General features: G+C 46.4%; 3 protein-coding genes across 3 annotated transcripts in view; 1 reads left to right on the forward strand and 2 right to left on the reverse strand.

Annotated features, from left to right (window-relative positions):
• Positions 1-8470: 8470 nt before the first annotated feature.
• LOC144507642 (zona pellucida sperm-binding protein 3-like) lies at positions 8471-15094 on the reverse strand. Its single transcript, XM_078234799.1, has 10 exons — positions 14693-15094; positions 13597-13712; positions 13406-13509; positions 13137-13314; positions 12923-13049; positions 12754-12842; positions 12544-12665; positions 12141-12258; positions 11786-11914; positions 8471-8522 (listed from the first exon to the last, which is right to left on the reverse strand). Exons 1-10 carry the CDS (start codon positions 15092-15094, stop codon positions 8471-8473), a joined length of 1437 nt encoding a protein of 478 aa, XP_078090925.1.
• Positions 15095-19321: 4227 nt separating this feature from the next.
• On the forward strand, positions 19322-53829 carry LOC144507643 (zona pellucida sperm-binding protein 3-like). The gene is made up of 9 exons (XM_078234801.1): positions 19322-19723; positions 20707-20822; positions 20910-21013; positions 21105-21282; positions 21370-21496; positions 21577-21665; positions 21752-21873; positions 46869-47044; positions 53644-53829. Exons 1-9 carry the CDS (start codon positions 19322-19324, stop codon positions 53827-53829), a joined length of 1500 nt encoding a protein of 499 aa, XP_078090927.1.
• A 14471-nt stretch (positions 53830-68300) lies between these two features.
• LOC144507646 (zona pellucida sperm-binding protein 3-like) overlaps positions 68301-71431 on the reverse strand; it is a 3469-nt gene continuing 338 nt past the window's right edge. Inside the window, exons 2-9 of the mRNA XM_078234802.1 lie at positions 70896-71092; positions 69778-69893; positions 69587-69690; positions 69318-69495; positions 69104-69230; positions 68935-69023; positions 68723-68844; positions 68301-68437 (exon numbers count right to left, since the gene is read on the reverse strand). Coding sequence (XP_078090928.1) covers positions 68301-68437; positions 68723-68844; positions 68935-69023; positions 69104-69230; positions 69318-69495; positions 69587-69690; positions 69778-69893; positions 70896-71092 — 1070 coding nt within the window. The remainder of the gene's footprint in view (positions 68438-68722; positions 68845-68934; positions 69024-69103; positions 69231-69317; positions 69496-69586; positions 69691-69777; positions 69894-70895; positions 71093-71431) is intronic.

The following is a 71431-nucleotide window of genomic DNA, read 5'->3' on the forward strand; positions in this document are numbered from 1 at the left end:
TCCCTCTGCTTTACCTCCCTGTGTGTAATATCCATGCTGTCCTGCTGTATGCAGCCACAGACTGTTCTGTCTGGTTCACTGTCATGTTCACCTTTGATCGGTTCGTGGCCATTTGTTGCCAGAAGGTGAAAAATAGCTACTGCACAGAGAAAACGGCAGCTGTGGTTCTTGGAACTGTGTCTGTGCTGAGCGCTTTGAAAAACATCCTCTGGTATTTTATGTTTACAGGTCAATACTATATGGATAATACCCCTTGGTTTTGTGACACAGCACACGGTGCTCTGTTTTCAATTGTATGGTCAGCAATTGAACTTGTTCATTATGTTATAACCCCTGGGATCCCCTTTTTACTGATTCTCCTGCTCAATGTTTTAACTGTCAGATATATTGTATTGGCTAGCAAAGCCCGCAAGAGAATACGCTGTCAAAACAGTGGAAAGGGTCAAGAGATGGACCAAGAGATGGAAAGCCGAAGGAAATCCATCATTTTACTGTTTGTTATCTCGGGAAATTTCATGCTGTTATGGTCCATGTTTACGCTGTATTTTATATGGAATAGAGTACAATTTTTGGGAGACCAGGCTGTATGGGTGCATCGTTTTGTGCAAGAAATAGGATTCATGCTGCAGCTCCTGAGTTGCTGCACAAACACTTGCATTTATGCCGTGACCCAAACCAAATTCAGAGGGCAGTTGAAGAATAGTTTTAAATATCCCTATGCTGCAATTATAAATTTGATTAAATGCTGAGAAGAACCAAACATTTCCTGCATCATAGGTCACCTCATTATCCTGTGGGCATGCTCCCCTGTATTTGACCACTTTCTCCCCTGCTTGCCCTTTATCACCTCACTTTCAATCTCTCTCTCTTTCCCATCACTCATTCACTCTCTCTCCTAGCTTGCTTCACCTCTCTTTCATTCATTCTCTATTCTTTTCCATCGCTCGCATATTTCAACCAGAATTTTACTGTCCCCCCCACCAAGAGAATCGAAGTGGGAGAGGGGCAGACCATGGAAAGGTCCCTTGACCTTGAGTGGGATTTTACGGTATCGGGATGAGCAAAGCCGTAAATTCCCACCCATAGTCACTCCCACTTAGGATCATAGAATCATAGAATCCCTGCAGTGTAGAAAGAGGCCATTTGCCCCATCAAGTTGATACTGACTCTTCAAACATCACCTGACCCAGGCCCTATCCCTAAGTATTTTGCCTGCAATCCCCCTAGCCTACACATCTTGAGACACTAAGGGACAATTTAGCATGGCTAATCGACCTCATCTACACATCTTTAGAATGTGTGAGGAAACCCACACAGATAAAGGGAGAACATATAAACTGTACACAGACAGTCACCCAATGCCTTAATCAAACCCGGGTCCCTGGCGCTGTGAGGCAGCAGTGCTAATCGCTTGTACGCATTATTTTTCTTGCTAATTAATGCTTATTAAAGAGAGAGCCTATAATGTGGCAAAGAGTAGTGGGAAGTCAGAAGATTGGGAAGGCTATAAAAACAAACAGAGGATAACAAAGAGAGAAATAAGGAAGGAGAGGATCAAATATGAAGGTAGGCTAGCTAGTAACATTAGGAATGATAGTAAAAGTTTCTTTAAATACATTAAAAACAAACGGGAGGCAAAAGTAGACATTGGGCCGCTCCAAAATGACGCTGGTAATCTAGCGATGGGAGACAAGGAAATAGCTGAGGAACTTAATAAGTACTTTGCGTCAGTCTTCACAGTAGAAGACATGAGTAATATCCCAACAATTCAGGAAAGTCAGGGGGCAGAGTTGAATATGGTTGCCATCACAAAGGAGAAAGTGCTAGAGAAACTAAAAGGTCTGAAAATTGATAAATCTCCGGGCCCAGATGGGCTACATCCTAGAGTTCTAAAGGAGATAGCTGAAGAAATAGTGGAGGCGTTAGTTATGATCTTTCAAAAGTCACTGGAGTCAGGGAAAGTCCCAGAGGATTGGAAAATCGCTGTTGTAACCCCACTGTTCAAGAAGGGAACAAGAAAAAAGATGGAAAATTATAGGCCAATTAGCCTAACCTCAGTTGTTGGCAAAATTCTAGAATCCATCGTTAAGGATGAGATTTCGAAATTCTTGGAAGTGCAGGGTCGGATTAGGACAAGTCAGCATGGATTTAGTGAGGGGAGGTCGTGCCTGACAAACCTGTTAGAGTTCTTTGAAGAGATAACAAATAGGTTAGACCAAGGAGAGCCAATGGATGTTATCTATCTTGACTTCCAAAAGGCCTTTGACAAGGTGCCTCACGGGAGACTGCTGAGTAAAATAAGGGCCCATGGTATTCGAGGCAAGGTACTAACATGGATTGACGATTGGCTGTCAGACAGAAGGCAGAGAGTTGGGATAAAAGGTTCTTTCTCAGAATGGCAACCGGTGACAAGTGGTGTCCCGCAGGGTTCAGTGTTGGGGCCACAGCTGTTCTCTTTATATATTAACGATCTAGAGGACGGGACTGGGGGCATTCTGGCCAAGTTTGCCGATGATACAAAGATAGGTGGAGGGGCAGGTAGTATTGAGGAGGTGGGGAGGCTGCAGAAAGATTTAGACAGTTTAGGAGAGTGGTCCAAGAAGTGGCTGATGAAATTCAACGTGGGCAAGTGCGAGGTCTTGCACTTTGGAAAAAAGAATAGAGGCATGGACTATTTTCTAAACGGTGACAAAATTCATAATGCTAAAGTGCAAAGGGACTTGGGAGTCCTAGTCCAGGATTCTCTAAAGGTAAACTTGCAGGTTGAGTCCGTAATTAAGAAAGCAAATGTAATGTTGTCATTTATCTCAAGAGGCTTGGAATACAAAAGCAGGGATGTACTTCTGAGGCTTTATAAAGCACTGGTTAGGCCCCATTTGGAGTACTGTGAGCAATTTTGGGCCCCACACCTCAGGAAGGACATACTGGCACTGGAGCGGGTCCAGCAGAGATTCACACGGATGATCCCAGGAATGGTAGGCCTGACATACGATGAACGTCTGAGGATCGTGGGATTATATTCATTGGAGTTTAGGAGGTTGAGGGGAGATCTAATAGAAACTTACAAGATAATGAACGGCTTAGATAGGATGGACGTAGGGAAGTTGTTTCCATTAGCAGGGGAGACTAGGACGCGGGGGCACAGCCTTAGAATAAAAGGGAGTCACTTTAGAACAGAGATGAGGAGAAATTTCTTCAGCCAGAGAGTGGTGGGTCTGTGGAATTCATTACCACAGAGGGCTGTGGAGGCCGAGACGTTGAGCGTCTTCAAGACAGAAATTGATAAATTCTTGATTTCGAGGAATTAAGGGCTATGGGGAGAGAGCGGGTAAATGGAGTTGAAATCAACCATGATTGAATGGTGGAGTGGACTCGATGGGCCAAATGGCCTTACTTCCGCTCCTATGTCTTATGGTCTTATTTTACACCCTTGGCCACGGGACTGGCTGGTGAGTCACAGTTGATTGGACATTAATGTACCATATCTGAACAGTTCAATGTCAGCAGAAATCTAGCAGCTTGTGTATGAAGGCTGTATGCTGCATCAGAATGAAAAGACAAACATGGAAACAGAATCTCGGAGACCCAAGAATCGGCAAATCCAAAGCCACACAACTGACCCATAATTAAAAGAGAAGATGCAGGAAATACCAGCACGCCTGGCAGCATCTGTGAGAGAGAAACAGAATTAAAGCTTCAAGTCCAATCGGACTCTATTGTTCTTCTAGCATTTTCTTTTATTTCAGATTTCCAGCATCTGCAGAATTTTGCTTTTGGAATTACGGCCACCGTGTTATTTTGTTTGAGCCAGCCACAGTTTTTCCAATGTAATCCTGCTAATCAGGGCCCGATGGTACAATGAAACACAGACAATTCCATTCATCCTGAGACACTGACCTGGTTTGAATGGGGAAATGGATCAAGGAGATTTATTGCAGGGCGGTAATTATTGGCTTCCATCAGTGTCCCTTTTCTGTGTAAATAAAGCACAAGAGGAAATTCCTCCAGCGTGGAAATTGTCGGGATATTAGCAACATGTGAACTGATATGATGGCTCCTGGGGCGTGAGCGAGGAGTACTTATATGGAGAATGGGAACACATGGAGAATGGGAACGCTGCTCTGCTTTATATCTCACTGACATTCATAAAGTCTTACTGATACTGAATAAAATATACACACTTTCACCAAAAGAATCATCACCATTGTGAATCTTTTCAGAACTCGATGGTGTGGGGTTTAAGGAGTTAATTGACCCCAAATCGCCAAAATGTCAACAAGTGGCGAGTCAGAAAGGAGTGGTAAATCAGTCAGATTTGAAGTTAATATTCTCTTCAGTGTAAATGAGATCCCAGAGTGCGAGGCCTTTTAGCAAGTGTCTGAGGGGAAATTGATCAACGCCCTAGGGGTTACCATTGACCAGAAACCAAAATGGACTCGTCAGATTAATACTGGGGTTGGAAGAACAGGTCAGAGGCTAGGAATCCTGCGGCGAGGAACTCACCTCCTGACTCCCCAAAGCCAGTCCATCATCGACAAGGCACAAGTCAGGAGTGTGATGGAACACTCTCCACTTGCCTGGATGGGTGCAGCTCCAACAACACTCAAGAACAGGACAAAGCAGCCCACTGGATTGCACCCCCCAACCTCCCTGCCCATCCACAAGCATTTACTCCCTCCACCACCGACACAGTGGCAGCCGTGACTGTCACCATCTAGAAGTCTCACAACACCAGGTTAAAGTCAAACAGGTTTATTTGGTATCACGAGCTTTCAGAGCACTGCTCTTTCCTCAGGTGAGTGGGGCCACTCACTGTGCCTTCACTGTCGCTGGGTTAAAATCCTGGAACATCCCTAACAGCACGGCAGGTGTATCTACACCACAGGGACTGCAATGGTTCAGGAAGGCAGGTCACCACCACCTTCTGGAGGGCAAATAGGGATGGGGAATAAGTTCCGGCCTTGGGTCACTGTCTGTTTGGAGTTTCCACATTCTCTCCGTGTCTCCGAGGGTTTCCTCCCACAGTCCAAGGATGTGCAGGTTAGGTGGATTGGCCATGCTAAATTGTCCCTTACTGTCAGGGGGATTAGCAGGGTAAATAGGTGGGGCTATGGGGATAGGGCCTGGCTGGGATTGTTGTTGGTGCATGCTCAATGGGGTGAATGGCCTCCTTCACTGTAGGGTTTCTATGTTTCTAAATGCTGGCCTAGCCAGCAAGACCCATATCCTAAAAATGATTTTTTTTAAATCTAGGGACATTTTATAGACCAGTAGTGCAACAGTCAGAACCCGGGTTCAAATCCCGCCACGGCAGATGATGGAATTTGAATTCAATAAATATCTGGAATTAAGAATCTACTGTTGACCATGAAACCATTGTCGATTGTTAGAAAAACCCATGTGGTTCACCAATGTCCTTCAGGGAAGGAAATCTGCTGTCCGTACCATGTCTGGCCTACATGTGACCCCAGAGCCACAGCAATGTGGTTGACCCTCAACTGCCCTCGGGCAACTAGGGATGGCAAATGCTGGCCCAGCCAGCGATGCCCACATCCCAGGAATGAATAATAAAATTTATATTTGGGAAATGGAGGTGTCCAATGAGGTACTGGACCAAGGTGTGCACACAGTATGGAGTCTTGCTGTGCAGTGAGAACAATCTCCATGATGAGAAGGAGAGGCTGAATATATACTTTGTGAATTCTGAGAGTTAGGAAACGTTAACTCAGCTGTGACAAATCGACATTATGGGCGGAATTGTCCCAGAAATGGGCAAAGGCCGATGTGGAGCAGGAGGAACGGTGCTGAAGCCATGGACAGAATGGTGGCTTTTTCTGCCGTGTACTCTCACACTAAAGACGGGATTTTCCAGCCCCAGTCATGGTGGAAGAGACAACCCACTGCCAGTGACAGGGCACTGCTGGTCCCACTGCTGTCATTGTTCACACCCTCTGTGGGTCACTGCCCTCCAGTCCCATCACATAACGCTGGCCGGGCAGCATCTGATTCGCCAGTCCCCCAAAGATTGGGATGTCATTTATAAAGTCGATCCCAGTGTGGATGCCTCAGAACTGCCTGGGTGCTGCTCCAGTGTAACCCTCTCCCACCTCGGCACTGTGCTCACTGGAATCCCTCTGGGAGTTCTGCTCTGCGGGTGCTCACCTTGGGAGATCAGTCGTGATTCACTCTGTTCTGCTCTCACTGACGTGAATGCGGTGATGATTCAGCCGTAGCGATCTGATCCACTCAAATGATACTTCTGACATTGTGTGTCTGGAAACACACCCCAGCACTGACGGGGGAGGGAGCAACCGCAACTCCTGTTTACATCAGTGGGATTTGGGAATTCTCCTGAGGTTTTTCGCTCATATCACTGAAACCACCCGGAAAAAACGGGAATGGAGAATCGCAGCCTGTGATTTTGAGCAGAGAGGTCATGTTGGGGTCGGAGAGAACAAGACACAGCAACAGCAGTTCATTAATTACACCGTTTCCTCAGTCTGAGCAACAACTTACATTCACAGCCGGGGGTCCCCGGAGAGGGAGGATTATTTCATGTTTATTCATTCACGAGTCACAAGTAAGGCTTACATTAACACTGCAATGAAGTTATTGTGAAATTCCCCTACACACACTGGCACCTATTTGGGTCAATGCACCCTAACCAGCACGTCTTTCAGAATGTGGGAGGAAACCCACAGACAGTGACCCAAGCCGGGAATCGAACCCGGGTCCCTGGCGTTGTGAAGCAGCAGTGCTAACCACTGTGCCATCGTGCTCCCATTCTATTGGATGGGAAATCACATGGTCTGAGATTTGCCTAACCTCAGCTGAGAAAGTCACATGATCACCAGGGTTCACTGCAGCATTGGTGTCAAACTGGTTGGTATGGAGGGGATGGTTTACACTTGACCCAGATGTTAGGGCCACTGTTATTCCTGCCAGGCTCATGATGGACATTTGATTTATTAGAATACACTGAAAAGTATTGCTTTTTGCACTCTATAGAAAGCATACTGTAGATAGAGAAGGAAAGGAGAGAGTGCAGAATGTGTTACAGTCATAGCTAGGGTGTAGAGAAAGATCATGCAAGGTAGGTCCATTCAAAAGTCTGACAGCAGCAGGGAAGAAGCTGTTCTTGAGTCATTTGGTATGTGACCTCAGACTGAGCTTGGAGCGAGAATGCTACTCACTTGAGGAAAAGGAATAATACTCACTTGGGCAGCATGGTGGCAGTGGTTAGCACTGCAGCCTCACAGCACCAGGGTCCCAGGTTTGATTCCTGGCTTGGGTCACTGTCTGTGCACAGTCTGCATGGGTGTTCTGGGTGCTCCAATTTCCTCCCAGTCTGAAAGACATGCTGGTTAGATGCATTGACCGGAACAGGTGCCAGAATGTAGCGACTGGGGAAATTTCACTAACTTCATTGCAGTGTTAATGTAAGCCTTGCTTGTGACTTCAAAGTGAGGAAGCATCAACTCATCTTAGTCAAAGACCTAGATTTGTTTAAATATATTAAGCACTGCTGAGGTTTGATGGGAAGGATGTAGGAGCCTTTTTCATTTCATTTGAGAAAATAGATAAACAATTAAAATGGCCACAGACCACGTGGGTATTGTTGGTTTAAAGAAAGTTGATAGGTGGAGCTAGTGAGGTGTTGCATCACTATCAGAGGAGGTATCTGAGGATTATGATGTGAGAGAGAGGCCATCTTAAGTGCTTATCAACTAGTGCCAGAAGCCTACAGACAGAAGTTTAGGAATCTAAGGAAGGAAGGAAGTCAGATGTTGGTAGAATTTGAGAGAATCAAAGTAATTTGGACAGGTGGATAAGAGCATTGAAAAATCAACCTGATACACGATGTTTTCAGGGAGATGATTGTTTTGGAGGGATTTTAAAATTCCCTCCCTCTGCCATTTCTATGCCCCAGTCTCCAATCTATTGATATTCTGTTCTATCTCTGACAATCCCAGTACTATCAGCAACTGCACCAATCTTCAGGTCATCCGCAAACATATTAATCAGACAACCCGCATTTTCCACCAGATCATTTATATATCCTACAAACAGCAGTTCCAGCACTGATCCCTGCAGAACACAACTAGCTACAGATCTCCATTCTGAAAAACACTCTTCCACCACTACCGTCTTCTATAACCAAGCCAGTTCTGTATCCATCTAGCCAGCCCACTCTGAATCCCACGTGGATTTGAGTTTTTGTATCAGTCTGCCACGTGGGACCTTGTCAAACAACTTACTAAAGTCCAGATAAACTACATGCACAGCCCTTCCCTCAACTTTCTTTGTCACCTCTTCAAAAATCTCAATCAAGTCTAAGGGTGGAAGAGAGGTAAGAAGCATTAAATGTTTTCATTTTAATAAAGTTGGACACCAAGTCACAGTGTTGGTGGCTTAAGAAAAGTACTGGGAAGATGGACGTAGTAAAACAGGGCAAGACAGTGGAGTTTGTTTAATTGGCAAAGGAAAGCCCAGTTGAAGCTGAAGAGATGCCAATGTACAACCTGTTCAGAGGATGAAAAGAATGTCCATCACGTAAACAAGCCTCCCATCCATTGACTCAGTCTACAATTACCGCTGCCTCGGCAAAGCAGCCAGCATAATTAAGGACCCCACACACCCCGGACATTCTCTCTTCCACCTTTATCCGTCGGGGAAAAAAAGAAATAAAATCTGAGGTCACGTACCGACCGACTCAAGAGCAGCTTCTTCCCTGCTGCCATCAGACTTTATGGACCTACCTCGCATTAAGTTGATCTTTCGACACACTAGCTATGACTGTAACACGACATTCTGCATACTCTCCTTTCCTTCTCTATGAACGGTCTGCTTTGTCTGTATAGCACACAAGAAACAATAATTTTCACTGTCTACTAATACATGCGACAATAATCAAATCAAAGCCTGTTCAGAGAATGAAAAGAGTGTACAACCTGTTCAGAGGGTGATTGATAAGCAGGTGTCAGATTTTTAAAAAGATTTTATTTGCATGGGTAAGTTTTACTTTGTGTACAAGGAGTCGTCGGTAAAGAGGTTAAGGTCTTAAAGCATACAGGGACAAGTCAATCTTGAGTGATGGAGATATGTAGTTTGGAAGGACCATTGCCAGGAATGGTGGCAATATGTAGAATTAGTGGTGAAGGGAGTAGCCTTTTGTTATGCAAGGTACCTCTTTCTGGGACACATTATATCCTGGGTAGCGCTACAGATGGGAGCTATGGAAAAATGGGGAGTTCCCAATACCATCAATGAAAACTGCTGAGGTTCCTGGGTATGAGTGGTTGCTACAGGAAACTTGTGCCAAACTTTAAACTGAGGTTTCTTGACTGACTGAAGTGCTGAAAAAGCACAGGAAATTTCAGTGGATGCCAGAAAGCTGTTAACCACTGCAGATTTTAATGCTGAATTATGCAAAGCAATTCAAGGTGGCCATTGATGTGGGACTGTTACAGAGAAGAGAGAGTAGAAAGATCTATTGGCTATTTTTCCAGAAAATTAAATATTCAAAAGAAATATTCAACCATCCAGAATGAGAAATTGTATTATTTTAACATTTATGTTCCCAACAATTCAGAGAATTATTTACACTGACCATAATCTAGAGGTTTCTGGAGAAGATAAAAATGTGTTTAGATAGAGCTTATTGTTACAGCCATTTAATCTGATTGTACACGTGGCAGGAGAACAGGATTGGAGATGCATTCTCATGACTTTGATACGCAAAAGGATCAAGTGCTCAACATTGTAGTTCTGTCTCTTTTCCACTGTTAAAGTTGCATTGCTTACATACAAGATAAATATCTCAAAACTAGAGGCTTTAGAAAAATGAAGCCATCTTTATTTTTGGTAAATTTTCTTTTAAAAAGGGGAGGTATGATGACAGATGCTGTTTTTATGTTTAAAAACATCAGCTTCATGCTACAGGCAGTGTGGCTGGAAGGAATGCAACTTAGATGAAGACAGCAAGATTCTGCAGGCTTTTGGAACTTCCAGAAAGTATATTTATCGTTGGGAATTGTATTTAAACTAACTACTCAGTTGGATTGTCCCTTAAAGTATCCTCTTCTCACATTTATGCCAATACAAGAAGTTCTCAGGGTCCAGTCTTGCAGCCTAACCCGACTTGGATTTTTGATCTGGAACCCTAACAGTTAGATTAATTAATCCTGTCTTGTTACATATTCCAGCTTCCACCCCCCCAGATATGTTCTGCAAACTTTCCTCAAGCTTCCTTTGCCAATGTGATTGTATGAATATTAAAATTAATCATGATTACTGAAGCACCTTTCTGCCAGGCTCAGTTTGACAGACTCTAATGCAACTTGTTTAGGGTCAAACTCCCATCACCAAGTTCTTTCTGTTGTCATTCTGAGCTGCAGATCGATTCACCATCTTGACTTCCAAGCCAGTACAAATGGAATTGGATTCAATTATCTGACTTGAAATTGATGCATGGCATTAGGTTACAGGGTGTTACTTGTTATGAAGTATTTTCCCCAAAACTGCTGTTCCAGTTAACCAGCTTCTTCCAGAAACTTGAGTGGGCGATAGATTTGGATTCTTCTTCAAGCATGAAGTTAACACAATTGAGGAATAGATTGAACTAGAATGGGGTCACTGATAAAAAGGCAGCAGTGATACTTGCTAGTTTCACTGCCTGGCTAATGCAGGCTGCTCACGCCCCGGGAAAGACTGGAGGGAACTTGTCCAATCGGTGCTTAAAACAGATTAGTTTTCTATTCTGCACCTGTAATGAGGAGCAGAGTTACTCAACATCTTTCCCAATGATAGGGGAGTCTCAATCGAGGGCATAGGTTAGGCAGGGGGTGAGATATAAAAGAGTGCAGAGGGGCATTTCCACAGGGCATTGAATGTAGATAGAATCCCTACAGTGTAGAAGGCAGCCATTTGGACCATCAAGCCTGCAGCAACCACAATCCCACCCAGGCCCTGTCCCCATTACCCGAGCTGGGTCCCCATCACACCAAGGGGCAATTTAGCATGACCAATCCACTGAACCAGGACATCTTTGGTTTGGGATGAAACCCACAGACATGGGGATAGTGAACTCCAGAGACCCAACCTGTGAATTGAACCTGGGTCCCTGGTGCTGTGAGGCAGCAGTGCTAACCACTTGTCAGGAATAAGTTGTAATTTTGTCTCTTGCATTTAGACAGTGATATTAGGGGAGAGGGAAATGGGCCAAGTGCAAGCAATTGGGACTAGCTTAATGGTAAAAATTGGATGCCATGGACAAGTTGGGTCAAAGGGCCTGTTTAAATGCTGTCCCCCTCTGACTCCATCCTGGGGTATTTATGAATACAGTAGAATATCTAAGTGCAGTACTTGTACCTCCATCTTGAATCTCCAATTCCAAATTGGACACTTTTCCAGCAGAAACACAAATCTCAGTCTAGATAGCACTGAGCAAGCAGTCAGTAAAATGCATTTACAACAGCGCACACACAATGGTGACGTGAGTTGGAGCACTACCTGGCTGAAAGATCCTGAGTAATCCCAGTACAACACCAACAAGACAAAGGAGAATCAAGTGACCTGGGGCACATGTTGGGTTGGGCCCTGGCAGAAGTTAAAGTGTGAAGGCTCATGGTATAAAGGTCTTCAGGTGACTAGCTTAGATCATGGAAAAGTCACGTGGGCTCAGATCAGTAAATGAGCTGGTCACCAAGTTCTCAGGTGCTAAACAAAAACACATTCACTTCAAATTAACACTTGGCCTAGTGGGTGACAACCACTAGTCACAAACCTTCCAATAGACTGGGCCCACTCCAGTGGGGTGAGCATCACCATTGGAGAGGAGGCAGTCCCAGCAGCCAGGCTCAGCTCCACAATGACATCCCCAGACCTGATCACACCCCCTCCCCCACACTGGGCTCTGAAACAGACAGAAAACCAGCAGCGGCCCCATCAAATCCAGAGAGTTAGTGCTTCTCAAAAATCAGTAAAGCAATCATTCAGGAGGCCCAGTTCTGTGCCGGGATTGGCTCACCCCAGCCATCAGTCCCATGGAGCCATTGAACTAACATGTGGAGGATGCATTGACCAATCAGCACTCAGACACTAGAAACAAGGAGTCAGTGCTTTATTGATCATTTGCTGACTGGTTGAACAGAGTTTGTTTGCGTTTCCTGTACAGGAACAAGGTGATCAATGAAGCAGAGATCAGAGAGACAGCTGTCACAGTCAGGGTCACAATCAGAACCACCTCAGACTCCACACCTACAAAGCAATGAGAAACCAATGGTTAGTGAAGCTAACACTGAGGGGGAAATGGAAACCAGCAGCCAGCCAACTCACCCCCTGGAGACCTCTCCTGTATCCTTCCCTCAGCCTCATTCAGGGAGGCTGTTGCCAGGTTGGTCACATCAGGATCCAGAATGAGCAGGGGTCCAAGTGAGGCCTCAGCCTCCCACTTCAATCCAGCTTCACTCTCTGCAATATCAACCATTCCAGTTAGAGAGGGGAAAGGGGGAAACTCCCACATCTAGAGGATCAATGTCCTACCAGCTTCAGCTACAAGATCTCTCCTTCCTCTGGATCCAAATCCCAAATCCCTTGTGGCCCCACAGTTCCCCATATGGCAACAGGCACAAATGTCAAAGCTCGATTCCTCCAATGGGCTCCAGCTAAACAAGAGAATTCAGTCAGTCAATCCACCAGGTTGTGCATCACTTCTCCACACAAACACATCCCTGAGAGAGAGAGGGAACTTACACATTCTGCATCTTCTGCCAAGTACAAGCTTTGTTCCTGGAATCTCTCCGATCCACTGGAGCAACTTTCAGGTGACAGGTGATGAAAATCTGAGGGACACATTCAACACAAGTGGTTATTTAGTGACTCCCTCCCAACATGGAGACCCCAATTATCAGCTTCCTCTTACCAAGGAACGCTCATCTCCAAAGAAACGGAAGGCATCCAGGTCAAAGCGGAGCTTGTCCGGCTCCCGCTCCTCTCCTGGCAACACAAAGGTTGAAAAGGAGTCCTCAGCTTTGCTGTCCAGGAGGCAACTGAAGAAAGATGGAAAAAGGGACAAGAAGTGAATCCGGAGAAGCCATTGAGATGGGAGCAGCTGGAGAAAGCAGAGAGGTCCTTACCCATTGTAGTCAATGATGCTGTATCTCGGGGTGGAGTCCTGGCCTGGCCTCAATGTAGCTACACAGCGGTCAATGTAGAGCTTCAGGGCCATGTGGTTGCTCATTGAAACAGAGGCCTCAATGTGAATGAGCTCACCCAGGGAGTAGACAGTCGAAGTACGCTCTGTAAGCCAGTCACCTGAAGGACAAGAGGACAAGGGTTGGAGACAGTGGGTGTAACTCCCAGTGAGTGAGGACAGGAAATCGCTCACCATCCACCCATCACATACCATTCATTAGGCGCAGTGAGAACGACAGATGCCCTTCTCCAGACCTGGTGGAGCTGAATGGGATCCAGGTGGGCTTGATGGGGTTACTGCTCACATTGCCCTTCCTGGAGAAACAATGGAGCCATTTTAGGACAAGGTCAGAGGTCACTAGCAGCTGGAGATCTTATTGACAATCAATTAAAGATTCTCACCTAAAATAACGACACTCAATGGGAACAACAGCTCCATTGGTTCTCACAATAACAGATTCATGATACTCTGGCCTGTGGGTCAGGTGGGTGCTGTAGATCAGGAAATCTCCAGTCATCTGAAAGAAAGCAGTTTAAGGAATAAGGAACTTATCTGACGTGAGAATGTTCTACATTGGGGTTAACAAGGAACTCATCCCATTAAAACAATTCTTCAGGGGGATTGACAGGGTCAGTGTGAAGAGGCTACTTCCCCCAAGCTGGAGAGACTATTAGAGGAGAGTCATCTCAGGACAGGGGTCAGTCATTTAGGATTAATGTGATGAGGAATTTCTTCATTCAGCAGCTGATGAATCTTTGGAATTCTCTCCAGCCCCACAGAGCTGGGAATGGTCACTCAGGATATTCAGGAGGGATTTATTTCCAGCCATCGAGGGAATCATGTTGTGGACAGGAACATGGAGGCTGTGGGAAGCTCAGTCCTGATTGTCATGACTGGGGAACAGGCTGCAGGGGCTGAATGGCCTCATCTGGTTAGCTGTGTTGCTATGCAACCTCAACCCTTACGACGAGAGATTAGCACAAGACCAGAATCAACTAAACAGGGAAGTGATGCAATAAAAGCTTCAGTTAACAGGAAGGAGCCACAAGTTGTCAGTAATTTGGAGCATGGGAATAGAACAGTTTGGAATCAGGGCCCTGTTTATTCCACTGACTGGGAAAGAGAAGTGTGGAGTTCCTCTTTCGTCCCATCCATCTCAATTCCCATTTCATTCAGACTCAATCCAATTGGGTTAAACTGGACTGAAACTCAACCCTCAGTTGAGTGGATTTGAATGAGGCAAAATCAAACTGAAAATCCTCAAAACACGAGGGAAAGCTTGGAGGAAGCAAAGAGAAGCTTCCAGAACAATGGGGTTAAAGAGACACAGACCAGTGAAAGCAAAGTACAATCCAGAATAGAAAGCTAGTTTGGGGTTTATAAAGCAGGAGACAGCTATCTCCTCAATATCAATGACATCTCACCCAGTGTTGGAGTGAAGGGTGGGGAACAACCTACAGCCCAAGCTCAGAGGCAGAGTTTGAGGATTCACATTACCTGCAATCTGCTGCCACACTCATGGAGCCCATAGTCAAAGAGGACGGTGTGGTTCTGAGAGTAGATCCTGGTTGGCCGACAACCTGCTGTCCCCAGAGTCAGATCAGCAGCTTTAACCAGGTGCCTAGTTCCAAATAAATCCAGCTGGACCCCGACCAGCAGCTTGTCCTCTCCACACTGCACCCTCACACTCTGCACTGGAGACACACGGAAATGGGAATCAAAGGGAGAGCCAGGAGGAGGGACTGTCTGAGGCCTAGGGGTGGCTTTGACTATCCATGGAAACCTCTGGCCTCGAGACTGTTGCCAAATATCAGAACAACAAACAGCTCCAACTAACACCAGCGCTGGGAAGAAAACTCTCACTCCAAAATCCCCCATCATCCCAAACAACTGAACCATCCCTTCAGGCACCAAGTAACACCTTTTATACACACAGCCCACACTCAGCTGACAGCAATCATTCCAGAAACAAGAACAACAATTGAGCCAATTAACCAGCCCCAATCTCCACAATTCGCACCAATCACACAGCATGTGGATTTATTACTGTTTTGTTTGGACCAATAGGAGTGGCTCCAATGGGGAGAGTTGTGGAAGAACAGAAGGGAAGCTGTGTGATTGGGTGGAGGGCGGAGAGATGAAATGATGAAAGGTTTTACGGGACAAAAGATAAAGACAGTGGGAATGGGGAAAGTGAAGAAACGGAATGGGTGTGATTTTCCCGGCCCGCTGCGCTGCTCGGGTAGCTCAGTGAGCTGGGGAATGTCAGCGGGAGGGAAACAAACGGGATTGGTGACCAGCGTGGGGTCAGTGGCGATCTTCCCGGTCCATTTGAAGCAGCCTGGCTCCGGGGACCAGCGTGAGGCTGATTACAATATGCAGAAGCTGCTCTGTATCTATTTAGCGAGCCCAGGACCCAATCGTCCGGGCTTGCAAAGGTTTCCCACCCTGCCAGTGCGGGTCCACACCAGTGGGGATCACGTCTGCTCTCCTATCAATGGGGACCAGGCGCGATGGTCTCGCTGGTGGGACTAGAGGCCATTGAGACCCCCTGGGGGGTTCGGGGGCAGGGGGTGTCCCAGGGAGATCAGTGCACACACAGTGGGACCCTCAGCACGCTGCTCCCCGCCTCTCGAGTGGGATTAGCCCCCCCACACCTACCGGCGTAAATCCCCTGACGGCCTCTGTGCCGTACAGAGTGCCGGAAATTCATTAAACTAAACTCGCCCACAACACAGTGCCAAAAACTGCCTTATTCCTGCACATTGGGCACTGGCACGCTGGTTAGCACTGCTGCCTCACAGCACCAGGGACCCGGGTTCCATTCACAGCCGAGGTCACTGTCTGCGCAGAGTCTGCACGTTCTCCTCGTGTCTGCGTGGGTTTCCTCCGGGTGCTCCGGTTTCCTCCCACATTCTGAAAGACGGGCTGGTTAGGGTGCATTGATCCGAACAGATGCCGGAGTGTGGCGACTTGCGGAATTTCACAGTAACTTCATTGCAGTGTGGATGTAAGCCTTACTTGTGACTAATAAATAAACTTTATACTTTAATTGGTTAGCACAAAACTGATATGTTCACATTGATGCTAGGTTTTTAACATTTTAACACATCTGGACAGAGATCCATACAGACACCTGTCTCATATAACCACCTCCAGAGAGCGATCCCCAAACAACAGAATCTCAGAGTAAGAGATTTAGTTCCTGGCGGAATACATTCTCCAACTCCAGAATGGGAAAGAGAGACAGAGAGAGTGACCTCTCGCTAAAGATTCCAAAGAGCAAACTGCTCTTCACTTCTCTGTGTAAGCCTAGCTCCACCCAGACACCCAGTCAATCAACCCAATCAAAACCTATTCTGCTAAATCCCTGGGGAAAATATTAGAAAATATTAGAACCCTGCATTATTGCAGATTAAAATAAACATTGTCGCAATACTGAGCAATTATGCTGCTGTCAAATACAGACAGACTCAGTAGTTCAGAGTGTATAGAACTGCGAAAACAGACATGGATTGGAATGTTCCAACAATGGACAGGTGTTTTACTGAGGAATTAACCATCTTGTTTGGGAGACTGAGTGGATGACATAAACACAGAGAATTTATGGACAATTTAAGTGTGAGGTGATGCACTTTGGAAGAAGAAACAAGATGAGGGAATATTTAATGAATGACAGGACACTGGGAAGCTCACAGGAACAAATGGATCTTGGGGTATTTAATCATACATCATTGAAGTCAGCAGAGCAGAGACATCGGATAGTTAAGAAGGCAGGTGGGACACTTGCTTTTATCAGTCATGGCATGGAGTATAAGAGCAAGGAGGTAATGTTGGAGCCGTACAGAATGTTGGCTCGACCACAGCTGGAGTACTGTGTGCAGTTCTGATCACCTCACTACAGGAAGGATGTGATGGCTCTAGGGGGGGTACAGAGGAGGTTCTCCAGGATGTTGCTGGGATGGAGCACTTGAGCTATAAGGAGAGACTGGATAGGCTTGGATTGTTTTCTCTAGAGCAGAGAAGGCTGAGGGGGGACATGATTGAGGTGAATAAGATTATGAGAGGTATGGACAGCGTGAGTAGGGAGCAGCTGTTCCCCTTGGTTGAGGGGCCAATCACAAGGGGGTATAGTTTTAGCGTGAGGGTCAGGAGATTCAGAGGGGATTTGGGAAAACAAAACTCACCCAGAGGATGGTGGGAATCTGGAATGCGCTGCCTGGGAAGATAATGGAGGCCGGAAAGACAGTGACCCAAGCCAGGAATCGAACCAGGGTCCTTGGCGCTGTGGGGCAGCAGTGCTAACCATTGTGCCATTGCGGAAGTGTCCAATGAGCATGAATACAGTAGTTGTTGGCACCCATGTTGTGGGCGAGTTTAGTTTAATGAATTTCCGGCACTCTGTACGGCACAGAGGCCGTCAGGGGACTTATGGCGGTGTGGGGGGGCTAATCCCACTCGAGAGACGGGCAGCAGCGTGCTGAGGGTCCCACTGTGTGTGCACTGATCTCCCTGGGACACCCCCTGCCCCCGAACCCCCCGGGGGGCCTCAATGGCCTCTAGTCCCACCAGCGAGACCATCGTGCCTGGTCCCCATTGATGGGAGAGCAGACGTGATCCCCACTGGTGTGGACCCGCACTGGCAGGGTGGGAAACCTTTGCAAGTCCGGGCGATTGGGTCCTGGGCTCGCTAAATAGATACAGAGCAGCTTCTACTTCAGGTGGCTGGCGGAGAGGAGGGCCGTGGACGCCGGGGTGACCAGGATCGGGGACGTGCTGGATGGCGGAGGAGCGGGCTGGATGAGCCCCGACGTGCTGGCTGAGCGCGCGGGGGTGACCGTCCGGCGCGCGGCCAAAGCCATCCAAGACCTTAGGACGGTCGTGCTCGGCCCCGAGTGCGCACGCGGTCTAGAGGCGGCGCAGGCGTGCGGTGGGATCCCGCCCGAGCGTTCCCCTGCTCGGACGGAATTTCACATTGGCCCGAAGCCTAGACCTCCCCCCCCGGGTCAGGTGCCCCACTGCGTGTGCCGCCTCGCGGAAATGCCCTCCGTGCCCTTTTCCACCGCGCGGAGGCGTTTCCTGTACGGGCTGCTGCTGCACACCTTTCACTACCGCGTCCTCGCCCGTCGCCCGGATACACCTTGGCGGGCCTTGTTGCCGCCGGGCGGCGGAGGTCCCCAGTGGAGGTCCCTCTACGGAGGGATCTCCCCCAATTATCTCGGGGACCTGGGGTGGAGGGTGCTGCACGCAGCAGTGCCGTACAACCGTAGGTTTTTCCGGTACACGGGCTCCCGAGACTGCCCTTTCTGTGGCCTCGTGGAGTCCGTGGACCATGTCTACGTTCTGTGTTTTAGGCTGCACACCCTTTTTGGTTTCCTCAAACACCTTTTACTGATGTTTTGTTTGCACTTCAGTCCCACGCTCCTGATCTACGGGCACCTGGTGCGGAGAGGGGCGGGTCGGGATGCCGACCTCCTCGTGAACCTGCTCCTGGGCCTGGCGAGACGCGCCATCAATAGGTCCAGGCAGCGGGCGATCGACGGGGCCGTCCATCCCGACTGTCTGCCCCTCTACCGCGGCTACATTCGCGGCCAGGTGTCTCTGGAGAGGGAGCATGCGGTGTCCACGGGCGCGGTTGACGCCTTCCGCGACCGCTGGGCGCCGCAGGGGCTGGGGTGTATTATCGACCCCGATAATCACCTTTTGGTTTGACGTTTTAAGTTTCCTTTCGACTTTGATTTTGGTTCGGGCTGTTCCCCCCTTCCTTTTGGGGAGCCGCCCCTTTTACTTTGTCCCTAAGTTAATTTGAGTTCGTTTACTTGATTGGTGCCGAAAAAGCTACTTGATTGGTGCCGAAAAAGCTCCCGGAAAACCTTTCATCATTTTATCTCTCCGCCCTCCACCCAATCACACAGCTTCCCTTCTGTTCTTCCACAACTCTCCCCATTGGAGCCACTCCTATTGGTCCAAACAAAACAGGAATAAATCCACATGTTGTGTGATTGGTGCGAATTGTGGAGATTGGGGCTGGTTAATTGGCTCAATTGTTGTTCTTGTTTCTGGAATGATTGCTGTCAGCTGAGTGTGGGCTGTGTGTATAAAAGGTGTTACTTGGTGCCTGAAGGGATGGTTCAGTTGTTTGGGATGATGGGAGATTTTGGAGTGAGGGTTTTCTTCCTAGTGCTGGTGTTAGTTGGAGCTGTTTGTTGCTCTGATCCTTGGCAACAGTCTCGAGGCCAGAGGTTTCCATGGATAGTCAAAGCCACCCCTAGGCCTCAGACAGTCCCTCCTCCTGGCCCTCCCTTTGATTCCCATTTCCGTGTGTCTCCAGTGCAGAGTGTGAGGGTGCAGTGTGGAGAGGACAAGCTGCTGGTCAGGGTCCAGCTGGATTTATTTGGAACCAGGCACCCGGTTAAAGCTGCTGATCTGACCCTGGGGACAGCAGGTTGTCGGCCAACCAGGATCTACTCTCAGAACCACACTGTCCTCTTTGACTATGGGCTCCATGAGTGTGGCAGCAGATTGCAGGTAATGTGAATCCTCAAACTCTGCCTCTGAGCTTGGGCTGTAGGTTGTTCCCCACTCTTCACTCCAACACTGGGTGAGATGTCATTGATATTGAGGAGATAGCTGTCTCCTGCTTTTAAACCCCAAACTAGCTTTCTATTCTGGATTGTACTTTGCTTTCACTGGTCTGTGTCTCTTTAACCCCATTGTTCTGGAAGCTTCTCTTTGCTTCCTCCAAGCTTTCCCTCGTGTTTTGAGGATTTTCAGTTTGATTTTGCCTCATTCAAATCCACTCAACTGAGGGTTGAGTTTCAGTCCGGTTTAACCCAATTGGATTGAGTCTGAATGAAATGGGAATTGAGATGGATGGGACGAAAGAGGAACTCCACACTTCCCACTTTCCCAGTCATTGGAATAAACAGGGCCCTGATTCCAAACTGTTCTATTCCCATGCTCCAAATTACTGACAACTTGTGGCTCCTTCCTGTTAACTGAAGCTTTTATTGCATCACTTCCCTGTTTAGTTGATTCTGGTCTTGTGCTAATCTCTCGTCGTAAGGGCTGAGGTTGCATAGCAACACTGCTAACCAGATGAGGCCATTCAGCCCCTGCAGCCTGTTCCCCAGTCATGACAATCAGGACTGAGCTTCCCACAGCCTCCATGTTCCTGTCCTCACAACATGATTCCCTCGATGGCTGGAAATAAATCCCTCCTGAATATCCTGAGTGACCATTCCCAGCTCTGTGGGGCTGGAGAGAATTCCAAAGATTCATCAGCTGCTGAATGAAGAAATTCCTCATCACATTAATCCTAAATGACTGACCCCTGTCCTGAGATGACTCTCCTCTAATAGTCTCTCCAGCTTGGGGGAAGCAGCCTCTTCACAATGACCCTGTCAATCCCCCTGAAGAATTGTTTTAATGGGATGAGTTCCTTGTTAACCCCAATGTAGAACATTCTCACTTCAGATAAGTTCCTTATTCCTTAAACTGCTTTCTTTCAGATGACTGGAGATTTCCTGATCTACAGCACCCACCTGACCCACAGCCCAGAGTATCATGGATCTGTTATTGTGAGAACCAATGGAGCTGTTGTTCCCATTGAGTGTCGTTATTTTAGGTGAGAATCTTTAATTGATTGTCAATAAGATCTCCAGCTGCTAGTGACCTCTGACCTTGTCCTAAAATGGCTCCATTGTTTCTCCAGGAAGGGCAATGTGAGCAGTAACCCCATCAAGCCCACCTGGATCCCATTCAGCTCCACCAGGTCTGGAGAAGGGCATCTGTCGTTCTCACTGCGCCTAATGAATGGTATGTGATGGGTGGATGGTGAGTGATTTCCTGTCCTCACTCACTGGGAGTTACACCCACTGTCTCCAACCCTTGTCCTCTTGTCCTTCAGGTGACTGGCTTACAGAGCGCACTTCGACTGTCTACTACCTGGGTGAGCTCATTCACATTGAGGCCTCTGTTTCAATGAGCAACCACATGGCCCTGAAGCTCTACATTGACCGCTGTGTAGCTACATTGAGGCCAGGCCAGGACTCCACCCCGAGATACAGCATCATTGACTACAATGGGTAAGGACCTCTCTGCTTTCTCCAGCTGCTCCCATCTCAATGGCTTCTCCGGATTCACTTCTTGTCCCTTTTTCCATCTTTCTTCAGTTGCCTCCTGGACAGCAAAGCTGAGGACTCCTTTTCAACCTTTGTGTTGCCAGGAGAGGAGCGGGAGCCGGACAAGCTCCGCTTTGACCTGGATGCCTTCCGTTTCTTTGGAGATGAGCGTTCCTTGGTAAGAGGAAGCTGATAATTGGGGTCTCCATGTTGGGAGGGAGTCACTAAATAACCACTTGTGTTGAATGTGTCCCTCAGATTTTCATCACCTGTCACCTGAAAGTTGCTCCAGTGGATCGGAGAGATTCCAGGAACAAAGCTTGTACTTGGCAGAAGATGCAGAATGTGTATGTTCCCTCTCTCTCAGGGATGTGTTTGTGTGGAGAAGCGATGAACAACCTGGTGGATTGACTGACTGAATTCTCTTGTTTAGCTGGAGCCCATTGGCGGAATCGAGCTTTGACATTTGTGCCTGTTGCCATGTGGGGAACTGTGGGGCCACAAGGGATTTGGGATTTGGATCCAGAGGAAGGAGAGATCTTGTAGCTGAAGCTGGTAGGACATTGATCCTCTAGATGTGGGAGCTTCCCCCTTCCCCCCTCTAACTGGAATGGTTGATATTGCAGAGAGTGAAGCTGGATTGAAGTGGGAGGCTGAGGCCTCACTTGGACCCCTGCTCATTCTGGATACTGATGTGACCAACCTGGCAACAGCCTCCCTGAATGAGGCTGAGGGAAGGATACAGGAGAGGTCTCCAGGGGGTGAGTTGGCTGGCTGCTGGTTTCCATTTCCCCCTCAGTGTTAGCTTCACTAACCATTGGTTTCTCATTGCTTTGTAGGTGTGGGGTCTGAGGTGGTCCTGATTGTGACCCTGACTGTGACAGCTGTCTCTCTGATCTCTGCTTCATTGATCACCTTGTTCCTGTACAGGAAACACAAACAAACTCTGTTCAACCAGTCAGCAAATGATCAATAAAGCACTGACTCCTTGTTTCTAGTGTCTGGGAGCTGATTGGTCAATGCATCCTCCATGTTAGTTCAATGGCTCTGTGGGACTGATGGCTGGGGTGAGCCAATCCCAGCACAGAACTGGGCCTCCTGAATGATTGCTTTACTGAGGGTTGAGAGAAACACTAACTCTGTGGATTTGATAGGGTTGCTGCTGGTTTTCTGTCTCTTTCAGAGCCCAGTGTGGGGGGTGGGTTGTGATCAGGTCTGGGGATGTCCTTGTGGCACTGAGCCTGGCTGCTGGGACTGCCTCCTTCTCTCCCATGGTGATACTCACCCCCCCCCCCTGGAGTGGGCCCAGTCTATTGGAAGGTTTGTGACTAGTGGTTGTCACCCACACGGCCAAGTGTTAATTTGAAGTGAATTTGTTTTTGTTTAGCACCTGAGAACTGTGACCAGCTCATGTACTGATCTGAGCCCACGTGACTTTTCCATGATCTAAGCTAGTCACCTGAAGACATTTATACCATGAGCCTTCACACTTTAACTTCTGCCAGGGCCCAACCCAACATGTGCCCCAGGTCACTTGATTCTCCTTTGTCTTGTTGGTGTTGTACTGGGATTACTCGGGATCTTTCAGCCAGGTAGTGCTCCAACTCGCGTCACCATTGTGTGTGCACCGTTGTAAATGCATTTTACTGACTGCTTGCTCAGTGCTCTATAGATTGAGATTTGTGTTTCTGCTGGAAAAGAGCGTGTCCAGTTTGGAATTGGAGATTCAAGATGGAGTCCCAGAGCAGGTACAGCACTTAGATATTCTACTGTATTCATAAATACCCCAGGATGGAGTCAGAGGGACAGCATTTAAACAGGCCCTTTGACCCAACTTGTCCATGGCATCCAATTTTTACCATTAAGCTAGTCCCAATTGCTTGCATTTGGTCCATTTTCCTCTCCCCTAATATCACTGTCTAAATGCAAGAGACAAAATTACAACTTATTCCTGACAAGTGGTTAGCACTGCTGCCTCACAGCACCAGGGACCCAGGTTCAATTCACAGGTTGGGTCTCTGGAGTTCACTATCCCCATGTCTGTGGGTTTCATCCCAAACCAAAGATGTGCTGGTTCAGTGGATTGGTCATGCTAAATTGCCCCTTGGTGTGATGGGGACCCAGCTCGTGTAATGGGGACAGGGCCTGGGTGGGATTGTGGTTGCTGCAGGCTTGATGGTCCAAATGGCTGTCTTCTACACTGTAGGGATTCTATCTACATTCAACGCCCGGTGGAAATGCCCCTCTGCACTCTTTTATATCTCGCCCCTTGCCTAACCTATGCCCTTGAGATTGAGACTCCCCTTTCATTGGGAAAGATGTTGAGTAACTCTGCTCCTCATTACAGGTGCAGAATAGAAAACTAATCTGTTTTAAGCACCGATTGGACAAGTTCCCTCCAGTCTTTCCTGGGGTGTGAGCAGCCTGCATTAGCCAGGCAGTGAAACTAGCAAGTATCACTGCTGCCTTTTTAACAGTGACCCCATTCTAGTTCCATCAATTCCTCAATTGTTAGAACTTCATGGTTGAAGAAGAACCAAATCTATTGCCCACTCCCAAGTTCCTGGAAGAAGCTGGTTAACTGGAACAGCAGTTTTGGGGAAAGTACTTCACAACAAGTAACACCCTGTAACCTAATGCCATGCATCAATTTCAAGTCAGATAATTTAATCCAATTCCATTTGTACTGGCTTGGAAGTCAAGATGGTGAATTGATCTGCAGCTCAGAATGACAATAGAAAGAACTTGGTGATGGGAGTGTGACCCTAAACAAGCTGCATTAGAATCTGTCAAACTGAGCCTGGCAGAAAGGTGCTTCAGTAACCATGATTAATTTTAATATTCATACAGAATCACATTGGCAAAGGAAGCTTGAGGAAAGTTTGCAGAACATATCTGGGGGGGTGGAAGCTGGAATATGTAACAAGACAGGATTAATTCATCTAATTGTTAGGGTTCCAGATCACAAAATCCAAGTCGGGTTCGGCTGCAAGGCTGGACCCTGAGAACTTCTTATATTGGCATAAATGTGAGAAGAGGATACTTCTTTCAGGGACAATCCAACTGACAGTCACTTTAAATATAATTCCCAACCATAAATATACTTTCTGGAAGTTCCAAAAGCCTGCAGAATCTTGCTGCCTTCATCTAAGTTGCATTCCTTCCAGCCACACTGACTGCCTGTAGCATGAAGCTGATTTTTTTAAAAAAAACATAACAGCAGCTGTTGTCATTCCACTTTTTAAAAAACATTTTAGCCAAAATTAAAGATGGCTTCATTTTTCTAAAGCCTCTAGTTTTGAGATATTTATCTTGTATGTAAGCAATGCAACTTTCTCAGTGGAAAAGAGACAGAACTACAATGTTGAGCACTTGATCCTTTTGCGTATCAAAGTCATGAGAATGCATCTCCAATCCTGTTCTCCTGCCACGTGTATAATCAGATTAAATGGCTGTAACAATAAGCTCTAACAAAACACATTTTTATCTTCTCCAGAAACCTCTAGATTATGGTCAGTGTAAATAATTCTCTCTGAATTGCTGGGAACATAAATGTTAAAATAATACAATTTCTCATTCTGGATGGTTGAATATTTAATTTTCTGGAAAAATAGCCAATAGATCTTTCTACTCTCTTCTCTGTAACAGTCCCACATCAATGGCCACCTTGAATTGCTTTGCATAATTCAGCATTAAAATCTGCAGTGGTTAACAGCTTTCTGGCATCCATTGAAATTTCCTGTGCTTTTTCAGCACTCCAGTCAGTCAAGAAACCTCAGTTAAAATTTGGCACAAGTTTCCTATAGCAACCACCCATGCCCAGGGACCTCAGCAGTTTTCATTGATGGTATTGGGAACTCCCCATTTTTCCATAGCTCCCATCTGTAGCGCTACCCAGGATATAATGTGTCCCAGAAAGAGGTACCTTGCATAACAAAAGGCTACTCCCTTCACCAATTCTACATATTGCCACCATTCCTGGCAATGGTCCTTCCAAACTACATATCTCCATCACTCAAGATTGACTTGTTCCTGTATGTTTTAAGATCTTAACCTCTTTACCGACGACTCCTTGTACAAAGTAAAACTTACCCACACAAATAAAATCTTTTTTAAAAATCTGACACCTGCTTATCAACCACCCTCTGAACAGGTTGTACACTCTTTTCATTCTCTGAACAGGCTTTGATTTGATTATTGTTGCATGTATTAGTACAGTGAAAATTATTGTTTCTTGTGCACTATACAGACAAAGCAGACTGTTCATAGAGAAGGAGTGTGCGCAGAATGTAGTGTTATAGTCATAGCTAGTGTGTCGAAAGATCAACTTAATGCGAGGTAGGTCCATAAAGTCTGATGGCAGCAGGGAAGAAGCTGCTCTTGAGTCGGTCGGTACGTGACCTCAGATTTTTTTTTCCCCGACGGAAAAAAGTGGAAGAGAGAATGTGTGGGATCCTTAATTATGCTAGCTGCTTTGCCGAGGCAGTGGTAATTGTAGACTGAGTCAATGGATGGGAGGCTTGTTTACGTGCTGGACATTCTTTTCATCCTCTGAACAGGTTGTACATTGGCACCTCTTCAGCTTCAACTGGGCTTTCCTTTGCCAATTAAACAAACTCTACTGTCTTGCCTTGTTTTACTACGTCCATCTTCCCAGTACGTAAGCCACCAACACTGACTTGGTGTCCAACTTTATTAAAATGAAAACATTTAATGCTTCTTACCTCTCTTCCACCCTTAGACTTGATGGAGTTTTTTGAAGAGGTGACAAAGAAAATTGAGGGAAGGGCTATGCATGTAGTTTATCTGGACTTTAGTAAGTTGTTTGACAAGGTCCCATGTGGCAGACGGCTACAAAAACTAAAATCCACATGGGATTCTGAGTGGGCTGGCTAGATGGATACAGAACTGGCTTGGTTATAGAAGATGGTAGTGGTGGAAGGGTGTTATTCAGAATGGAGATCTGTAGCTAGTTGTGATCTGCAGGGATCAGTGCTGGAACTGCTGTTTGTAGGATATATAAATGATCTGGTGGAAAATGCGGGTGGTCTGATTAATATGTTTGCGGATGACCTGAAGATTGGTGCATCTGACCAGCATGTCTTTCAGACTGGGAGGAAATTGGAGCACCCAGAACACCCATGCAGACTGTGCACAGACAGTGACCCAAGCCAGGAATCAAACTTGGGACCCTGGTGCTGTGAGGCTGCAGTGCTAACCACTGCCACCGTGCTGCCCAAGTGAGTATTATTCCTTTTTCTCAAGTGAGTAGCATTCTCGCTCCAAGCTCAGTCTGAGGTCACATACCAAATGACTCAAGAACAGCTTCTTCCCTGCTGCTGTCAGACTTTTGAATGGACCTACCTTGCACTAAGCTGATCTTTCTCTACACCCTAGCTATGACTGTAACACATTGTGCACTCTCTCCTTTCCTTCTCTATCTACAGTATGCTTTCTACAGTGTGCAAGAAACAATACTTTTCACTGTGTATTCTAATAAATCAAATGTCCATCATGAGCCTGGCAGGAATAACAGTGGCCCTAACATCTGGGTCAAGTGTAAACCATCCCCTCCATACCAACCAGTTTGACACCAATGCTGCAGTGAACCCTGGTGATCATGTGACTTTCTCAGCCGAGGTTAGGCAAATCTCAGACCATGTGATTTCCCATCCAATAGAATGGGAGCACGGTGGCACAGTGGTTAGCACTGCTGCTTCACAACACCAGGGACCTGGGTTCAATTTCCGGCTTGGGTCACTGTCTGTGTGGAGTCTGCACATTCTCCGTGTCTGTGTGGGTTTCCTCCCACATTCTGAAAGACGTGCTGGTTAGGGTGCATTGACCCAAATAGGCACCAGTGTGTAGGGGAATTTCACAATAACTTCATTGCAGTGTTAATGTAAGCCTTACTTGTGACGAATGAATAAACATGAAATAATCCTCCCTCTCCGGGGACCCCCGGCTGTGAATGTAAGTTGTTGCTCAGACTGAGGAAACGGTGTAATTAATGAACTGCTGTTGCTGTGTCTTGTTCTCTCCGACCCCAACATGACCCCTCTGCTCAAAATCACAGGCTGCGATTCTCCATTCCCGTTTTTTCCGGGTGGTTTCAGTGATATGAGCGAAAAACCTCAGGAGAATTCCCAAATCCCACTGATGTAAACAGGAGTTGCGGTTGCTCCCTCCCCTGTCAGTGCTGGGGTGTGTTTCCAGACACACAATGTCAGAAGTATCATTTGAGTGGATCAGATCGCTACGGCTGAATCATCACCGCATTCACGTCAGTGTGAGAGCAGAACAGAGTGAATAACAACTGATCTCCCAAGGTGAGCACCCGCAGAGCAGAACTCCCAGAGGGATTCCAGTGAGCACAGTGCTGAGGTGGGAGAGGGTTACACTGGAGCAGCACCCAGGCAGTTCTGAGGCATCCACACTGGGATCGACTTTATAAATGACATCCCAATCTTTGGGGGACTGGCGAATCAGATGCTGCCCGGCCAGCGTTGTGATGGGACTGGAGGGCAGTGACCCACAGAGGGTGTGAACAATGACAGCAGTGGGACCAGCAGTGCCCTGTCACTGGCAGTGGGTTGTCTCTTCCACCATGACTGGGGCTGGAAAATCGGGTCTTTAGTGTGTGAGTACACGGCGGAGAAAGCCACCATTCTGTCCATGGCTTCAGCACCGTTCTTCCTGCTCCACATCGGCCGTTGCCCATTTCTGGGACAATTCCGCCCATAATGTTAATTTGTCACAGCTGAGTTAACGTTTCCTTAACTCTCTCTCAGAATTCACAAAGTATATATTCAGCCTCTCCTTCTCATGGAGATTGTTCTCACTGCACAGCAAGACTCCATACTGTGTGCACACCTTGATCCAGTACCTCATTGGACATCTCCATTTCCCAGATATAAATTTTATTATTCATTCCTGGGATGTGGGCATCAGCATTTGTTGTCCATCCCTAGTTGCCCGAGGGCCGTTGAGTCAACCACATTGCTGTGGCTCTGGGGTCACATGTAGGCCAGACCAGGTACGGACAGCAGATTTCCTTCCCTAAAGGACATTGGCGAACCACATGGGTTTTTCTAACAATCGATAATGGTTTCATGGTCATCAGTAGATTCTTAATTCCAGATATTTATTGAATTCAAATTCCACCATCTGCCATGGCGGGATTTGAAGCTGGGTTCCCAGAACATTAGCTGAGTTTCTGGATAAATAATCTAGTGATAATACCATGTGGTCATCACCTAGTATCGCTCTGGGTGTCCTGACACCCCATTCATTTTGGAGGGATTAGAATTATTCTTATTCACTTCCTTCCAGACTCACAAGGAAAGAGCCATGCTTGTCTCTTCCAGCTAACAGTGTAGATAGGTTCCCATTGGTGGAGGGATGGGATAGAGACACAAAGGCAAAAGAGGCAATGGCAGGGGGAGGATGATTGATTTTCTGCAGCACTAGGTTAACATTCTGAAGGCACTGCCTGACACTGGAGGCAGGTTCAATCAGGGCTTTCCAAAGAGAACACTATCATTGTCTGAAGTGGTTGGCTGGGCTACAGTGAAAATGTGCCAATGGGGGAATTGCTCTTAGAGTGGCAAAGATGATGCACCAAATGTCCCAATCACTGAGAACTAACCTGTGGTTCGATAATGTCATCCATAATTTAATATCTGACTGTTGCACTACTGGTCTATAAAATGTCCCTAGATTTAAAAAAAATCATTTTTAGGATATGGGTGTTGCTGGCTAGGCCAGCATTTAGGAACAGAGAAACCCTACAGTGAAGGAGGCCATTCACCCCATTGAGCATGCACCAAAAACAATCCCACCCAGGCCCTATCCCCATAACCCCACCTATTTACCCTGCTAATCCCCCTGACAGTAAGGGACAATTTAGCATAGCCAATCCACCTAACCTGCACATCCTTGGACTGTGGGAGGAAACCCACAGAGAATGTGGAAACTCCAAACACTGACCCAAGGCCGGAACTTATTCCCCATCCCTATTTGCCCTCCAGAAGGTGGTGGTGACCTGCCTTCCTGAACCATTGCAGTCCCTGTGGTGTAGATACATCTGCTGTGCTGTTAGGGATGTTCCAGGATTTTAACCCAGCGACAGTGAAGGCACAGTGAGTGGCCCCACTCACCTGAGGAAAGAGCAGTGCTCTGAAAGCTCGTGATACCAAATAAACCTGTTGGATTTTAACCTGGTGTTGTGAGACTTCTAGATGGTGACAGTCACGGCTGCCACTGTGTCGGTGGTGGAGGGAGTAAATGCTTGTGGATGGGCAGGGAGGTTGGGGGGTGCAATCCAGTGGGCTGCTTTGTCCTGTTCTTGAGTGTTGTTGGAGCTGCACCCATCCAGGCAAGTGGAGAGTGTTCCATCACACTCCTGACTTGTGCCTTGTTGATGATGGACTGGCTTTGGGGAGTCAGGAGGTGAGTTCCTCACCTCTGACCTGCTCTTCCAACCCCAGTATTAATCTGACGAGTCCATTTTGGTTTCTGGTCAATGGTAACCCTGAGGGCGTTGATCAATTTCCCCTCGGACACTTGCTAAAAGGCCTCGCACTCTGGGATCTCATTTACACTGAAGAGAATATTAACTTCAAATCTGACTGATTTACCACTTCTTTCTGACTCGCCACTTGACATTTTGGCGATTTGGGGTCAATTAACTCCTTAAACCCCACACCATCGAGTTCTGAAAAGATTCACAATGGTGATGATTCTTTTGGTGAAAGTGTGTATATTTTATTCAGTATCAGTAAGACTTTATGAATGTCAGAGATATCAAAGCAGAGCAGCGTTCCCATTCTCCATGTAAGTACTCCTCGCTCACGCCCCAGGAGCCATCATATCAGTTAACATGTTGCTAATATCCTGACAATTTCCACGCTGGAGGAATTTCCTCTTGTGCTTTTATTTACACAGAAAAGGGACACTGATGGAAGCCAATAATTACCGCCCTGCAATAAATCTCCTTGATCCATTTCCCCATTCAAACCAGGTCAGTGTCTCAGGATGAATGGAATTGTCTGTGTTTCATTGTACCATCGGGCCCTGATTAGCAGGATTACATTGGAAAAACTGTGGCTGGCTCAAACAAAATAACACGGTGGCCGTAATTCCAAAAGCAAAATTCTGCAGTTGCTGGAAATCTGAAATAAAAGAAAATGCTAGAAGAACAATCGAGTCCGATTGGACTTGAAGCTTTAATTCTGTTTCTCTCTCACAGATGCTGCCAGGCGTGCTGGTATTTCCTGCATCTTCTCTTTTAATTATGGGTCAGTTGTGTGGCTTTGGATCTGCCGATTCCTGGGTCTCTGAGATTCTGTTTCCATGTTTGTCTTTTCATTCTGATGCAGCATACAGCCTTCATACACAAGCTGCTAGATTTCTGCTGACATTGAACTGTTCAGATATGGTACATTAATGTCCAATCAACTGTGACTCACCAGCCAGTCCCGTGGCCAAGGGTGTAAAATAAGCATTAATTAGCAAGAAAAATAATGTGTACAAGCGATTAGCACTGCTGCCTCACAGCGCCAGGGACCCGGGTTTGATTAGGGCATTGGGTGACTGTCTGTGTACAGTTTATATGTTCTCCCTTTATCTGTGTGGGTTTCCTCCCACATTCTAAAGATGTGTAGATGAGGTCGATTAGCCATGCTAAATTGTCCCTTAGTGTCTCAAGATGTGTAGGCTAGGGGGATTGCAGGCAAAATACTTAGGGATAGGGCCTGGGTCAGGTGATGTTTGAAGAGTCAGTATCAACTTGATGGGGCAAATGGCCTCTTTCTACACTGCAGGGATTCTATGATTCTATGATCCTAAGTGGGAGTGACTATGGGTGGGAATTTACAGCTTTGCTCATCCCGAAACTGTAAAATCCCACTCAAGGTCAAGGGACCTTTCCATGGTCTGCCCCTCTCCCACTTCGATTCTCTTGGTGGGGGGGACAGTAAAATTCTGGTTGAAATATGCGAGCGATGGAAAAGAATAGAGAATGAATGAAAGAGAGGTGAAGCAAGCTAGGAGAGAGATTGAAAGTGAGGTGATAAAGGACAAGCGGGGGAGAAAGTGGTCAAATACAGGGGAGCATGCCCACAGGATAATGAGGTGACCTATGATGCAGGAAATGTTTGGTTCTTCTCAGCATTTAATCAAATTTATAATTGCAGCATAGGGATATTTAAAACTATTCTTCAACTGCCCTCTGAATTTGGTTTGGGTCACGGCATAAATGCAGGTGTTTGTGCAGCAACTCAGGAGCTGCAGCATGAATCCTATTTCTTGCACAAAACGATGCACCCATACAGCCTGGTCTCCCAAAAATTGTACTCTATTCCATATAAAATACAGCGTAAACATGGACCATAACAGTATGAAATTTCCCAAGATAACAAACAGTAAAATGATGGATTTCCTTCGGCTTTCCATCTCTTGGTCCATCTCTTGACCCTTTCCACTGTTTTGACAGCGTATTCTCTTGCGGGCTTTGCTAGCCAATACAATATATCTGACAGTTAAAACATTGAGCAGTAGAATCAGTAAAAAGGGGATCCCAGGGGTTATAACATAATGAACAAGTTCAATTGCTGACCATACAATTGAAAACAGAACACCGTATGCTGTGTCACAAAACCAAGGGGTATTATCCATATGATATTGACCTGTAAACATAAAATACCAGAAGATGTTTTTCAAAGCGCTCAGCACAGACACAGTTCCAAGAACCACAGCTGCCGTTTTCTCTGTGCAGTAGCTATTTTTCACCTTCTGGCAACAAATGGCCACGAACCGATCAAAGGTGAACATGACAGTGAACCAGACAGAACAGTCTGTGGCTGCATACAGCAGGACAGCATAGATATTACACACAGGGAGGTAAAGCAGAGGGAAAAAACGGTCATAATAAAGAATTGGAATGTGCCTCCAGATCAGATCGATGATAATGACCAGTAGATCGGATGTTGCCATGGCCACCAAGTAGCGAGTGACACACTTTGAGAGACCGCACTTTCCACCAGCCAGGATCACAATGGTAATTAGGTTTGCTGTAAGGAAGGAACAATGCTGGGAACATAGAGCTCTGTTTGACTGATTTTGTGTGAATACTTGCAGATACGTACTGCATCCAGAGATAGATTGTGATGGTTGTACCTTTCAATGAAACAAACTGTTGAATGTAAATTGTCCTTTGGGATTAAATGGGACATCAGGAATACCATATAGGAGAGCACATACAATTCGCTGCCTAACTGGCTGCTTCTTACATTGTCAGGTTAAAGAGCTGAGAGCGACAGCAACTCAAAGGACAAAGCACAGAAACCTCACTTGGGAAAAGTAGAATTGAGCTTCATGGTCTGAGTTTGTGTGTCGAGATCAGCTGAAGTTCCTGATTTTGATCATTCTGCAGTGACCCTAGGCTAGTTTGTTTCCCGGTTTGGGTCACTGTCTGTGTGGAGGCTGCACATTCTCCCCGTATCTATGTGGGTTTCCTCCAGGTGCTCTGGTTTTCTCCCACAGTCCAAAGATGTGCGGTTTAGGTGGATAGGCCATGTTAAATTGCCCCTTGGTGTCAGGGGGAGTAGCCAGGGTAAATGCATAGGGATAGGGCCTGGGTGGGATTGTGGTTGGTGCAGACCTGATGGACCAAATGGCCTCCTTCTGCTCTGTCAGGATTTTATCATCTGAGAGTCTCCGGAAGAAAATAATTTCTTCTTGTTTTTGGGAATGTCACACCATGTTATATCTGAACATCTTCCACCAGACCACCAGGGGGCTGCACAGCCCAACCTGAAAGGAGCTACCATAAAGACATATCCAACAAACCAGAGTTGCCAATGGAGTGTGTGAGTCTACAAAGGCAATGACTTCCCAAACACCAAACCCTCAGCAAATAGCATCACTTTCAAACCATAATGTTATCAGCCGAGAACAGAAAGAACTTTTCCAGACACTGGATAAACATCCTTAGTTGAAGACATTGTGGAGAGGTACGGTCACATGATCTCAGACTCTGGCTTGTTTACCAAGGTTAACGTTGCCTTCCTAACATTCTCTGCTGTTTAATCTCTGACCAGGAAACCATGGTGACCATGAAACCATTGGCAATTGTCATCAAAACCGCTCTGCTTCACTCATTTCCTTTAGGATGGGAAATCTGCCATCTTTACCCAGTCTGACCTACATGTGACTCTAAATCCACAGCAATGTATTTCACTCTTAAATGCCCTCTGCAAGCCAATCAGTTGAAGGGCAATTTGGGATGGCCTTCTGGCGAAGATCGAGTGTAGGTTTTGATCCTGCACTTGGTCGAAGCTTGGTTACTCTGAGGCTTCACTTGAAGCAATTTTTTAAAAAGCCATCCCGTCCTTTTGGCTAAAGTGAAGCTCAGATCAAGCACTGGAGGGGGTGTAATGCCTCATCCTATCAGCTTGGATCTGGTTTGATCAAGCCCAAGACAGGAGCATGGACTGTCTTGTCAGCTTGGATCTGTAATGTCTCTCATGCAGGGACTCTGTTTGGGCCAAATCGGAGTTTTGATTGGAAATAAAGTACCAAAAGGTACAAATAAAAAAATACACACTGGTACTGCTGATGCATAATTATTTCCATCCAATGAATAAAAACCCACACCAAAACAAGCCCAGGCCAAGCGGGACAACTGGCCCCCCATCTCACTTCAGTCTGCTGGTTGATTTGTGCTATTTCCTACAAAACTGGTTCATCTTTGCGTCCGCTGCTTCATCTTGTGACATCAACACAAGCAGAAAAACAAATTTCACAACACCAGTTCTCAGCCCACCATCCTCCATCGAAGAATTCCTCCTTGCCCTTTGATTCTGGACCCTGGAAATAAATCCTTACTTCTCTGTGGGAGACGAAGCTCAACGCAAACTGGAGGAAACCCACATGTCTGTCCTTGGCCTGCTGCAATGTTCCAGTGAAGCTCAATGTAAACTGGGGGAACAGCATCTCATCTCCCGGCTGGGCACTTTACAGCCTTCCGGTCTCAACATCCAATTCAACAACTTCAGATGATTTGCTCGACCCCACCTCTACCCCTTTGTTTTCATTCTATTTTATTTAATTTTTTTACTGTTCTCTACCTTTTATTTCTTTATTGTCTGTCTTCATTTTTCTTCCCACTATTTTGCCCTACTTTACGCCCTTCCCTTACCTTTTCTCCCCCTTTATTCTCCTTTTCTAAATCTCGCCTCTGTCCCATCCACTCGTAGCCAATGTATGTAACCAAGATGGAATAGCCTGTTTAATCTGTTGTTCAAGGTTGAGATGATTTGCCTTTCCAGGGTAATTTGAGGGAGACGGGGCACTTTTCAGTTCCAAAAGTAGTGGTCTTTGGCCCATTTGCGAATTTTTGAAATGTAAAGCAGACAATGATCTAATCAGAGCACCGAATCACAACTGATCACTGAAAACACACTCCGCCTCCGTCCAGACCCCCTCATGATTTTGAACATGGCACGATGGCACAGTGGTTAGCACTACTGCCTCACAGCGCCAGGGATCCGGGTTCGATTCCCGGCTTGGGTCACTGTCTGTGTAGAGTCCACACGTTCTCCCTGTGGCTGCGTGGGTTTCCTCCGGGTGCTCTGGTTTCCTCCCACAGTCCGGAAGACGTGCTGGTTAGGTGCATTGCTAAATTCTTCCTCAGTTTACCCGAACAGGTGCCAGAGTGTGGCGACTCGGGGATTTTCACAGTAACAGGGACATTGCAGTGTTAATGTAAGCCTGCCTGTAACACTAATAATAAAAAAAGGCTGATGCCGCTCAGAATCTGAATCACGGCTTCCCAGGCATCCAACACCACATTGGCACAGTGTCCCCTGGCAACCCTTGGGAACAGGATGCCCTCCTCTCTCGTTGACAGCATCCAGCATCCTCTCAATGTCCCCGTCCAGGAAACGAGATGCAGCTCTCTTCGCTACCACGTCGATTGATGGAGTGAGAGTGGGGGCTACAGGGAGCGCTTATTGGCAGCTCCTGCTTATCAGGGCTAAGAGGTGATTCCTGACTCCAGTGAATCAGGCACGGCTGGAGTTGGATAATCTGCGTAATTCCTGCGGGAGCCGGTCTGGCCCATTCAAACCGACGGAATCACACCTGTTCATCGCTGCCAGTGCCAACGTGAAACATTCCCAATTTCCCGCTAGTGGCAGCACTTAGAGTGCAAATGAGTGAATCGCGCCCACAGGCACTCATTCCACTCCACAGCCCATTCCACGGACATGGGGCAGCACGATGGCACAGTGGTTAGCACTGCTGCCTCACAGCGCCAGGGACCCGGGTTCGATTCCCGGCTTGGGTCACTGTCTGTGCAGAATCTGCATGTTCTCCCCGTGTCTGTGTGGGTTTCCTGCAGGTGCTCCAGTTTCCTCCCACAGTCCGAAAGGCGTGCTGGTTAGGTGCTAAATTCTTCCCCAGTGTACCCGAACAGGCGCTGGAGTGTGGCAACTAGGGGATTTCCACAGTAACTTCATTGCAGTGTTAATGTAAGATGACTTGTGACACTAATAAATAAACTTTAGGCAGTTTCAGTGAGTGGAAAACGAGATGGAATAAATATAATGTGGGGACAATACCTTGGTACTTAGAATAGATAGTCATTTTTAAAAAACTTTTAATTGTTGATGTGGAGAAAGTTGGTGCTCTTGTACCAGCCGGCAGTGACAGCAAGCAATCCAGGAGGCATGTTATCCATAATTTTAGGGAGATTGCCGTACAAGAGCAATCCGAATCTTACAGCAATGAAGGAGGCCATTCAGCCATTGTGCCTGTAGCAGCTCTTTGAAAGAGTTCAGCAATTAATACAAATCTTACCCTTATAATCCTGCAAATGTTTCCTGTTGTAAGCTTATTCTTCCATATTGTCCATAGAAAGCATTCTTTCTGGTTGTATCATAGCTTGGTATGGCTCCTGCTCTGCCCAAGACTTCAAGAAACTACAAAGGGTCGTGAACATAGCACAATGCATCACGCAAACCAGCCTCCCATCCACTGACTCTGTCTACATTTCCCGCTGCCTCAACAAAGCAGCCAGCACAATTAAGGACCCCGGACATACTCTCTTCCACTTTCTCCCGTTGGGAAAAAGATACAAAAGTCTGAGGTCACGTACCAACCAACTCAAGAACAGCTTCTTCCCTGCTGCCAAGAGACTTTTGAATGGACCTGCCTTGCATTACTTGAGCTTTCTCTACACCCTAGCTATGACTGTAACACTATATTCTGCATTCTCTCCTTTCCTGCTCTATGAACGGTATGCTTTGCATAGCGCGCAAGAAACAATACTTTTCACTGTATGCTAATACATGTGACAATAATAAATCAAATCAAATCAGAGTGAATCTACACGGCACTATGGACCAGGATGATTCTAATCTGCATATATTCTATAACTTACATAGATTTGGAACACCTGAATGCTGCCTTTTAATAGCTATTTTCATCTATAGGCCTGAATTTAAAGATTTGGCCTAAACTTTCCACCTGATCCAACCAGCGGGATATTCCAATCTCAGTCTCAAATTCCTCTTGGCTTTACTACTGACAATAACTTCACCAATATTCTACCCTTGTGCAAAATGCATCGCTTCATTACTGTTCATGAATTTGTGCCGCACTGATGCAGAGTTCTGTGTGGCCCTTCTCACTGGTTTATCCAATAGCACTGGGATGTCTGGGATTTGCTTTACCCATACAAAAATCTGAACTTATTCACTGATCCTTTGGAACAACATCACCTGCAAGCTCACCTCCGAGTCATTCACCATCCTGACTTGGAAATATCTCACTATTCCTGTCGCTGGGTCAAAATCTTGGAGCTCCCTCCCTAACAGCACTGTGGGCATGCCTACACTACATGGACTGCAGTGGTTCAAGAAGGCAGCTCACCTTCTGCATCGATGCGACACATATTCATGTACACCGCAATGAGGCGTTGCATTTTTCACAAGAGTAGAATATTGGTAACGTGGTTCAAGATGGCAGCTCATCACCACCTTCTCAAGGCACAATTAGGGACGGTCAGTCAATGCCGGTCTAGTCGTTGATACTCAAATTGCATGAATGTACTGAGTAAATGATGGGTGGTATTTCAGTAAAATGTGTCATCAGATTCTGACTGAAAATGGATGTGATTCTCTCCAGACTCACACCACATTTTCACACCAGCTTCCCTGGTACTCGGTGAACAGAAAATCCAAGGGGTGAGGGGGTGAGGATTACCTTGTTCGTGTGATGGGGCGGGACTAGTAGAGACGGCAAAGCTGGCTCCACAGAGACCGGGACGCCATCCTTGAAGTGCGGACATACAATAATCCCCCATTCCACGGGCATGGAGGAAATGCACGGTGGCACAGTGGTTAGCACTGCTGCCTCACAGCGCCAGGGACCCGGTTCAATTCCCGGGTTGGGTCACTGTCTGTGTGGAGTTTGCACGTTCTCCCCGTGTCTGCATGGGTTTCCTTCGGGTGCTCCAGTTTCCTCCCACAGTCCGAAAGACGTGTTGGTTAGGTGCATTGACCCGAACAGCGACTAGGGGAATTTCACGTAACTTCATTGCAGTGTTGATGGAAACCTTACTTGTGACTAATAAATAAACTTCCCCAAGATAGGGAACATTCTTCCCGCATCTAGCCTGTGCAGTCCCATCAGGATTTTATATGTTTCTATGAGATAAGAACATAAGAATCTAAGAACTAGGAGCAGGAGTAGGCCATCTGGCCCCTCAAGCCTGCTCCGCCATTCAATAAGGTCATGGCTGATCTTTTCTTGGACTCAGTTCCACTTACCCGCCCGCTCACCATAAGCCTTAATTCCTTTACTGTTCAAAAATGTATCTATGCTTGCCTTAAAAACATTCAATGAGGTAGCCTCAACTGCTTCACTGGGCAGGGAATTCCTCAGATTCACAACTCTTTGTGTGAAGAGGTTCCTCCTCAACTCACTCCGAAATCTGCTTCCCCTTATTTTGAGGCCATGCCCCCTAGATTTATCAGATCCCCTGATAGAGTTTCCTCCGGGTGCTCCGGTTTCCTCCCACAGTCTGAAAGGTGTGCTGGGGTTAGGTTGATTAGCCATGCTAAGTTGTCCCTTAGTGTCAGGGGGGAGTAACTAGGGTAAGTGCATGGGGTTATTTGGATAGGGTCTGGGTGGGATTGTGGTCGGTGCAGACTCAATGGGCTGAATGGCCTCCTTCTGCACTGTATGATTCTATGATTCTACAAGCATCAGAGCAATCCCTCCATACCATACAAGTAGCGGGGCACTCCCCACCTCCAACGGGCATAAAGGTAAACCCACTCCCACCATGGATCTCCCCTGAGGTGAGTGGTGGCAGAGCATGTCCCTCGCTGGGGGTTATATGTCCACTTGGCAGCCCTGATCACTTCCCCTCGACTGATTGCTGTTTCTATATATCTGCTGTAAACCTCAGCAATGTGAGGTGATGTCAGCAAGGTGTGAATATTCAGAGAGTGGCCATCATGTGGCTGGGAAGTCCATTAATGATATTTAAATGTATTTAAATGAGGGGCAGGAACCTAGTTACATCATCGGTGAGTGGTGTGGTAAATTGGGATCTCGCCGGCAAGAACTTTGTTTCCCAACTCTCGCGAGATATTGAGCCTGTGTCGCGGTTTACACTGAGGGAAACGTGGCCTCACCCTCAGTCTATCCAATCGACAGACTGCACCCAGGCAACTGATGCAGTTTAGAACTGGAGAAGATTAGTTGACAAATTGCTCCTTCAACATAGATGTGACTAAACAATGATAGAGTCACAGGACAGGATTTTACCGCCTCACTCAGGCAAGACCTTCAGATCCCACCCGAGGCCAACGGAGCTTTCCATTGTGGTACCCTCGACTGCCCTGGAATCAGTGCGGGCGAAATATTAGAGTTCGGGCTATAGAGTCACAGAGATATCCAGCACGGAAACAGCCCTTCGGCCCAACCCGTCCATGCTCACCAGGTTTCCGAAACTGAACTAGTCCCATTTGCCTGCGTTTGGCCAAAATCCCTCTAAACCTTTCCTATCCATGTATCTGTACAAAAGTCTTTTAAATGTTGTCATTGTACCCCCCTCTACCACCTCCTCTGGCAGCTCATTCCATATACACACCACTCTCTGTGTGAAAAAGTTGCCCCTCAGATCCTTTTAAATCTTTATCCTCTCAACTTAAACCCATGCCCTCTAGTTTTGGACTCCCCCACCCTGGGGAAAAGACCTTGGCTATTCACCGTATCTATGCCCCTTTTGATTTTATAAACCTTTCCCCTCATCCTCCTACACGCCAGGGAAAAGTCCCAGCCTATCCAACCTCTCCTTATAATTCAAACCTTCCAGACTCGGTAACATCCTTGCAAATTTAGTTTGCACCCTCTCCAGTTTAATAACATCCTTCCTATAGCAGGGCGACCAGAATTGTACGCAGTGCTCCAAATGTGGCCTCACCAATGTCTTGTACAGTTGCAACGTAATGTCCCAATTCCTGTACTAAGTACTCTGACCAATGAAGTGTGCCAAACACCTTCTTCACCACCCTATCTACCTGTGACGCCACTTTCAAGGAACTACGTACCTGCACCCCTAGGTCTCCCTGTTTGACAACACTTCCCAGGCCCGTACCATTAACCATTCACCAAATGATGATGCAGAATAGCAGAAAATAAGATGAGGATGTCTTGCTACAATAATATAGCTCGTTGATGAGACATCTGGGTCAGAATTTGACTCTCTCCTAATGGAGACTTTTTTATCAGAACCATCAGACACCCCCTTCCGAAGTCAGGTGCCTCCCACTGAAGGTGGGCTTTGGACCACCCTCACTCCCCCACCCGAGGCAATGTCCAGAAACCCCAATCACCCCCTTTGCACACCCCCAGGCCTTCCTTACCCTCCCCGCCCTGGGACCCCTGGAACTGAGCTGGGCCTCCCGAGCCTGTGATGTTCTCCTGCATTTCCTCATCTGTCCACAGTTTTGTGGACTCAACATCTGTCCACAGAAACTGCAGAGCTGCCGGCCAATCAGCTTAGCTCCAAAGATGTGCGGGTTTGTGGATTGGCCATGCTAAATTGCCCCTTAGTGGCAGGAGGATTAGCAGGGTAAATACATGGGATTACGGGGATAGGGTCTGGGTGGGATTGTAGCCAGTGCAGACCCAAGGGCCAAATGGTCTCCTCCTGCACCGTCGTGATTCTATGATTCTATGACTCCTACTCCTATTTTTCATCCTTCTAGGTTACAGTGAGATGGGCCTCTGGCCTCTGTTAATACTGCAGCAACAACCACATCAATGTGTTTCTATGTAGCACCTTTCATAGGCAGCATGGTGGCACAGTGGTTAGCACTGCCACCTCACAGCGCCAGAGACCCGGGTTCGATTCCCGGCTTGGGTCACTGTCTGTGCGGAGTCTGCATGTTCTCCCCATGTCTGCGTGGGTTGCCTCCGGGTGCTCCGGTTTCCTCTCACAGTCTGAAAGACGTGCTGATTAGGTGCATTGGCCGCGATAAATTCTCCCTGAGTGTACCTGTATAGGCACCAGGATGTGACGACTAGGGGAGTTATTGCAGTGTTAATGTAAGTCTACTTGTCTCACTAATAAGTAAACTTGAAAAAAACCTCAAATATAATAAATCATCCAAGCTTCTTCACAGGAGCATTAGAAATCATACAATGACACCTAGCCACATTTGAAGATATTATTCCGTAGTTTTGTGAAGTGATAACTAGTCCAGGGCAATGTCTAAATGCCGCAACCCAATTGTAGGTTTCCCAGCACGATTCCTCGCATCTGCAATTTTCATTGGCACAGGATCAAGCCTAGTAGTAGGGGGAGGCATCTTCTAGCTCTCACAATTTCCATGGAGTCATGCCTTCATTTCCAGGACTCATGCTTCATAGACCCTCAGGAGGGTCACGATTCATAATCTGGATTCTGGAACCATCTGAAAGGTGGGATCTTATTGAAACTTACAGTATACTGCGAGGCCTGGATAGAGTGGACATGGAGAGGATGTTTCCACTAGTAGGAAAAACTAGAACCAGTGGGCACAACCTCAGGCTAAAGGAACAATCCTTTAAAACAGGGATGAGGAGGAATTTCTTCAGCCAGAGGGTGGTGAATCTGTGGAACTCTTTGCCGCAGAAGGCTGTGGAGGCCGGGTCATTGAGTGTCTTTAAGCAGAGATAGATAGGCTTTTGATTAATAAGGGGATCAGGGGTTATGGGGAAAAGGCAGGAGAATGGGGATGAGAAAAGTATCAGCCATTATTGAATGGCGGAGCAGAGTCGATGGGCCGAGTGGCCTAATTCTGCTCCTATGTCTTATGGTCTAAAATTCAGAAGGCCTTCCTGCCAACTCAATACCAACTCAAGCCACTTCAAAGTCCCCAGGCCTCCTCAGAGGGTGGCAAACCTGTTGAATTCTCTCGAACAGGAGGCAAATCACTGAATATATTTAAGTGGGAAATGGAGAGATTTCTAGATCCTAAAGGTGTCAAGAAGAGAGCGCTGAAGTATGAGATAAAGGGTTAACCACAATCATATATTAACCACGATCATAGTCCAAAAATGTGAGGGTTAGGTTGACTGCCCATGCTAAATTGACCCCAGTGTCAGGTAAATGTATGGGGTTACGGGAATATGGCCTGGGTGGGATGTGGTCGGTACAGACTCGATGGACTGAATGGCCTCCTTCTGTACTGTAGGGATTCGGTGATATTGAATGGCAGAGCATTCTCAAAGGGCTGAATGGCCTATTCCTGTGCCTAGTCGTTTCAATGTTTCTGTCGCAGTGACCCCCTAGGTCTAGATTCTCCAACACAAGGAAATTTTAGCAAGCTGATTTCATGCCTTCCTAATTGCCATTATTTAAGTATAAAATGCTCCTCTTGGACGCACTCTTCTCTCCCTGAAACTGAAAATAAATTTCAATTATATTATTTTCACTGCTACCTAGGGGAGCCTTCACTCTGAGGTTATCAATGAATTCTATCGCATTGCACAATACCAGGTCTAGTATAGCCTGCTCTCTGGTTGGATCCAGAATGTGCTGTTCTAAGAAACTATCCCAAAAACATGCTGTGATGTCTTAATCTTCGCTACCTTTGCCCATTTGATTTTTCCAAACTATCTGTGGATTAAAATCCATCATAATTATTGCAGTAGCTTTCGTACAAGCTTCCATTATCACTTCCTTAATACTCTGTCCTTCTGTGTAATTACAACTAGGGCACCTATAAACCACTCCCATAAGTGACTTCTTGCTTTTACCATTTAAGTAAAGTAAAGTTTATTTATTAGTCACAAGTAAGGCTTACATTAAAATTGAAATGAAGTTACTGTGAAATTCCCCTAGTGGCCACACTTTGGCACTTGTTTGGGTCAATGCATCGAACCAGCACATCTTTCAGAATGTGGGAGGAAACCAGAGCACCCGGAGGAAACCCATGCAGACATGGGGAGAATGTGCAAACTCCACACAGACAGCGGGAATTGAACTCAGGTCCCTAGCGCTGTGAGGCAGCAGTGCTAACCACAATGCCATCTCGTCTCAAGCCAAACTGCTCCTACATCCTGCTTTCCTGACCTGAAGTCAATTCCTCACTAATGTGCTGTCTCTATTATTCTGCAAAGAGTTAGATTGGAAGGGGGTGAACTGACCCTATTTGTTCAGTGACTGGAATTAATATCAGGCTCTGTGGATCCTAATTGTGTCACTGGAGGGTTTCCCTCTTCTATTAATAGGGCGATCATTTCAATGTGTTATTGCATACTGTCAGTGGCAGCATCACCTCCAGCACTAATAGGGATCAGCAACTCGCGAGAGGAGAGATTAGAATCTGGGAGCAATCGATTGGAACGTTCCAACAATGAACAGGAGCTTCGCCTGGGAGATTGACTTTCTCTCTGAAAATTATTACTGGCTCTCTTCACAGCGTCGAATATATTACAGACTTCTAATTACTCAATACTTTTACTATCCCATCCTCGCTATTGTTGGTGTCCCTGGTAAGTCCCTCAATCCATCTATGAGATGGATAAGCCATGTTTAGTTGTTTTTGTCGTTTACTCTGCCCAGTTGATGCTGCTGTTTGTGCTGGTTAGTTTCTCTAATCAGTTCCTAACTCGACAGACAATTGCTAACCTATATTACTGATCTTGTAATTTACTGTCTCACATTTGCTGCTGTTGTTGTGACTGGAAAGTTTGTATCTTCTATTATTCGATATTAAAACCCATTTCAGTGGCTCTTCATAGAATCATAGAATCCCTACAGTGCAGAAAGAGGCCATTCGGCCCATCGAGGTTGCATCGACCACAATCCCACCCAGCCCCTAACCCCGCAACCCCACATATTTACTCTGCTAGTCTCCCTGACATGGCCAATGAACCTAATCTGCACATCTTTGGCCTGTCGGAGGAAATGCGAGCACCTGAGGAAACCCACACAGACACGAGGAGAATGTGCAAATCCCACACAGACAGTAACTCGAACTGGGAATCAAACCCAGGTCCCTGGCACTGTGAGGCAGCAGTGCTAACCACTGTGCTACCGTGCAATGTAGTTACTGAGAAGAGCAAAGCCATTGTCCTGAAATCACATCATAATCTTCATTCTTTATTCACTGAATCTACCCACATCCTGGCCATCGTCTTGGGAGTGCATCAGACTGTCAGCAACCTCAACATTCCTTTTGACCCTATACCCATATCCTCTACATTCTCAATTTTAACCCTGACCACCTCTGTAATGTCACTCAACTCTACCTCTACTTGAGCCCATCTGCTGTATAAAATGTCATGATGTGGTGATGCCAGCGTTGGACTGGGGTAAGCACAGTAAGAAGTCTCACAACACCAGATTAAAGTCCAACAGGTTTATTTGGCAGCACTAGTTTTCGGAGTCTCAAGCTCCTTCATCAGGTTGATGAACCTGTGCTGCCAAATAAACCTGTTGGGCTGGTGTTGTGAGACTTCTTACTATAAAATGTCACTCAGACCTTTGTCCAATCGAGGATCATCCATTCAAATGGGATCCTGGCAGTCTCACAGTTGCAAACCTCTATAATGTTGGCCTTACCTGAAACTCTGTGACATGAATCGGAATTCGCATCATGTCCTATTCACCCACCATCTTGCGCTCACTGACACTCATTGGTTCTCAGTTCAACAATGCTTTGATTTCAATATTCTCATCCTTGTGTTGTAATTCCTATGTAATCGTACACCTCCTCATAGACCCATTGGCAACCACATTCCACGTTCCACTGCAAATCTTTCCAATTCAACATTTATCCAACTCCCTTTTCAAACTCACTTTATTTCTTTTTTCTCTCTCACTTTCTGTCTTTCTCTCTATCTCTCACTTTCTGACCTCTCTCTCTATCTCTCACTTTCTGTCTTTCTCTCTCTCTCTCTAACTTTCTGACCTCTCTCTCTATCTCTCACTTTCTGTCTTTCTCTCTCTTTTTGTTACTATAGTTTTAAGGTTTGTTCATTAGTGTCACAAATAGTCTTACATTCACACTGCAGTGAAGCTACTGTGAAAATCCCCCAGTTGCCACACTCCGGCACCTCTTCGGTTACACTGAGGGAGAATTTAGCACGGCCAATGCACCCTAACCAGCACGAGTTTTGGACTGTGGGAGGAAACCGGAGCACCTGGAGGAAACCCACGCAGACACGGGGGGAACGTGCAAAATCCACACATACAGTGACCCAAGCCGGGAATCGAACCCGGGTCCCTGGCGCTGTGAGGCAGCAGTGCTAACCCACTGTGCCACCGTGCCGCCCCTGACTCATAAAACCATTGAAAGTAGGACTGTACGACATCAATAGGCCAGTCAACCCACTCTGCCAGTGGGATATCTTCAGAGGAACTGTCTATTTATTTCCATTCCCTTGTATTTTTTGCTTGGCCGATAGTTTTTTTTCCCTTTTCAAGGTTAGATCCAATTTCCTTTTGACAGTCATTATTGAGTCTTTCTCGGTCATGATTTCACGCAGGAAATTGAATGTCCGAACAACGCATTGTGTAAGAAGACTTTCCTCGTGTCACCTTTGATTCTTTGCGACTGATTTTAAATCCATCTCTTCATATCACTCCTGCCACTGACACTATCAAACCCTTCATGAACAGCTGCAGAATCTTGGCTCTGGTCTTTTGCGATGTGTCTTTCCTTCAAGGTGTATATATACAAACCAGCCCAAAATCAATCACAAATCTATCCAGACACCCAGGCCCCAAGGTCCAGAAACAAAATGTAAATGAAACTGAAACCCATTTTTACCTTTGTTAATACACAAATATATATACAAATTCAATATTGCTGATAACAATCTCATTGACAATATTACTAATTATGTTACTTCCTCAATAATAGTTTCCAGGTTTTTCCCGATGCTGAATGTCGGGCCAACTGACCTGTAGTTTCCCATTTTGTCACCTTTCCCATTCCTGAATCCTGATGTTACTTTTTTCTAACTTGCAATGAGTAATTTTTGAAAAACAGAAACAGTACATCGAATCTCTCTGTAGCTGTCTCTTTTAAACCCCTTAATTTCCAAAATTAACCTTAGTTTATTGGGTAATAATCAGGAGCAAGAACCGGGGATGAACACAGGCTTATTGGCTAAGTTTATTAAAGTTTATTATTTATCAGTCACAAGTAAGGCTTACATTAACACTGCAATGAAGTTACTGTGAAATTCCCCTGGTCGCCACACTCCTCCCCCTGTTCGGGTCAATGCACCTAACCAGCACGTCTTTCAGACTGTGGGAGGAAAGCGGAGTAAACCCACGCAGACACGGGGAGAACGCACAAACTCCACACAGACAGTGACCTAAGCCAGGCTAATGAGTAGCAGCAGGATTCTGGACTGATATCCTCATCCAACAAAGGTCACTGAGGTCAGTCCCTCTTTGCCAATCTTGTGGTCTTTCTTATTTGCTGCAACACTCAACTCTTTTTCACTAAAGCATGAGGAAACCTTCAACTAGGAGCAACCTTGTATCTCATGTTATTTTCACCCTAGATATTTGTTTCTATTTAATGGATGATGTAGCACAGTGGTTAGCTGCCTCACAGTAGCAGGGACCCGGGTTCGATTCCTGGCTTGGGTCACTGTCTGTGTGGAGTTTGCATGTTCTCCCCGTGTCTGTGTGAGTTTCCTCTGGGTGCTCCGTTTTCCTCCCACAGTCTGAAAGACATGCTGGTTAGGGTGCATTGACCCGAATAGGCGCTGGAGTGTGGCGACTAGGGAAATTTCACAGCAACTTCATTGCATTAATGTAAGCCTTACTTGTGACTGATAAATAAACTTTTACTTTACTGTTTTGAATGGTGGTCCCTGCCTCCCAGAGATAATGTTATCTACAAGTGCAATCATTTTAATAAAACACAAGGTCAAGTAACACATTGTCATTTCCAAAGATTACACAATCAAGCGTGTGACTCTGTGAGCACGATGTATGATATCTCTTTGTTTCCCACCCTCAGTTAACATAGTGACGATTGCCATCCTCTCTTGGGGAAAATGTGCCCTTTCCAAATGTGTGACTTGTTACCTGGTGGCAATGGCAGTGGCAGATCTACTGGTCGTTATCGTTGACCTGATCTTCAGACACATTACAATTGTCTACCAGAAGCACTTTAATTTCCTGCGCTACGTTCCAGTGTGTAATATCCACGCTGTCCTGCTCTATGCAGCCACTGACTGTTCTGTCTGGTTCACCGTCACTTTCACCTTTGATCGATTTGTGGCCATCTGTTGCCAGAAACTAAAAGGCAAACACTGCACTGAGAAAATGGCCACTGTTATCCTGGGAGCAGTGACTGTGCTGAGCTGTTTAAAGAACATTTTCTGGTATTTTATGTTAACAGGCTGGTATCAGTTGGCAAACAATCCCTGGTTTTGCGATATAACGTGGATAGTTCGGGAATCACCGGTCTGGTCAATAATTGAGTTTCTCCATCACATTCTAACTCCGGGGATCCCTTTTGTTCTGATTCTGCTGCTGAATGCTTTAACTGTCAGACACATCTTAGTGAGCAGCAGAGCCCGCAGGAGACTCCGGGCTCACAGCAGTGCGAAGAGTCCCAGAGACCCCGAGATGGAGAGTCGAAGGAAATCCATTGTTTTGCTCTTTGTTATCTCAGGGAATTTCATATTCTTATGGGCAATTCTGATGGTTTATTCAATATGGTGGCGAATGCATTGGTTGGGATTTGACTCTGTATGGCTTCCTGGCTTTCTACAAGAAATAGGTTTCATGCTGCAGCTCCTGAGTTGTTGCACAAACACCTGTATTTATGTTGTTACCCAGACTAAGTTCAGAGAGCAGTTGAAGCATGTGCTGAACTATCCCTTTATGCGAATAGGAAAATTCATTAAACAATGAGCAGGACTGAACAAGTTGATGCTTCATAATTCAATCCCCCTTCAGATTCTGTCTGAACGATTGTTCCTACAGGACCTATGATATAGAAATAGTGGGACTGGCCTTCGCTCCCCAGGTCTGTCTTACGGCTATGATGGGTGAAGTCTGCTCTCCTCTGGGTTCTGTGATCCAGCCACGCTGACCTGCTCTGCCCCAGACAGTGGGTACTGAGAAACAGGTTAGGTTAAATAAGGAATGTCTTGTTAAATTGGCTCTTTTAGTAGCTTAATATTTCCTGGATGCGGAAGCGGTCACTTGGAGTGGTTTACAAAGGGTGGTTAAAACAAAGCTTTTGGAATTGGCAAACCAGCTGAAGTTGACTTTGCCTGAAAGAGTGAGGAAGGATGAAGTATCTTCAAAGAACAAAGGACAGTACAACACAGGAACAGGCCCTTTGCCCCACCAAGCCTGTGCCGAAACAGACACCTCTCTAATATTTTCTTGCCTCTACGTGGTCCAAATCCCTGCCTATTGTATCTATCCAGATGCCTCTTGAATTTTGTTATGGAATCTGCTTCCACCACCTCCTCCGGCAGCATGTTCCAGGCATTCACTAACCTTTGAAAGATGAGCCCCTTACATCTCTTTTAAACTTTCCCTCTCTCACTTTCAACCTATGCCCCTGAGTAATCGACCCTTCAACCTTGATAGATACCACTCTATCAAAGCTTGTCATAATCTTGTAAACCTCTATCAAGTTCTGCACCCCCACCCCTCATCTTCCGAGGCTCCAGTGAAAACAATCCAAGTTTGCTCAACCTTTCCTCACAACGCATATCCTCCAAACCAAGCAACATCCTGGGAAATCTCTTCTGTGCCCTTTCCAATGCATCAACATCCTTCTGGCAGTGTGGTGACCAGAATTGTACACAATACTCCAAATGCAGCTTAACCAAAGTCTTATACAGTTGCAACATGATTTCCCAATTCCTATACTCAACGCCCCGACCGATGAAGGCCAGCATGCAATATGCCTTCTTGACCACCTTGTCCACCTGAGTTGCCACCTTCAAGGACCTGTGGATCTGCACGCCTAGATCCCTCTGTATGCTAATATTTCTAAGAGCTCTACTATTTACTGTATATTTTTCTGCAGTAGACCTTCCAAATCGTATCACCTCACATTTGTCTGGGTTAAATTCCATCTGCCATCTTTAGGCCCAGGTTTCCAGCTGATTTATATCCTGCTGTGCCCTCTGATAATCCTCCTCACTATCTACCAATTTTTGTATCATCTGCAAATTTACTAATCAGACCACTTACATTTTCCTCCAAATCATTTGTATATATATATATTACAAACAACAGAGGCCCCAGCACTGATCATTGTGGAACATCACTTGTCACACACCTCCAGTTATAAAAGTACCCTTCCACTGCTACTCTGCTTTCTATGCCCAAGCCAGTTTTGTATCCATTTTACCAGCTCACCTCGGGTCCCATATAACTTCACCTTCTGTACCAGCCTGTCATGAGGAACTTTATCGAAGTCTTTATTAAAGTCCATACATACAACATCCACTGCCCTACCCTGGTCAATTTTTCTTGTCACTTCCTCAAAGAGCTCAAGTGTGAGACACAACCTCCCCTTCACAAAACCATGCTGCCTATCACTAATAAGCCTCTCTTCCAGATGTGAGTACATCCTGTCCCTAAGAATCTTCTCCAATAATTTCCCCACCACTGATGTAAGGCTCACAGGTCTGTAATTTCCCGGATGGTCCCTTCTGCCCTTCTTAAACAAAGGAAAAATGTTAGCTACTCTCCAATCCTCTGGTACCTTGCCCATGGCTAAAGAGGATACAAAGATTTTGGCCAAGGCTTCAGCAATGTCTTCTCTCTCCCCTCTCAGTATTCTGGGATAGATCCAATCTGGCCCTGGGGACTTGTCCACCTTAATGTTTTCAAAACCTCCAATACCTCCCCCCTTTTTATCTCAACATGTCCTAGAATGTCAACATCCTCCTCTATTCACCACATCCTTCTCCTTTGCGAATACTGATGCAAAATACTCATTAAGGACCTCACCCACCTCATCTGGCTCCACACACAAATTCCCTCCGCTGTCCTTGAGTGGACTTACCAGCGATTGAAATGGTGGCATCAAATGAGGAACATGAAGAGTAAACTCATCTTAGTCAAAGACTGAGTGGGATTTGTTTAAATATGTTCAAGCGCTGCTGAGGTTTGATGAGAAAGATGTAGAGGCCTTTTTCATTTCATTTGAGAAATTGATAAACAATTAAAATGGCCACAGATCTTGTGGGTATTATTGGTTTAAACAAAGTTGGTAGGTCCAACAGGTTTATTTGGTATCACAAGCTTTCAGAGTGCTGCTCCTTCATCAGGTGATTTGATTTGATTTATTATTGTCACATGCATTAGCATACAGTGAAAAGTATTGTTTCTTGCACGTTATACAGACAAAGCATAAAGTTCATAGAGAAGGAAACAAGAGAGTGCAGAGTGTAGTTTACAGCTATAGATACGGTGCAGAGAAAGATCAACTTAAAGCAAGGTAGATCCATTCAAAAATCTGATGGCAACAGTGAAGAAGCTGTTCTTGAGTCGGTTGGTACGTGACCTCAGACTTTTGTATCTTTTTCCCGACAGAAGAAGGTGGAAGAGAGAATGTGCGGGGTGCTTTTCCGAGGCAGCGGGAAGTGTAGACAGAGGCAATGAATGGGAGGCTGCTTTGCGTGATGGGTTGGGCTACATTCATGACCTTTTGTAGTTTCTTGCTTGGAGTGAGAATACTATTCACTTGAGGAAAATGAGGAAGAATTAACTCATCTTAGTCAAAGACCTAGAGGGATTTGTTTAAATATGTTCAAGCACTGCCAAGGTTTGATGGGAAGGATGTAGAAGCCCTTTTCATTTCATTTGAGAAAGTAGATAAACAATTAAAATGGCCACAGACCATGTGGGTATTGTTGGTTTAAAGAAAGTTGGTTGGTGGAGCTAGTGAGGTGTTTGCATCACTATCAGAGGAGGTATCTGAGGATTATGATATGGTGAGAGAGGCCATCTTAACTGCTTATCAACTAGTGCCAGAAGCCTACAGACAGAAGTTTAGGAATCTAAGGAAGTCAGATGTTTATAGAATTTGAAAGAATCAAACAAAGTAATTTGGACAGGTGGATAAGAGCATTGAAAATAGACCCGCATGATGTTCACAGGGAGATGATTATTTTGGTGGGATTTTAAAATTCCCTTCCCGCTGGAGTGAGAATTCAATGTGGAAGAGCAAAGGGGATGAAACTGTGAGATTAGCAGAGGAAATAGCGGATAATTTGGAATTAGTTCATAAATCAATGTTTGCTTTTCGACATCAATTCCAATACGTGAGGAATAGAAACGGGAAAAGAGAAATCATCAGGTGATCAAGGCAAAGGAGATCTTGTTGGAGATTTCAAGGATAGTTTGCCTCAGATTAAAAAAGAAATGTACAAAGAAAAATAGCAAAGAACAAAGAAAAGTGCAGCACAGGAACAGGCCCTTTGGCCCTCCAAGCCTATGCTGATCATGATGCCCTAACTAAACTAAAAAAAACCTCTGCCCTTACTTGGTCTGTATCCTTCTATTCCCTCCATATTCATGTACCCATCCAGATGTCTGTTAAATGTTGCTAATGTGCCTGCTTCCACCACCTCCTCTGGCAGCGCGTTCCAGGCACCCATCACTCTCTGCATGAAAAACTTCCCCCGCACATCTCCCTTAAACTTTCCCCCTCTCACCTTGAACCTGTGCCCCCTTGTAATTGACACTTTCACTCTGGGAAAAAGCCCCTGACTATCCACCCTGTCTATGCCTCTCATAATTTTGTAGACCTCTGTCAGGTCTCCCCTCAGCTTCTGTCTTTCCAGTGACAACAATCCTAGTTTATTCAACCTCTCCTCATAGTCAACACCCTCGAGACTTGGCAATGTCCTGGTGAACTCTCTTTGCACTCTCTCCAAAGCTGCCACATCTTTCTGGTAGTGTGGCGACCAGAACCGCACACAATATTCCAAATGTGGCCTAACCAAGGTTTTATATAGTTGTAACATAATTTCCCAACTCCCGTATTCAATACCCCGGCTGATGAAGACAAGCATACAATTTTCTTTCTTAATCACCTTGGCCACCTGTGTTGCCACTTTTAGGGATCTGAGGACATTCACGCCCAGATCCCTCTGAATGTTAATGTTCCAAAGGGTTCTGCCATTTATTCACACTAAAATTTAATCCTACAAAATGCATCCCCTCGCATTTGTCCGGATTAAACTCCATCTGTCATTTCTATGCCCTAGTCTCCAATCTATCGGTATCCTGTTGGACCCTCAGACAATCCCGGTACTATCAGCAACTCCACCAGTCTTCGTGTCATCTTCAAACTTACTAATCAGGCCACCCACATTCTCCTCCAGATCATTTATACACCACAAACAACAGCACTGATCTCTGTGGAACACCACTAGTTACAGATCTCCATTCTGAAAAACACCCTTCCACTACTTCTGTCTTCTATAACCAAGCCATTTCTGTATCCATCTAGCTAGGCCACCCTGAATCCTATATGATTTTAGTTTTTGTACCAGTCTGCCATGTTGGACCTTGTAAGAAGTCTCACAACACCAGGTTAAAGTCCAACAGGTTTATTTGGTAGCAAATACCATAAGCTTTCGGAGCACTGCTCCTTCGTCAGATGGAGTGGATATCTGCTCTCAAACAGTGCACAGACACAGAAATCAAGTTACAGAATACTAATTAGAATGTGAATCTCTAAAGCCAGCCAGGTCTTAAAGGTACAGACAATGTGGGTGGAGGGAGCATTCAACACAGGTTAAAGAGATGTGTATTGTCTCCAGACAGAACAGCTAGTGAGATTCTACAAGCCCAGGAGGCAAGCTGTGGGGGTTACTGATAATGTGACATAAATCCAACATCCCGGTTTAGGCCGTCCTCATGTGTGCAGAACTTGGCTATCAGTTTCTGCTCAGTGACTCTGCGCTGTCGTGTGTTGTGAAGGCCGCCTTAGAGAACACTTACCTGAAGATCCAAGGCTGAATGCCCGTGACTGCTGAAGTGCTCCCCCACAGGAAGAGAACAGTCTTGCCTGGTGATTGTCGAGCGGTGTCCATTCATCCGTTGTCGCAGCGTCTGCATGGTTTCCCCAATGTACCATGCCTCGGGACATCCTTTCCTGCAGCGTATCAGGTAGACAACGTTGGCCGAGTTGCAAGAGTAGGTACCGTGTACCTGGTAGATGGTGTTCTCACATGAGATGATGGCATCCGTGTCGATGATCTGGCACGTCTTGCAGAGGTTGCTGTGGCAGGGTTGTGTGGTGTCGTGGTCACTGTTCTCCTGAAGGCTGGGTAGTTTGCTGCAGACAATGGTCTGTTTGAGGTTGCGTGGTTGTTTGAAGGCAAGAAGTGGGGGTGTGGGGATGGCTTTGGCGAGATGTTCGTCTTTAAGAGACTTAAAGCTTTAGAGATTCGCATTCTAATTAGTATTCTGTAACTTGCTTTCTGTGTCTGTGCACTGTTTGAGAGCAGATATCCACTCCATCTGATGAAGGAGCAGTGCTCCGAAAGCTTATGGTATTTGCTACCAAATAAACCTGTTGGACTTTAACCTGGTGTTGTGAGACTTCTTACTGTGCTTACCCCAGTCCAACGCCGACATCGCCACATCATGTTGGACCTTGTCAGACGTCTTACTAAAGTCCATATAAACTACATCCACAGCCCTTCCCTCATCAATTTTCTTTGCCACTTCTTCAAAACACTCAATCAAGTATAAGGGTGGAAGAGAGATAAGAAACATTAAATGTTTTCATTTTAATAAAGTTGAACACCAAGTCACAGTGTTGGTGGCTTAAGGAAAATACTGGGAAGACGGACATAGTAAAACAGGGCAAAACAGTGGAATTTGTGAAATTGGCAAAGGAAATCGTGGTTGAAGTTAAAGAGGTGCCAAAGAATGTGCAACCTGTTCAGAGGATGAAAAGAATGAGCAACCTGTTCAGAGGATGAAAAGAATGTACAATCTATCCAGAGGATGGTTGATAAGCATGTGTCAGACCTTTTTAAAAGATTTTATTTGTGTGTGTAAGTTTTACTTTGTGTACAAGGAGGAGTCAGTAAAGAGGTTAAGATCTTAAAGCATACAGGAACAAGTCAATCTTGTGAGTGATGAGATATGTAGTTCAGAAGGACCATTGCCAGGTATGGTGGCAATATGTAGAATTAGCATTTTGTTATGTAAGGTACCTCTTTCTGGGACACATTATATCCTGGGTAGCGCTATAGCTGGATCACAGATGGGAGTGATGTCTACTGTGGTTGAAAAGTCAGTAGGAAAAATCAAACAACTGAAGTGTTGCAGGAAGCATATCCTGCGATGTTTACCAACTGTGGGGTAACAAGTTTACAAAGCCACAGGTTGTGACAAGAAGAGGAGAAATCAAGGTGTAAAGATAGAGAGGCTGTGTTCAGTTATCAAAACAATCTCTGACCGAATGGTTGATAAAGAACAGGTGGAGGATGAAACAGATATCTTTAGTTCAGGGAAGGTGGCAGAATTGCAACAGAAAGATGTAGAGATAAAGCAGGTTTATCAGAAAGTATACACAGGAGAATAGAGTCCATACGGGAGTGTTATTACATCAGAAATAATGTGAAGAAATGGAGACCTTTCTATATTCAGGCAGGTGAAAAATGGGCAGAAGTTCATCAAGTTGTATTATTGGTGGGTTATAGAAAGGAGGTACTGTGGATAGCACAAGGGACCAGTAGGAGGTCATTTAGAGGGAAGGAAACTCAAACGAAAATACAAAGACATTATTTGTCTGGTTGCGTAAGGATGTGGTTGAATTTTGCCGCACTTGTCACAAGTCAGATAATAGGGAAACTTCAAGCGCCCTTAATACCATTCAAGCATTTGAGGAATCTTTTATGAGGGTCTTAATTTATTGTGTGGAATCCCTGCCTAAAGTGAAAAGTGGGAATCAGTATTTGCTAACCATAATGGATGTATCTATCAGATTTCCAGAGGCCTTTCCATTCTATAATAATTCAGCTAAGAGAATTGTAGAGGAGTCACTGAGGAGACCCAGATGCATGGAGGATATTCCCAATGGTGGGGGAGTCCAGAACCAAGGGTCACAGGCTGAGGATTTGGGGTAGATCATTTAGGATGGAGATGAGGAGACATTTGTTCACCCAAAGAGTGGTGAGCCTTGGTGGTGGAAATAATTACCACAGGAAGTAGTTGATGCCAAAACATTGAATGTATTCAAGAGGCAGCTGGATATAGCACTTGAGGCGAATGGGATCAAAGGTTATGGGGAAAAAGCATGATTAGGCTATTGAGTTGGATGATCAGCCATGATCGTAATGAATGGCGGAGCAGGCTCGAAGGGCCAAATAGCCTCCTCCTGCTCCTATCTTCTATGTTTCTATGTCCCACAGAAATCCAATCATATGGGTGATCGAATTTTACATCAAAGCTATTCAGGGAAGTTATGGATAGCTTCAGAGTGAAGCAATTTAAATCTACTGTGTACCATCCAGAATCGCAAGGAGAATTAGAGCCGTGACATCAAACCTTAAAGACAATGTTGAGGGCTTAGTGTCAGGATGATCCAGAGGATTAGAACAATGGAATTCAAGTTGCACTCTTTGCAATTAGGGATTCACCTAATGAGCCATTAAATTCAGTCCATTCGGAGGTGAGCTAAGAAGACCACTCAGATTGAGCAAGGAGAATTAGCTGAGTCAGCATTTTGAAACTATATTGTTGGACTGTGTATCAAACTTTTTAAATGGAGAGATTAACTCGGGCTTGTGAGGTGGCTGGACAGCATTTAAAAGTGGCACAACATGTGATGAAAATAGAAGCAGATGAGATTAAAAATGCGAGTGTTAGTGAGAAAGTTTTACTACTATTGCGAATGGTAGGTGAATCAGTAACAGCAAGGTTTAGTGGGCCTATCAAATCCAAAGAAAATTGAATGAGGCAAACTATTTGATAAGAACACCATTCTAACATGCTGAAATGGTATTTTGATGGGGAAGGAAAGCAGAAGAAGGATGTGTTGTTACAACTCAAGTAAAGAAACAAATCCAGATTATTCTGAATTTGACATTCCTCAAATTTGATTGGATGTCAGAAATTGGGATAAATTGAGTTACCTTCCGGAGGAAAATCAAAATGAGCCGAGTTATTCCAATCACAGAGCTACGTGTGGGAACAAACTGGGAAATACCAATGTAATAGTGCATGGGAATGCTGATCAGATTAAGTAACATCCATATAGACTCAATCCACTAATGTTCAAAGGGAGATTGAAAGATTATTGAAGTGAGTTGCAGCGATTGGAGCTTACATAGAATCATAGAAACCCTACAGTGCAGAAGGAGGCCATTCGGCCCATCGAGTCTGCACCGACCACAATCCCACCCAGGCCCTACCCCCACATATTTACCCGCTAATCCCTCTAACCTATGCATCCCAGGACTCTAAGGGGCAATTTTTAACCTGGCCAATCAACCGAACCCGCACATCTTTGGACTGTGGGAGCGGCGCGGGCTAATTGTTCCTGGTTTCTCGTTTCAAGGCTTCATTCTACGATCATCTTGCTGGTGCCAGTACAGAGTGAGACTGCGGATAGTTGGGAACCTGTCTCGGGGGCAGGGGATTCATATGGTGTTCGTGGAAGTGGAAATGACTCGGGTTGGGAAGCATTTTCCGATCGGGGCCATTGTGATCTCCTGGACTCGTTTTGATCGCCTCAGGGGGTCGGAGAGGAATTTCCCAGATTTTTTTTTCCCCATATTGGCCCTGGGGTTTTTCACTCTGGGTTTTCGCCTCTCCCTGGAGATCACATGGTCTGGAATGGGGGGGTGGGGGTAAGTTAATAGGTTGTAATGAACAAAGCATCGTAGCTGTGAGGGACAGCTCGGTGGATAGGATATTGGTATGTAGATAGGCTGGAAAAGTGGGCGGGGATCCTGGATTCAGGATTCAATCCTGGACCGGGGAGCGGCGCGGGCTTGGAGGGCCGAAGGGCCTGTTCCTGTGCTGTATTGTTCTTTGTTCTTTGTTCTTGTTGAAACCAGAGCACCCGGAGGAAACCCACGCAGACACGAGGAGAATGTGCAAACTCCACACAGACAGTGACCCGAGCCGGGAATCGAACCCGGCACCCTGGAGCTGTGAAGCAGCAGTGCTAACCACTGTGCTACCGTGCCGCCCTATGGTATATTACCTATGGTGATGGTACCAAAACCAGGATGTTTGTGTGGAATATTTAAAAGTTAATGTTTATTTATTAGTCACAAGTAAGGCTTACATTAACACTGCAATGAAGTTATGTGAAATTCCCCTAATCGCCACAGTCCAGCACCTGTTCAGGTCAATGCACCCTAACTAGCACGTCTTTCACACATTTGAAATACCAATGTAATAGTGCATGGGGAATGCTGATCAGATTAAGTAACATCCATATAGACTCAATCCACTAATGTTCAAAGAGAGATTGAAAGATTATTGAAGTGAGCAGTTCAGAGAATTATTTACACTGACCATAATCTATCGGAGTTTCTGGGGAAGATAAAAATGTGTTTAGATAGAGCTTATTGTTGCAGCCATTTAATGTGAAGATTATACATGTGGCAGGAGAGTACAGGATTGCAGATGCATTCTCATGACTTTGATATGCAAAAGGATCGAGTGTTCAACATTGGAAAAGAAAGACTGAACTACACTGTTAAAGTTGCATGCTTAGATACAAGATAAATATCTTAAAACTAGAGGCTTTAGTAAAATGAAGCCATCTTTAATTAATGGCTGATTTTTTTTTAAGGGGGGGTGATGATGGATTTTGTTTACGTTTAAGGTGAATGTTTTTGAAAAATCAGCTCTATGCTACAAGCAGTCAGCGTGGCTGGAAGGAATGCAACTTAGGTGAATGGGGAGTTCCCGCTACCATCAATGAAAAGTACTGAGATTCCTGGGAATGAGTGGTTGCTACAGGAAACTTGTGCTAAATTTTAGCAGTGAGGTCACTCTACTGATTGAAGCGCTGTAAAAGCACAGGAAATTCCAATGGATGTCTGAAGGCCATTGACAATCTGAAAACCATTCACCACCACGTCAGTTTTCACAATGTTGAATTATGTAAAGGTGGCCATGATGTGGTACTGTTACAAGATAAGAAAGCGTAAGAAGTCTCACAACAGCAGGTTAAAGTCCAACAGGTTTATTTGGTATCACAAGCTTTCGGAGCTCCTTCATTAGGTGGGTCAATAGAAGAATTTATTGGGGTTTTTTTTCCCCAGAAAATTAAATATTCATTGAAAGAAATATTCAACCATCCAGAATGAGAAATTGTATTATTTTAACATCTATGTTGCCAGCAATTCAGAGAATTATTTACACTGACCATAATCTATTGGCATTTCTGGGGAAGATAAAAACGTGTTTAGATAGAGCTTACAGTTGCAGCCATTTAATGTGAAGATTATACATGTGGCAGGAGAGAACAGGATTGCAGATGCATTCTCATGACTTTGATATGCAAAAGGATCGAGTGTTCAACATTGGAAAAGAAAGACTGAACTACACTGTTAAAGTTGCATGCTTAGATACAAGATAAATATCTTAAAACTAGAGGCTTTAGTAAAATGAAGCCATCTTTAATTAATGGCTGATTTTTTTTGCGGGGGGGGGGTGATGATGGATTTTGTTTACGTTTAAAGGTGAATGTTTTTGAAAAATCAGCTCTATGCTACAAGCAGTCAGCATGGCTGGAAGGATTGCAACTTAGATGAAGGTAGCTGAAGCCAGAAAGATTCTGCAGGCTTTCAAGTCTGTCTCCACTCCTTATATATTTATGATTGGTAATTATATTTAAAGTGACTGCTGTCAGTGGAATCCCTGGAAGGGAGTATCCTCTTCTCACATTTATGCCAATATTAAAGTTGTCAGGGTCTAGTCTAGCAACCTAACACGACTTCAATTTTTTGGTTTGGAACCCTGAAAACCAAGATTAATCAATCCTGTCTCATTACACATTCTAACCTTTCCCCTTGATAGGTTCCACAAACTTTCCTCAAGGTTTCTTTGCCAATTTGATTTATTCAATGTGGTGAACCATAGATGGTTACCACAATGGGTACTTGTACATATGTTACTCTTGTTACTGTTGGGGTTAGGGTTTGGGTGTTCCACCTGTTATTACTGTTTATGTGGTACACTTCGTTCGGCTCTGCCTTCTTACAGGAGTATAAAGGTCACTGCTACTTCCTAGTAGTCTTTAGTCTGGGATAATATTGTTGAGTAGTGTGCTCCTATTTGTCGTGAATAAAAGCCTTTATTCCCGGGTACGTCCTAGCCTCCCGTGTGAATCAATCGCGCATCAATTTTATTCACGACAAATACTGAAAATTTTGTTCAAAGAAAATGGAGCAGATGCTAAAGCCCGATCGGCTAACCTTGGATCCGCGTGCCGCTGGGGCATCGAACACTTTCGACCATTGGTTAAAGTGCTTCGAGGATTACGTTGAGACCTCGGCAGCAGTCCAGTCCGACAGATTGCGGGTCCTCCACGCCAGGGTGAGCGACACTGTGTATGCAACAATTCGCAATTCCCAAAATTATAAAGATGCTATCGACTTGCTCAAGAGGCTGTATAACAAACAGCCGAACAAAATTCATGCTCGTCACCTATTAGCCACTCGACGGCGGCAGCCCGGCGAAACTACGGGACAGTACCTGCGCGAACGTCAACAGCTAGCCAGAGCCTGCAACTGCAAGGTGGTGTCGGCTACTCAGTACACCAACGACCTCATTCGGGACGCGTTCGTGGCGGGAATCGGCTCATCCTATATCCGCCTGCGGCTGCTGGAGCAGGGTAACCTGGACCTGGCTAAGACGGTAGAATTGGCCGACGCAATGGAAACGGCCTCCAGAAATCTCGAAGCCTACCCCACCGACCACGTGGGAACAGCGTGGCAAGCACAGCCGCCGCCTCAGCTGTACTCGGCGGCTCCTCGGAACTGCGCGATGATGCTCCAACTTCAGACCTGACGGCTGCGGCAGTTCCTGGAGGCCCACGGTGCTATTTCTGCGGTTTGGCGAAGCATCCTCACCAAAGATGTCCGGCCAGGGCGGTGTTTTGCTCCGCCTGTGGAAAGAAAGGGCACTATGCTAAGGTGTGCCAAGCAAAGACCCCTTCCAGGCCCAGCAGTGCTGCGTGCGACTCTCCAGGATCCATCTCCTCGTCTCCGGCCTCGTCGATGTCTTCAGCCACGTGCGATCCACGGGCGCCACCATTTCCTATGACGACGACGCTAGCCACGTGCGACCTGCGGGTGCCGCCGTTTTCAACATCCTCGACCGTATGCGATTCATGGGTGCAGCCATTTTGGTCGACACCGGCCACAGGAGACCAGCAGGGGTCCTCGTCGTCGGCTATCTCAACTGCCTGCAGTTACGTTCGGGATCCAACAGTGGCGTCAATCATCCTGGACCAGGCCAAGCCTCACAGAATCGAGAAGTCCATGATGGACATAGAGGTAAACGGGCGCCTGGCGCGTTGCCTGTTTGACAGCGGGAGCACGGAGAGCTTCATCCATCCGGATACAGTAAAACGGTGCGCTCTCCGTGTGCAAACTGTCAGGTAGACAATCTCCATGGCGTCGAGGTCCCGATCTGTCCTCGTTCTCAGGAGCTGTGTGGTAACTCTAACGGTGCGGGGCACAGTCTACGAGAACTTCAGGCTCCTCGTGCTACCGCACCTTTGCGCTCCGGTACTCGTGGGGCTAGACTTTATGGTCCACCTGAGGAGTGTGACCCTGCAGTACGATGGGCCACTCCCTCCACTTTCAGTGGGAGAACAGCAGCCTCCAAATTGTCCAGCGCGCTCCACATGCAGCCTCTCAACACTCAAAATTACCCCGCCTTCCCTATTCGAAAATCTCGTGCCAGGCTGCAAGCCCATCGCGACTAAAAACAGGCGTTACAACGCTGAGGATCGGATCTTTATTAGATCTGAGGTTCAGCGGCTCCTCAGGGAAGGGGTCATTCAACCTAGCACTAGCCCATGGAGAGCACAAGTCGTGGTGGTCAAGACTGGAGACAAGCCCCGGCTGGTCATAGACTATAGTCAGACCATTAATAGGTACATGCAGCTGGATGCGTATCCTCTCCCGCGCATATCTGACATGGTCAACCAGATTGCGCAGTACCGGATGTTCTCCACCATCAACTTGAAGTCAGCCTACCACCAGCTCCCCATTCGCCCAGAGGACCGCAAATACACGGCCTTTGAGGCGGATGGCCGTCTCTACCACTTTTTAAGAGTCCCTTTCAGTGTTACTAACGGGGTCTCGGTCTTCCAGCGTGAGATGGACCGAATGGTGGACCAAAACGGGCTACGGGCTACCTTCCCGTACCTGGACAACGTCACTATCTGCGGCCATGACCAGCAGGACCACAACGCCAACCTCCAGAAGTTTTTACGCACTGTGGCTCTCCTGAACCTGACCTATAACAAGGAGAAGTGCGTATTCAGCAAGCACCGCCTAGCAATCCTCGGATACGTGGTGGAAAACGGGGTCATCGGCCCGATCCAGACCATATGCGTCCCCTCCTTGAACTTCCCCTACCCACTAGCATCAAAGCACTGAGAAGATGCTTAGGCTTCTTCTCGTACTATGCACAGTGGATTCCCAATTACGCGGACAAAGCCCATCCGCTCATAAAATCTACCTCTTTTCCCCTGACAGCAGAGGCTCGCCTAGCCTTTGCAGGGATAAAAGCCGACATCGCGAAAGCCACGATGCACGCTGTCGATGAGTCCATCCCCTTTCAGGTGGAGAGTGATGCATCTGATTTCGCCCTGGCCGCCACACTTAACAAGGCGGGCAGGCCCGTCGCCTTTTTCTCTCACACCCTCCAAGGCCCTGAAATTCGGCACTCCTCTGTGGAGAAAGAGGCTCAGGCCATTGTGGAGGCCGTACGGCATTGGCGCCATTATTTGGCTGGCAAACGGTTTACCCTGCTCACGGACCAAAGGTCCGTGGCCTTTATGTTCAACAACACGTTAAAGGGAAAAATTATGATAAAATCTTGAGGTGGAGAATCGAACTCTCCACCTACAACTATGATATCATGTACCGTCCGGGGAAGCTCAATGAGCCCTCAGATGCCCTGTCGTGTGGAACATGTGCCAGTGTGCAGGAGGACCGGTTACAGGCCCTCCACAATGATCTCTGCCATCCGGGGATCACTCGGCTCTTCCGTTTTGTAAAGGCTCGGAATCTGCCCTATTCCATAGAGGATGTCAGGTCGATAACTCGTCGTTGCCAGGTTTGTGCGGAGTGCAAGCCGCACTTCTACCGGCCTGACAGGGCACACCTCATTAAGGCCACTCGCCCTTTTGAACGACAGTGTCGACTTCAAGGGGCCCCTCCCTTCGACGGATCGGAACGTGTATTTCCTCAACGTTGTTGACGAATACTCCCGATTCCCCTTTGCCATCCCCTGTTCTGACATGTCCTCTGCCACGGTCATCAAGGTCCTGCGGAGTCTTTTTACCCTGTTCAGCTACCCCAGTTATATCCACAGTGATAGGGGTTCGTCGTTTATAAGCGATGACTTGAGGCAATACCTGCTCTCTAAGGGAATTGCCTCAAGTAGGACTACAAGTTACAACCCCAGGGGTAACGGACAGGTCGAGAGAGAAAACGCTACAGTCTGGAAGGCTGTTTTACTGGCGCTACGGTCTAGGGGTCTTCCAGTCACCCGTTGGCAAGAGGTACTTCCTGATGCGCTCCATTCGATCCGGTCCCTCCTGTGTACGGCAACCAATGCTACCCCACATGAGCGGATGTTTGTCTTCCCTAGGAAGTCTTCCTCTAGGACCTCACTGCCGTCTTGGTTGACATACCCAGGACATGTCCTCCTGCGGCGGCATGTTAGGGCCCGCAAGTCCGACCCTTTGGTTGAACAGGTCCATCTCCTCCACGCCAACCCTCAATATGCCTATGTGGCATATCCTGACGGGCGAGAGGACACGGTCTCTATCAGAGATCTGGCGCCTGCAGGGGACCTGGAAACCCCCGTCACTCCTGCACCCCTGGTTAGGATTCCTTTGCCCATTCTCTCCCCTCCTGACGGGCAGCATCGGGACCTCAACTTAATCCTCTTACTCCCGTGTGCAGCTTGCCTGAGTCCAGAGGATTGTCGCCATCTCGAGGTCGGCGGTCGGGAGAGGAACTGGACGAGTCAGTGGACACCACCTCGGAGAGAGGGTCGTCACCACAACCAGCACTGGAGCCAGTGCTGCGGAGGTCGCAGAGAGGGTGCGGACCCCCGAAACGGCTGAACTTGTGAACATGTGGACAGTTCGTATTGTTTTCTTACCCCACCTGTCTTTGTTTTTAAAGGAGGGGTGAATGTGGTGAACCATAGATGGTTACCACTATGGGTACTTGTACATATGTTACTGTTGGGGTTAGGGTTTGGGTGTTCCACCTGTTATTGCTGTTTATGTGGTACACTCCGTTCGGCTCTGCCTTCTTACAGGAGTATAAAGGTCACTGCTACTTCCTAGTAGTCTTTAGGCTGGGATAATATTGTTGAGTATTGTGCTCCTATTTGTCATGAATAAAAGCCTTTATTCCTGGGTACGTCCTAGCCTCCCGTGTGAATCAATCGCACATCACTCAATTTATATGAATATTAAAGTTAAGCATGGTTATTGAAGCACCTTTGTTCCAGGCTCAGTTTGACAGACTCTAATGCAGCTTGTTTAGGGTCACACTCCCCATCACCAAGTTCTTTCTATTGTCATTCTGAGCTGCAGATCGATTCACCATCTTGACTTCCAAGCCAGTAAAAATGGAATGGGATTCAATTATCTGACTTTAAATTGATGCATGGCATTAGGTTACAGGGTGTTACTTGTTGTGAAGTACTTTCCCCAAAACTGCTGTTCCAGTTAACCAGCTTCTTTCAGGAATTTGGGATTTGTCTCAACCATGAAGTTGCCACAATTGCTGCACAGGAATTAAGGAATGGATTGAACTAGAATGGATCACATGACAGCAGTGACATTTGCTACCAAAAAAGAAAATGCTGGAAAATCTTAGAAGGTCTGGCAGTATCTGCAAGGAGAGAAAAAAAACTTGCTAATTTTACTGCCTGGCTAACCCAGCCTGTTCCTGCACTGGGAGGGAACTTGTCTAACCTGTGTATAAATCAGATTTATTTTCTATTCTGCACCTGTAACAAGGGGCTCAGACATCTTTTCCCCAGGGGGGTCTAAAACAAGAGGGCATACTGTTGAGGGGAAGAGAGAAAAGGATCCAGAGGGGCAGCTACTTCCAGAGGGTGGTGAATGTTTTGTCACATGTAGATTTTCATTTCATACAGAAATGAAGTTACTGTGATATCCCCATGATAATTAGAATGCTAGTGCAGAAGGATGCCATTTGGCAGCAAAAGAGACTCACGGATGGTATGTTGCCTACTGGATGCCAAGGTCTGTGACGTCTCAGGCCGTGTTTTCCGGATTCTGAAGGGGGAGGGGAAACAGTCACAAGTCGTGGTACACATTGGTACCAACGACATAGGTAAGAGAAGGGACGGGGATTTAAAGCAGGAATTTCTGGAGCTGGGCTGGAAGCTGAGAGCCAAGACAAAACATGTGGTCATCTCTGGTACGTTGCCGGTGCCACGTGATAGCGAGTTGAGGAACAGGGAGAGAGTGCAGTTAAACAGGTGGTTGCAGGGATGGTGTAGGAGGGAGGGTTTCAGATACGTGGATAATTGGAACACATTCTGGGGAAGGTGGGACCTGTACAAACAGGACGGGGTGCACCTGAACCAGAGGGGCACCAATATCCTAGGAGGGAAATTTGATACGGCTCTTCAGGGGGGTTTAAACTAATTTGTCAGGGGAGTGGGAAAAGGAGTTGTAGTCCAGAAGTCAGTGAGGGTGGTGAGGTATTGGGGAAGGTATCAGGGTCAAGGGTGGGTACTGGTAGAAAGGAAGGTGGGTTGAAGTGTGTCTACTTCAATGCAAGGAGCATCCGGAACAAGGTAGATGAACTTGGGGCGTGGATTGGTACTTGGGACTACGATGTTGTGGCCATTACGGAGACGTGGGTAGAACAAGGACAGGAATGGTTGTTGGACGTTCCGGGGTATAGATGTTTCAGTAAGTGTAGAGAAGCTGGTAAAAGTGGTGGAGGAGTGGCATTGTTAATCAAGGATAGTTTAACGGCTGCAGAAAGGCACTTCGAGGGGGATCTGCATACTGAGGTAATATGGGCTGAGGTTAGAAATAGGAAAGGAGCAGTCACGTTGTTAGGAGTTTACTATAGGCCCCCAAATAGTAATATAGAGATGTGGAGGAAGAAATTGCTAAGCAGATTATGGATATGTGTGGAGGTCACAGGGTAGTTGTCATGGGGGACTTTAACTTTCCAAATATTGATTGGAACCTTTGTAGGTCAAACAGTTCGGATGGGGCAGTTTTTGTGCAGTGTGTGCAGGAGGGTTTCCTGACACAATATGTGGATAGGCTGAGAAGAGGTGAGGCTGCATTGGATTTGGTACTGGGAAATGAACCGGGCCAAGTGTTAGATTTGGTTGTGGGAGAGCACTGGAGATAGTGACCATAATTCGGTGTCTTTTGTTATTGCAATGGAGAGGGATAGGGCCGTACGGCAGGACAAGGTTTACAATTGGGGGAGAGGTAATTATGATGCGATTAGGCAAGAATTAGGGGGCATAAGTTGGGAACAGAAACTGTCAGGGAAAGGAACTAATGAAAAGTGGAACTTTTTCAAGGAACAAATACTGGGTGTCCTTGATAGGTATGTCCTTGTCAGGCAGGGAGGAAATGGCCGAGTGAGGGAACCATGGTTCACAAAAGAGGTGGAATGTCTTGTGAAGAGGGAAGCTTATGTAGGGATGAGGAAACAAGGTTCAGAAGGCTCGATTGAGGGTTACAAGTCAGCAAGGAATGAGCTGAAAAAGGGGCTTAGGAGAGGACATGAGAAGTCCTTGGCGGGTCGGATCAAGGAAAACCCCAAGGCTTTTTATTCTTATGTGAGGAATAAAAGAATGACCAGGGTGAGGTTAGGGCCGGTCAAGGACAGTAGTGGGAACTTGTGTATGGAGTCAGTAGAGATAGGAGAGGTGATGAATGAATACTTTTCTTCAGTGTTCACCAAGGAGAGGGGCCATGTTTTTGAGGAAGAGATAGTGTTACAGGCTAATAGGCTGGAGGAAATAAATGTTCGGAGGGAGGATGTCCTGGCAGTTTTGAATAAACTGAAGGTCGATAAGTCCCCTGGGCCTGATGAAATGTATCCTAGGATTCTTTGGGAGGCAAGGGATGAGATTGCAGAGCCTTTGATCTTTGGGTCCTCGCTGTCCACGGGGATGGTGCCAGAGGACTGGACAATGGCAGATGTTGTTCCTCTGTTTAAGAAAGGGAATAGAAATGACCCTGGTAATTATAGACCGGTTAGTCTTACTTCGGTGGTTGGTAAATTGATGGAAAAGGTCCTTAGGGATGGGATTTACAAACATTTAGAAAGATGCGGATTAATCCGGGATAGTCAGCACAGATTCGTGAAGGGCAAGTCGTGCCTCACAAATTTTGATAGAATTTTTTGAGGTGGTAACTAAGTGTGTTGATGAAGGTAGGGCAGTTGATGTCATATACATGGATTTTAGAAAGGCGCTTGATAAGGTCCCCCGTGGTCGGCTTATGATGAAAGTGAGGTGGTGTGGGATAGAGGGAAAGTTGGCCGATTGGATCGGTAACTGGCTGTCTGATCGAAGACAGAGGGGGGTGGTGGTGGTGGATGGAAAATTTTCGGATTGGAGGCAGGTTGCTAGCAGAGTGCCACAGGGATCAATGCTTGGTCCTCTGCTCGTGATTTTTATTAATGACTTAGAGGAAGGGGCTGAAGGGTGGATCAGAAAATTGCTGATGACACCAAGATTGGTGGAGTAGTGGATGAGGTGGAGGGCTGTTGTAGGCTGTAAAGAGATAGCTGGGATGCAAAGCTGGGCTGAAAAATGGCAAATGGAGTTTAACCCTGATAAATGTGAGGTGATTCATTTTGGTAGGACTAATTTAAATGTGGATTACAGGGTCAAAAGGTAGGGTTCTGAAGACTGTGGAGGAACAGAGATCTTGGGGTCCATATCCACAGATCTCTAAAGGTTGCCACTCAAGTGGATAGAGCTGTGAAGAAGGCCTATAGTGTGTTAGCTTTCATTAACAGGGGGTTGGAGTTTAAGAGCCGTGGGGTTATGCTGCAACTGTACAGGAGCTTGGTGAGACCACATTTGGAATACTGTGTGCAGTTCTGGTCACCTCACTATAAGGAGGATGTGGAAGCGCTGGAAAGAGTGCAAAGGAGATTTACCAGGATGCTGCCTGGTTTGGAGGGTAGGTCTTATGAGGAAAGGTTGAGGGAGCTAGGGCTGTTCTCTCTGGAGCAGAGGAGGCTGAGGGGAGACTTAATAGAGGTTTATAATATGATGAAGGGGGTAGATAGAGTGAACGTTCAAAGACTATTTCCTCGGGTGGATGGAGCTATTACAAGGGGGCATAACTATAGGGTTCGTGGTGGGAGATATAGGAAGGATATCAGAGGTAGGTTCTTTACGCAGAGAGTGGTTGGGGTGTGGAATGGACTGCCTGCAGTGATAGTGGAGTCAGACACTTTAGGAACATTTAAGTGGTTATTGGATAGGCACATGGAGCACACCAGGATGATGTGTGGGAGTGGGATAGCTTGATCTTGGTTTCAGATAAAGCTCGGCACAACATCGTGGGCTGAAGGGCCTGTTCTGTGCTGTACTGTTCTATGTTCTATGGCCCATCAAGTCTGCACTGGCTTGAATCCCACTAGGTCCTATCCCCACACCGACAGCTTGTCCCCTGATATTGGGACATTTTAGCAATGCCAATTCATGCTATAGAGCACTGAGCAAGAAGTTAGTGAAATGCATTTACAGCCATACACACACAATGGTGATGTGAGTTGGAGGATTACCTGGCTGAAAGATCCCGAGCAATCTCAATACAACACCAACAAGACAAAGGAGAATCAAGTGACCTGGGGCACCAAACATTCCAATAGACTGGGCCCACTGACCAGGGGGTGAACATCACCATGGGAGAGAAGGAAGCAGCCCCAGCAGCCAGGCTCAGCTCCACAAGGACATCCCCAGACCTGATCACACCCCCTCCCCCACACTGGGCTCAAACAGAAAACCAGCAGCAGCCCCATCAAATCCAGAGAGTTAGTGTTTCTCTCAACCCTCAGTAAAGCAATCATTCAGGAGGCCCAGTTCTGTGCTGGGATTGGCTCACCCCAGCCATCAATCCCATGGAGCCATGGAACTAACATGTGGAGGATGCATTGACCAATCAGCTCCCAGACACAAGAAACAAGGAGTCAGTGCTTTATTGATCATTTGCTGACTGGTTGAACAGAGTTTGTTTGTGTTTCCTGTACAGGAACAAGGTGATCAATGAAGCAGAGATCAGAGAGACAGCTGTCACAGTCAGGGTCACAATCAGGACCACCTCAGACCCCACACCTACAAAGCAATGAGAAACCAATGGTTAGTGAAGTTAACACGGAGGGGGAAATGGAAACCAGCAGGCAGCCAACTCACCCCCTGGAGACCTCTCCTGTATCCTTCCCTCAGCCTCATTCAGGGAGGCTGTTGCCAGGTTGGTCACATCAGGATCCAGAATGATCAGGGGTCCAAGTGAGGCCTCAGCCTCCCACTTCAATCCAGCTTCACTCTCTGCAATATCAACCATTCCAGTTAGAGAGGGGAAAGGGGGAAGCTCCCACATCTAGAGGATCAATGTCCTACCAGCTTCAGCTACAAGATCTCTCCTTCCTCTGGATCCAAATCCCAAATCCCTTGTGGCCCCACAGTTCCCCACATGGCAACAGGCACAAATGTCAAAGCTCGATTCCTCCAATGGGCTCCAGCTAAACAAGAGAACTCAGGCAGTCAATCCACCAGGTTGTTCATCACTTCTCCATACAAACACTTCCCTGAGGGAGAGAGGGGGAACTTACACATTCTGCATCTTCTGCCAAGTACAAGCTTTGTTCCTGGAATCTCTCCGATCCACTGGAACAACTTTCAGGTGACAGGTGATGAAAATCTGAGGGACACATTCAACACAAGTGGGTACTTAGTGACTCCCTCCCAACATGGAGACCCCAATTATCAGCTTCCTCTTACCAAGGAATGCTCATCTCCAAAGAAACGAAAGGCATCCAGATCAAAGCGGAGCTTGTCTGGCTCCCGCTCGTTTCCTGGCAACACAAAGGTTGAAAAGGAGTCCTCAGCTTGGCTGTCCAGGAGGCATCTGGAGAAAGATGGAAAAAGGGACATGAAGTGAATCCAGAGAAGCCATTGAGATGGGAGCAGCTGGAGAAAGCAGAGAGCTCGTTACCCATTGTAGTCAATGATGCTGTATCTCGGGCTGGAGTCCTTGTCTGGCCTCAATGTAGCTACACAGCGGTCAATGTAGAGCTTCAGGGCCATGTGGTTGCTCATTGAAACAGAGGCCTCAATGTGAATGAGCTCACCCAGGTAGTAGACAGTCGAAGTGCGCTCTGTAAGCCAGTCACCTGAAGGACAAGAGGACAAGGGTTGGAGACAGTGGGTGTAACTCCCAGTGAATGAGGACAGGAAATCACTCACCATCCACCCATCACATACCATTCATTAGGCGCAGAGAGAACGACAGATGCCCTTCTCCAGACCTGGTGGAGCTGAATGGGATCCAGGTGGGCTTGATGGGGTTACTGCTCACATTGCCATTCCTGGAAAGGGAGTGGAGGCATTTTAGGACAAGGTCAGAGGTCACTAGCAGCTGGAGATCTTATTGACAATCGAGTAAAGATTCTCACCTAAAATAACGACACTCAATGGGAACGACAGCTCCATTGGTTCTCACATTAACAGATCCATGATACTCTGGGCTGTGGGTCAGGTGGGTGCTGTAGATCAGGAAATCTCCAGTCATCTGAAAGACAGCAGCTTAAGGAATGAAGAACTGATCTGAAATGAGAATGTTCTACACTGGGGTTAACAACGAACTCATCCCATTAAAACAATTCTTCAGGGGGATTGACAGGGTCAGTGTGAAGAGGCTGCTTCCCCCAAACTGGAGAGCCTGTTGAGGGGGGGGGGCGGAAGGGTGTCATCTCAGGACAGGGGTCAGTCATTTAGGATTAATGTGATGAGGAATTTCTTCATTCAGCAGTTGATAAATCTTTGGAATTCTCTCCAGCCCCACAGAGCTGGGAATGGTCACTCACTGAGGATATTCAGGACAGAGGCATTTATTTCTGGCCATTGAGGGAATCATGCTGTGAGGACAGGAACATGGAGGCTGTGGGAAGCTCAGTCCTGATTGTAATGACTGGGGAACAGGCTGCAGGGGCTGAATGGCCTCATCTGCTGAGCTGTGTTGCTATGCAACCTCAGCCCTTGCTGCAAGGAGAGATCATTAGCACAAGACCAGGATCAATCAACAGGGAAGTGATGCAATAAAAGCTTCAGTTAACAGGAAAAGGAGCCACAAGTTGTCAGTAATTTGGAGCATGGGAATAGAACAGTTTGGAATCAGGGCCCCATTTATTCCAATGACTGGGAAAGTGGGAAGTGTGGAGTTCCTCGTTAGTCCCATTTCATTCAGACTCAATTCAATTGGGTTCAAAAACTGGACTGAAAAACTCAACCCTCAGTTGAGTTGGTCTGAATGAGGGAAAAATCAAGCTTAAAAAAAAAATCAAAATAGGAAAAGCTTGGAGAAAGCAAAGAGAAGCTTCCAGAACAATGGGGTTCAAAAGACACAGACCAGTGAAAGCAAAGTACAATCCAAAATAGAAAGCTAGTTTGGGGTTTATAAAGCAGGAGACAGTTATCTCCTCAATATCAATGACATCTCACCAAGTGTTGGAGTGAAGAGTCAGGAACAACCTACAGCCCAAGCTCAGAGGCAGAGTTTGAGGATTCACATTACCTGCAATCTGCTGCCACACTCATGGAGCCCATAGTCAAAGAGGACAGTGTGGTTCTGAGAGTAGATCCTGGTTGGCCGACAACCTGCTGTCCCCAGGGTCAGATCAGCAGCTTTAACCAGGTGCCTGGTTCCAAATAAATCCAGCTGGACCCTGACCAGCAGCTTGTCCTCTCCACACTGCACCCTCACACTCTGCACTGGAGACACACGGAAATGGGAATCAAAGGGAGGCCTGGGGGTGGCTTTGACTATCCATGGAAATCTCGGACCTAGAGACTGTTGCCAAGTATCAGAACAACAAACAGCTCCAACTAACACCAGCACTGGGAAGAAAACCCTCGCTCCAAAATCCCCCATCATCCCAAACAACTGAACCATCCCTTCAGGCACCAAGCAACACCTTTTATACACACAGCCCACACTCAGCTGACAGCAATCATTCCAGAAACAAGACCAACAATTGAGCCAATTACCCAGCCCCCCTCCCCCTCTTTTTCTTTGTTTTTTTTTGTGTTTTCTTTACTCAGCATTAAAGC

This window comes from Mustelus asterias, chromosome 19 (genome assembly GCF_964213995.1).
Source record: "Mustelus asterias chromosome 19, sMusAst1.hap1.1, whole genome shotgun sequence".
Taxonomy (NCBI): Eukaryota; Metazoa; Chordata; class Chondrichthyes; order Carcharhiniformes; family Triakidae; genus Mustelus; species Mustelus asterias.

Coding starts and splice junctions, on each gene's coding strand:
- LOC144507643 (XM_078234801.1), top strand. CDS start 19,322: ATGGTTCAGTTGTTTGGGATGATGGGAGATTTTGGAGTGAGGGTTTTC. Junction 21,014..21,104: donor CTCACTGCGCCTAATGAATG/GTATGTGATGGG, acceptor CTTGTCCTTCAG/GTGACTGGCTTACAGAGCGC. Junction 47,045..53,643: donor ATTTCCTGCGCTACGTTCCA/GTGTGTAATATC, acceptor ATTTTAATAAAG/TTGAACACCAAGTCACAGTG.
- LOC144507642 (XM_078234799.1), bottom strand. CDS start 15,094: ATGGTTCAGTTGTTTGGGATGATGGGGGATTTTGGAGTGAGAGTTTTC. Junction 13,315..13,405: donor CTCACTGCGCCTAATGAATG/GTATGTGATGGG, acceptor CTTGTCCTTCAG/GTGACTGGCTTACAGAGCGT. Junction 13,050..13,136: donor AGCATCATTGACTACAATGG/GTAAGGACCTCT, acceptor ATCTTTCTTCAG/TTGCCTCCTGGACAGCAAAG.